Source organism: Salvelinus alpinus, chromosome 9, assembly GCF_045679555.1.
Source record: "Salvelinus alpinus chromosome 9, SLU_Salpinus.1, whole genome shotgun sequence".
Lineage (NCBI taxonomy): Eukaryota > Metazoa > Chordata > Actinopteri > Salmoniformes > Salmonidae > Salvelinus > Salvelinus alpinus.
In genome coordinates this window covers 79,382,249-79,443,196 of record NC_092094.1, presented here as the reverse complement: position 1 = coordinate 79,443,196, position 60,948 = coordinate 79,382,249, and the positions used below count along the sequence as shown (strand labels likewise).

The 60,948-nt window shown below is 43.6% G+C and overlaps 1 long non-coding RNA gene across 1 annotated transcript; it reads right to left on the bottom strand.

Moving 5' to 3' along the window:
• Positions 1-5,296: 5,296 nt before the first annotated feature.
• Positions 5,297-10,500, bottom strand: LOC139530693 (uncharacterized). Its single transcript, XR_011666104.1, has 2 exons — positions 10,386-10,500; positions 5,297-10,100 (listed from the first exon to the last, which is right to left on the bottom strand). It is a non-coding gene; the product is annotated as an uncharacterized lncRNA (long non-coding RNA).
• Between the last annotated feature and the right edge of the window lie 50,448 nt (positions 10,501-60,948).

The window sequence follows — 60,948 nt, the reverse complement described above, 5'->3', positions numbered from 1 at the left end:
CAAGCTCATCACCAAGCTCAGAACCTTTTGACTGAATAACCCCCTCTGCAACTGGATCCTGGACTTCCTGACAGGCCGCCCCCAAGCGGTGATGTTAGGCAACAACACATCCGCCACACTGACCATCAACATGGGGGCCCCTCGGGGGTGTGTGCTTAGTCCCCTCCTGTACTCCCTATTCATGACTGCATCGCTGCACATGACTCCAACACCATCATCAAGTTTGCTGACGACACGACGATGGTAGGACTGACCACCAATGACGATGAGGCAGCCGATAGCGAGGAGACTTGTCAGTGTGGTGCGTGGACAATAACCTCTCCCTCAATGTCAGCAAGACAAAGGAGCTGACCACAGACTACATGAAACAGAGGGGAGAGCACCCGCCCATCCACATCAATGGGACTGTAGTGGAGCGGGTTGAGAGCTTCAAATTCCTCTTTGTCCACATCACTAAGGAATTAACATGGTCCACACACACACCCACACACTTGTGAAGTGGGCACAGCAGTGCTTCTTCCTCCTCGGGAGGCTGAAAAGATTTGGCATGAGGCCATCAGATCCTCAAAAAATTAAACAGCTGCACCATTGCGAGCATATTGACTGGCTGCATCACCGCTTAATACGGCAACAGCAAGGCACTCGACCGCAAGGCGCTACAGAGGGTGGTGAGTATGGCCCAGTACATCACAGGGGCCGAGCTCCCTGCCATCCAGGACCTCTATACCAGGTGGTATCAGAGGAAGGCCCAAAGACTCCAGACACCCAAGCCATAGACTGTTTTCTCTGCTATCGCACGGCAAGCAGTACTAATGCACCAAGTTTGGAACTAACAGGACCCTAAACAGCTTCTACCCCCAAGCCATAAGGCTGCCAAACAAGACTGCTAAATAGCTAATGAAATGGCTACACGGACTACCTGCATTGACCTTTTTTTGCACAAACTATTTTGCACTGACTTTATGCACACGCACTGGACACCTGTAGTAGCGGTGCGTGGGTAAAATCACTGGGGAAGTTGTTTGCTCTATAACTTGTTAGTTCATATGCCTTGCGACCGTGATATATGCTTAAGGCCGAGACAATAAGAAAACATAGTGGAAGAATAAATACAACTACACATTTGTTGCATAACAGAACCGGAGGGTAACCTTTGTCCGGTAAAGTCCACAAAGCATATTGCCTGTAACAAACAGTTACATGACCTACAGCATGGTAAAGAAAGACTACTAAACAACTATTGATTTAGAACGACATAGAGTTACTGCAAGTAGCAAAGAAAACAGGAGCTGCCTCCACTTTTCCAGCACCATTTCAACTTCAATATTTCAACATAATCAAATGACCTATGCTTAGGCTAATCAAGTGTTTCCCAACCCTGGTCCTCGAGTACCCCAACAGTACGCATTTGTATTGTAACCCTAGACAAGCACATCTGATTCAATTTGTCAACAAATCATAAAGGTCTCAATGAGTTGAATGAGGTGTGTTTGTCCAGGGCTACAACGAAAACGTGTTCTGTTGGGGGTACTGGAGGACCAGGGTTGGGAAGCACTGGTCTAATACAGTGAAAACTAAAAGATACCAAAAACGATTTAGTGCAGTCAACGTCAGCTAAACATGATGTGGCTGTCCATGGTTCTGATTTGTGTGTGTGTGTGTGTTCGTTTGTGTAATTAGAAAAAACATGTTCACTCAAGCTACTTTTAGAGCAACGCCAATACCATCCTCCTCTCTTTCATGTTAATGAAATGGTCTATGACTCTGTACACGCTTTAATTGTTTTATGTCCTAGGCTACCTGGCTAAAATGCTTGCTCGCTAGCCTAACCTCCTTTTCATTGGCAACGTTAGCTAGTTAACATTAGCCTTCTACATCTACCTGCATATCACTCAGTCCAGGGGCACAATGTATTTTATGGTTGGATCAGAATCACCGTTACAATCATTGGCCAGTATGGAGAATTAAGTAAAACCACAAGTCCAAATCCCTATCTTCATCCATGGCTAATTTAGGAAAGGGTCCATTTTAGCTAGATAGCTAGCCACCGGAGGACAACAACACAACAAGATTAAACAATTCAAGTTGTTTCTATCAATGATGTACAGTACCAGTCAAAAGTTTTGACACACCTACTCATTCAACGTTTTTTCTTTACTTTTACTATTTTCTACATTGTAGAATAATAGTTAAGAAATGAAAACTATGAAATAACACATATGGAATGGAAAAAAAAGTGTTAAACAAATCAAAATATATTTTATATTTGAGATTCTTCAAAGTAGCCACCCTTTGCCTTGATGACAGCTTTGCACACTCTTAGCATTCTTTCAACCAGCTTCATGAGGTAGTCACCTAGAATGCATTTCAATTAACAGGTGTGCCTTGATAAAAGTTAATTTGTGAAATTGCTTTCCTTCTTAACGCGTTTGAGCCAATCAGCTGTGTTGTGACATGGTAGAGTTGGTATACAGAGATAGCCCTATTTGGTGAAAGACCAAGCCCATATTATGGCAAATACAGCTCAAATAAGCAAAGAGAAATGACAGTCCATTATTACCTTAAGACATGAAGGTCAGTCAATGTGGAACATTTCAAGAACTTTGAACGTTTCTTCATGTGAGGTTGCAAAAACCATCAAGCACTATGATGAAACTGGCTCTCATGAGGACCGCCACAGGAAAGGAAGACCCAGAGTTACCTCTGCTGCAGAGGACAAGTTCATTAAAGTTACCAGCCTCAGAAATTGCTGCCCAAATAAATGTTTCACAGAGTTCAATTAACAGACAGATCTCAACATCAACTGTTCAGGGGAGACTGCATGAATCAGGCCTTCATGTCACAGAGCACATCATTGACCATGGCCTGGAACACTGTGGGTGCGTTGGTCAGTCCGAACGGCATCACCAGGTACTTGTAGTGCCCGCTAGCCGTGTTAAAGGCTGTCTTCCACTTGTCTCCTTCCCATATGGTAGGCATTCCGAATGTCCAACTTGGAGAAGATGACCGCCCCCTGGAGACGCTCGAAAGCCGACGAGATGAGTGGTAGTGGGTAACAGTTTTTAACCGTAAGGTCATTAAGACCCCGGTAGTCGATACACGGACGCAGGGCCTTGTCCTTCTTCTCCACAAAGAAGAACCCAGCGCCGGTGGGGGAGGCAGATGGACGCATAATCCATGCAGTGAGAGAGTCCTCAATGTACCTTTTCATCGCTTTGGTCTTCGGACCCGACAGGGAATAAAGCCGCCCCGCAGTGCCCAGGAGAAGGTCGATAGAAGGCCAATGCAGAGGAAGAGATGTGGCGTGGGCAGAGTTGAAAACCTCCTGTAAGTCCTGGTACTCCGCGAGAACGGAGGAGAGTTACAAGGTTTTACCCAAGGCCGCAAGGAGACGTCCCTGGGCAGGCTGCGCCGACATCAGACAATGTGCATGGCAAAACGGAGTCCAACCCATGATGGAACCTGTAGCTCAGTCGATTAGGGGGTTGTGGCTCTGGAGCCATGAAAACCCCAAAACCATGGGTACATTAGGAGACTCCAGGAGCAGAAACTGCATAGACTCACTCTGGTTGCCTGACACTTGCAAGTGGATAGGAACCGTACTGTGGGTGACTCTGACAATAAAGCTCCCATCCAGTACTCTGACGTCCATTGGGATGGAAAGGGGTTGAGTGTAGATACCCAGCTCCGACACCAGGGTAGTGTCCATAAAGCTCTCGTCGGCCCCAGAGTCAATGATCACCTGGATGGATTTGGAATGGTCTCCCCACAACAGGGTGGCATAGAGAGGGTTACAAGTAGTGAGAGATTGGAAACTCCCCGTATGGCTCACCAGTGTACTCGTACCTACTGATGAGCCTGGTCTTTTAATAGGTACATAAGAAATGTCTCGTAGCTCCACAATACAAACAGCTCTTGGTGTTCAGTCTGTGTAAGCGCTCAGCAGGAGACAATCTAGCCCTGCCCAGTTGCATGGGCTCCGGAGGAGGCGAGTACTGTATTACTGTATTAGTACTGTAATACTGTATTCTGGGACTGTATTCAGCCCTCTGTGATTCCGATTGAACTCGGGTGACACCGAATTCTCTCGGAAATGTAGACTTCAGGGATTTCTGGGAATCGTCGGAGGCGAGTTGGAATTCGATGACGAGCGAGGGCGACAGGGAACAGACCCCCTCTCCCTCCTACATTCCCGTAGCCGCCAATCAATCTAGATGGTCAAGGCTATGAGGGAGTTGAGGTCCATGTGCAGCTCCCGGGCTGCGAGCTCAGCTTTAACCACCTCCGATAATCAGTGAAGGAACATTTCGAACAGGGCTTCCGGGGTCCAGGCACTCACAGCCGCCAACATGCAAAAATCCACCACGTTGTTGGAGCAGCTTACAAGCGGGTTTCTCGGTACACAGGGGTGGGCTGCGAAGAAGCGCTGCTGGTGGTGGGGTTGCTGAGAGTCTGGGGGATTACTGTTGTGGCTTGCTGCCTAGTTGGGAATCTGCGGAATTGCTCCAGCAATGTATTGAACACATGGTCATGGAGTTCTGCCAGGGTATGTAATCCCTCCATAAGGCTTTGCAGTAACTCCTCATGTCTTCTAATGATGGCTCCTTGGGAGGAGACAGCATTGCGGAGCTGGTTCAGAGTCTGCTGGGTCAGTAATGGCCAGTTCGTACTATCACGGCTCAGGCTAAGACCCAGATGCAGACACAGGAGGCGGATAGTACGAGTCTCAGAGTTTATTTCAGTACAAGGGACAGGCAATCGGTAGGTCAAGGCATGCAAAGAGTCGTAATCCATATCAGAGTCAGGCAGGTACAGGACGGCAGACAGGATCAGTGTCAGGACAGGCAGAAAGGTCAGAACTGGGAAAACTAGGAAAAGGAAAAACTAGAGCACAGGAATCACGGGAACACGCTGGTAGGTCTTGACTGGACAAGACAAACTGGCAACAGACAAACAGAAAACGCAGGTATAAATATACATGAGGTAATGGGAGACACTTGATGGGGGTTGGAGACAATCACAAGAAAGGTGAAACAGATCAGGGTGTGACAGATTGGCTTTTATTTTATACTTTTTTATCAAGGGAGGCCAGTGCTCCCTGGCTTCCCTTGCATTCAATGCTATGGGCGGCAACAGTGTCATACTCTTTATGACCAGACCGCATCAGATAGACAGCCTACACATTCAGATAGAGGGGTGCTGTTTCGTTCACTCGGATGCTTTCTACGGTGAGATACATTCAACCTCTTGCGCAATGACGGAAAATTGTGAAAATACAAAGAGGCGAAAGATAAAATTATGTATTTTCTTTTATTTATTTTTATTTTGGGTTGGGAAGCATCCACGAATACACACCATTGGACACCTGCTGTTACGAAGCATGTAAATAATACAATTGTATTTTATTTGATTTAAATATTGTTACTATGTGTAATTCTACATGGTTGTACATATGCACAATTCAGAGAGCTTGGCTTGTTTAAAATACTTTAATTTGGACACACCCATCTGACATTGCTCAGTTTGACAGCTCTTTTTTTGGCAGAAATGTGACTGCAAAATAGCAGGAAACAGTAGCCTCTATACAGAATGTATTATCATAAGAAGTAAGAACAGTTGGTATATCAGCACTAAGTGGGTATATCAACATTTATATAAAAAAGTGCAATGTAAATACTGTATTCTGGGACTATGGCCAGACTAAATATTGAGGTTTGAGTCGCTACCTCAATGGCATTCTCCTTCAATACATTTTTGCATTGAATACATCTTGAGTGTTTTCTTGGGTGAGTGAATTCTGTCCCATGGTCTTTTGCTAAAAATCTCCACCACATTAGGCAAGAGAGACAAACATGCTAAGGCGAACATGATGTTGATGAAGATGGATTATAAAAAGCACGTTAACCAAGTAGAACACCAGCAAGTGACCATTGATTTGACATTCTATTTATCATCAGGGTATTAATAATTTGTTCATCCAATGATTGTTGCTGAAGGCATTGTATCACTTAGATTTTTTGGAACGGTGTGGAGAATGTAGCCGAGGTATACGAGAGTAGGGGTTAGGGCTGTCGCGGTGACCGTATTACCGCGACACGAGTCATGAAGGCAGTCAAATTCCATATGACCGTTTAGTCATGGTAATTAGGCACTCTGTTGTACTCAGCACTCTGTTGTACCTCTTATCACTCTGACATCAATGCAAATGTGATCGAAAATCTATCACTTCATGAGAGCCCGTGAGCTCATGTTGCGCAACATTTCTATAGGCTATACAATTGCTCAAGAAACAGAGTGATGGCCTCTACTAAAAAGAGGATCCTATCAGCTTTCTATAGGCTAGGCCTACTATATTTATTTCTCAACTTTCCTAATATTATGCACACTGCTTATATTTACAACAGGAGTATAGCCTACCTGGCTGGCATGAAAATGAACCACGGGAAGTGTCCTTGTTATTTAAGTGAATAGATTACATGTACTGTATTTGTATATTTTCCTGCTCTCCATGTTTTGATAAAGGTGCATGATGATGGTCTATTCTATTTTTTTTTTTAAATTCACACATAATATTTTGTATTTGTAAAGACAAGATTAAATCAAGGATAGTCTGATGGGTGACAATATTAGCCTATCACTTGTGAATGATATATTATCACTTGTGAATGATGCCCAGCATAATAAAAAATGCCTCTTTTTGCGACTTTTCCTAATAATAGTCGCTCACTTAATGTAGCCTAGCCCATAGGTCTATATGTTTTGATAAGGTTTGTATCACAACTAAAGTGACCAAATAACTTCTTAAAATTAAGCACATTAATCCGCTTTACGAGGGGTGTAGAGCCTAACTGGCATACAGTTGAAGTCGGAAGTTTACATAGAGTACACTTAGGTTGGAGTCATTAAAACTTGTTTTTCAACCACTCCACAAATTTATTGTTAACAAACTATAGTTTTGGCAAGTCGGTTAGGACATCTACTTTGTGCATGACACAAGTCATTTTTCCAACAATTGTTTACAGACAGATTATTTCACTTATAATTCACTTTATCACAATTCCAGTGGGTCAGAAGTTTACATACACTAAGTTGACTGTGCCTTTAAACAGCTTAGAACATTCCAGAAAATGATGTCATGGCTTTAGAAGCTTCTGATAGGCTAATTGAGTCATTTGACTAATTTGAGTCAATTGGAGGTGTACCTGTGGATATATTTCAAGGCCTACCTTCAAACTCAGTGCATCTTTGCTTGACATCATGGGAAAATCAAAAGAAATCAGCCAAGACCTCAGAAAAAAATTGTCGACCTCGACAAGTCTGGTTCATCCTTGAGAGCAATTTCCAAAAGCCTGAAGGTACCACGTTCATCTGTACAATCAATAGTACGCAAGTATAAACACCACGGGACCACGCAGCCGTCATACCGCTCAGGAAGGAGATGCGTTCAGTCTCCTAGAGATGAACGTACTTTGGTGCGAAAATGCAAATCAATCCCAGAACAACAGCAAAGGACCTTGTGAAGATGCTGGAGGAAACAGGTACAAAAGTATCTATGTCCACAGTAAAACGAGTCCTATATCGACATAAACTGAAAGGCTGCTCAGCAAGGAAGAAGCCACTGCTCCAAAATCGCCATTAAAAAGCCAGACTACGGTTTGCAACTGCACATGGGGACAAAGATCGTACTTTTTGGAGAAATGTCCTCTGGTCTGATGAAACAAAAATAGAACTGTTTGGCCATAACGACTGTTGTTATGTTTGGAGGAGAAAGGGGGAGGCTTGCAAGCCAAAGAATACCATCCCATCCGTGAAGCACGGGTGTCACGACTTCGACCGAGGCAGGCTCTCCTTCCCGTTCCGGTGGCGCTCGGCGGTCGTCGTCACCGGCCTATTAGCTGCCACTGATCCTTTTCTCCCCCTCCTTATGTGTTTATTGGGCGCACCTGTTTTGTATGAGGGTTAATTAGTTGGGCTTATTTAATCAGCCGGCATACACGTTTCTTTGTGCGGGATTGTTTGTATGTAAGTTGGTGTTGGTTTTGTGCTTCATGTTTCTGGACATTATTTCATTCCCCACGGGTCTGGGGTAGTTTATTTGTGTACACCCAGTGTGTTAGTAGGGTGGCCTAGTTTGTCCGTGTTCATTAAAGAACATTTGTTTTGCAATTGCTGCTCCTGCGCCTTTTCCTTCACACTCCGACACCTAGGCCTTACAACGGGAGTGGCAGCATCATGTTGTGGGGGTGCTTTGCTGCAGGAGGGACTGGTGCGCGTCACAAAATAGATGGCATCATGAGGATGGGAAATTATGTGGATATATTGAAGCAACATCTCAAGACATCAGTCAGGAAGTTAAAGCTTGGTCGCAAATGGGTCTTCCGAATGGACAATGACCCCAAGCATACTTCCAAAGATGTGACGAAATGGCTTAAGGACAACAAAGTCAAGGTATTGGAGTGGCCATCACAAAGCCCTGACCTCAATCCCATAGAAAAAATGTGGGTAGAACTGAAAAAGCGTGTGCAAGCAAGGAGGCCTACAAACCTGACTCAGTTACACCAGCTCTGTCAGGAGGAATGGGCCAAAATTCACCCAACTTATTGTGGGAAGCTTGTGGAAGGCTACCCAAAACGTTTGACCCAAGTTAAACAATTTAAAGGCAATACTACCAAATACTAATTGAGTGTATGTAAACTTCTGACCAACTGGGAATGTGATGAACGAAATAAAAGCTGAAATAAATCATTCTCTCTATTATTCTGACATTTCACATTCTTAAAATAAGGTGGTGATCCTAACTGACCTAAAACAGGGAATTTTTACTAGAATTAAATGTCTGGAATTGTGAAAAACTGAGTTTAAATGTATTTGGCTAAGGTGTACGTAAACTTCTGACTTCAACTGTACAGAAGCAGTGCGTGAGTTTCAAGTTTGGGGAAGATCCTTTTTACCCTAAAAATGCACCTTTATAATAAAAGCTTTACATGCATAATTGCATTTGCGGTCACTTTTGATAATGGTGTTTCCCGCTAATGGACCATTTACGCTTATAACCTACTACCATGTGCGCATTGCTGCACTTATAATGTGAAGAAATAGCCTAATTATTAATTTGGAGAAAATATCCTTTCTATTTTTTTCACCTTTGTTCAATTGTATACTTCATACTATAAAATAATGCCATGTAATTCTAAGAAAATCTTGTCTGCTAAATTAACTAGTGTAGCCCACAGCCGTTTGTCATAGCCAGATCAGGACCTAACATAAGGACAACTCAGAGTATGCTATTCTGTTCTTCTGAAATAGACTACTTTTTCTTCATATCATGTTTCTTTAGACCTGTCTAAAATAAATAATGGATTTATTGGTGTAGGCTATATTACATGGATTTAGACTTTTTTAAATGTAGATGTTCCAAAGGTCAGAATCAGTGGCTTATGTGGAAACCAGGAGATGCTAAATGTGTGGCTTGTGTGGAAACCAGGAGATGCTAAATGTGTTTATGTTCATTAACGGTCAATTACTGTGAGACCGACAGTTATTTGCTTGACAATCACCGGCTGACGAAATTTCATGACCGCTGCAGCCCTAGTAGGGGTCGACACTAGGGTGATTTGAAGGACCCAGAAGCAGATATGGGAGATAGGAAAGGCTTGGTTGTAGCCGACTGGTCTTCTTTTTTGTTTAACCTTTATTTAACTAGGCAAGTCAGTTAAGAACAAATTCTTATTTCCAATGACGGCCTACCCCAGCCAAACCTGGACGTAGCTGGGCCAATTGTGGCCCTATGGGACTCCCAATCACGGCCGGATGTGATTCAGCCTGGATTCAAACCAGGGACTGTAGTGACGCCTCTTGCACTGAGATGCAGTGCCCTAGAGAGCTGCGCCACTCGGTCTACATCCTGTCATCTTAGTGTCGCAGACAAACTCTGATTGTTCTTCCACCCACACCCTATCTGCTGCGGCCCCCAACACCACAATTCTCAACACGAACAAAGCGGAGAGTAAGTCTTCCCTATGACCATAGGTTGGGACTGCACTTCATCCAGCAGCCGACTTAGTAATGTCCAGTTTCTCATTGTCCAATTAGTGTGGAACCTAAAAAAATAAATGTGGAAGTGATGGGAAAAAGTAAATAAATCACCATGACCAGAAGGCAATATTGCATTTTCAGAAATATACATTATTGCTGGTATAGTGTTCCGCTACACTTTCTTTTGAGGTGAATTAAATTTATGATTGTCCCACTATAGAACTGAAGACCTGAAAGCTGCATTCCTTTAGTTTCCTTGCTCCCAAGTTTGAATACATCTCCCAATTGTAAATAACATGTGAACAATTACTTTTAAAATGTATTTTTTATAGATATTTTTTTTATAGTACCTGCTGGTCAGCCTTTGTTTTCTTGTTGGTGCACAAGTAGTGGGAAAGAGGATATTTAGACTTCTTGCAGCGATGAACCAACTAGAATGCTGCTTGTAATTCCAAATGTTTTCTCAAGAAGAGGGCTCAGTGGGCGGGATAATACGGGAAACATTGTGCAACATTGTGCAAACATTGCGTGTTTTTTTTGCAGACAAAGTTCAGGATCAAAGGTCCGTGTTCAAAAATAACACTTGACATCAGCAGCGTTTATCGTGTTAGGGATCTCCAAGAACGTCAAATAGCCTACATTGCCTTTAACCCATTTGTTCCCACATTTTTCCCCAGACATGCCACTATGCAAATCTTATGCCATTAGTAACGCTATCATTTACTATATATTTCATAACCTTTCCAAAATGTTAGTACAAAATTGTAATGTAACATGGTTGAGTGACCAGGGTTGAGGATGGTAACAGGATTTAAGAGACAAATACTCCATATAAATCGGTTATGTTTACGCTCCAAGATTGTCTATAATAATTGTATTTCATAGACATAACTATGTAATGAGGACAATAGATGTCAATTTGAATTAAACTGAGTTAAATTAACCAAGGTTTAATTAATCCAACTGCAGTATTAAACAAAACAAACAAAAACATAACAGACATTAATAACATTGAACAGGTCATCAGAACAAGTCAACAGGTCAGAACAGGTCATCAGAACAGGTTAACAGGTCAGAGCAGGTCATCAGAACAGGTTAACAGGTCAGAGCAGGTCATCAGAACAGGTCAACTGGTCAGAACAGGTCAACTGGTCAGAACAGGTCATCGGAACAGGTCAACTGGTCAGAACAGGTCATCAGAACAGGTCAACTGGTCAGAACAGGTCATCAGAACAGGTCAACTGGTCAGAACAGGTCATCAGAACAGGTCAACTGGTCAGAACAGGTCATCAGAACAGGTCAACAGGTCAGAACAGGTCATCAGAACAGGTCAACTGGTCAGAACAGGTCATCAGAACAGGTCAACAGGTCAGAACAGGTCAACTGGTCAGAACAGGTCAACAGGTCAGAACAGGTCATCAGAACGGGTCAACTGGTCAGAACAGGTCATCAGAACAGGTCAACTGGTCAGAACAGGTCATCAGAACAGGTCATCAGAACAGGTCAACTGGTCAGAACAGGTCATCAGAACAGGTCAACTGGTTATCAGAATCATAAATACAATGTGTGAACATTATAACCTTTTTAAGGGGTATGTATAGGCTCCCAGAACCTATGTTACTACAGCGCTGTCACAACCATCCTCTACACTCCTCAACAGCTACTGGACGTATGGAAAGACTTGAAGAGACATGGGCCTGATGGGTCATCATGAGCAGGCCAGAATAATCTGTCTGATCAGCAGCCAGATCTCTCAAGATTGACTTTGAAATACTTGTTACTTGTTACTTTTATCTCTTATTATTATCCATATTTTTTGAAACTGCACTGTCGGTTAGGGGCTCGTAAGTAAGCATTTCACTGTAAGGTGAAACCTGTTGTATTCACCTGTTGTATTCGGCACATGTGACAAACACAATTTGATTTGATTTGATTTGAAATTTGACTTCTGTTCACTAGGGGCAACAGTGAACGCTATTACCATCAAGTAAGCTTGGGTTTTGCTAGGACATTCTGGAAGGGGTGGCATAATCCCATCATTCTGGATCTGAAGATTGTGTTTTCAATCCGAGTGGTAGACTCTAGTTTTTCATTTTGAACTCTATCCCAAACCTTAACCATTAAGCATCAGATTGAATCCTAAATGTAATGTTTAAATCCTATCCAAAACTTTAACCCTTAACTTAACCATTCCCAAACCTGAACCATTCAGAATGAATCCTAAACTTAATGTTTTAACCCTTTCCCTATCCCAAACATTAACCCTTAACTTAAACATTCAGAATGAATACCTAAACATAATGTTTTAACCCTATCCAAAACCTTAACTCTTAGTCTTAACCTCACACACACACAAATTTGAAGTTCGGAGCAACTTGTGCAAAAAGTTGTGCAAAAACGTAATTCTGCAGTGAGACTGAGAGCTTGTTGCAGCCACACACACACACACACACACACACACACACACACACACACACACACACACACACACACACACACACACACACACACACACACACACACACACACACACACACACACACACACACACACACACACACACACACACACACACACACACACACACACACACACACACACACACACACATCATATGCTGCTGCTACTATTTTACTATGTCTATCCTGATGCCTAAACATTTTACCCTGCCTTTACGTGCATATCTACCTCAAATACCTCATACCTCTGCGCAGTGATATGGTACTGGTACTCCCTGTATATAGCTTCATTCTTGTGTATTTTATTACTCTTGTTACAATTTAAATTTTTCTAATTTGTTTTACTCTGCATCATCGCGAAGGGCTCGTACGCAAGAATTACATGCTACAGTTTACACCTGTTGTATTCAGCGCATGTAACAAATAACATTTGATTTGATTTATTGCACGTTCAACTTCCCTATCCATACGTTATTGTACACACTATGAACCATAGTAAATATTCTGTAACATCCATGGCTAATGACCTTTCGTGGTGCTTTGAGGCCTCATGTGAAGTCACCTCAAACCCTTACTCTGGAGGAGCTGTTGACTTTTGATGGAGAATTCCTAATGAGAGGAGAAAATCAAACCTTTCTGTAATTGGACACTGTACTGTACACAGTAAAGATTCTCCAACTCCCCTGCACCTGAATAACTTCACTACCTGATCAAAAGATTGCTGAGGGTAATAAAAATTCCTCAACTATAGTTAAATTTACAGCAGCACTCATTAGTTGAAATAAAACAGATTAATACAAGTGCAACAAAATGTGACCTATAGGTTTAATAATGAAGTGGAGTCTACTTAAGCATGTCCTTTCCATTCTCTCCAGCCATCCTGGACTTCACATAAAAGCCTTTAATGAAGGTGTACACTGGAAAAGGTGGCTATGGAGAGTGTTGAGGGGATCTTAACTGCCTTCTGGTTCTCTTTGTAACCTCTAAATAGAAACGTGTGATTCAGCACACCTACAGTATCAAGATCTGTTGACCAGTATGTACGTTGCACATCAACTCTGTGCACTCCTACGAGTCAGTCTTAGTCTACTTTGTTAGAATAATGTAAAAAAATATATATAATACATTGGATGCTTCAATGATATACTATAAAATGCTCAATTTATGGGTTAAATGAAAAGTATCGAAATAAATTGTTGCTCCAGTTTATTTTATTTGAATCTTAAATGTGTTTAAATCTCAGGGCTCTAGCACGTACCAGTCTGATGTATTTATGTTAGTTAAGCTTCAGTGTTAGCCCACATCATGTATTCCCACAGGGACCGGCTATTAGTTCAGAGAAAAGGAAGTCACTACCTTATTATGCGGCTAATTTTAGGCACCAGGAAAAGATATTTGGAGAGTCTTGGCGCAGGAGCCAAGTGCTGAAGTACCCTTACACTGCTCCCTGTTCCCAGTGGTGAAGCAGGGGGGATTCTGGTACTTGAATGAGATCAAATAAACAATTTACAACGTATACAGTACAACTTCAAAAGTGGCTTATCGGAACAGGCATCAAACATGAATGATTCCACATGAAATAGCAACGCAGTATTTACCATAATTAGGGAAATATTTGTTCCATTAGTAAAGGACAAATAGATTAACATGGCTTTGGTTGAGAGGCTGTTGTGTAAGCGCACATTTCATTTTTCTGAAGGTTTTTGAAGGATTATTGTAACACGAAATACAATGTGAAACTTTTGTAATGCAATTGAATGCTAAATGGTTTGATTTCAGATACTATTGTGTTAGAAATGCCCATTAAAGCATTCTAGCTTGACCTATTTTACTATATCAACAGTGTCATGATAAGTATTTACAAAAATAGTATCCGACCAGTCGTGAATCTGAAGATTTTCAGACATCAATATCTGTAGGATTACAAGGAAATAAAAACTTGAAAGCTTGTTGAGTGTCAGAACTCTCTTAAATCTTGGAGTCGGCTCTGTGCTAACTATAAACCTGGCGGGAGCAGTAGGGAGGAAAAGGGGGTAAACTTAACAAACTCACATTAAACATGATGGCTGATTCATTGCAGATGAAACAAGTGAAAAGGACACTTGGACATCAGGTTCCAAGTAAATTATTTTAAGTAGCAGAGTTGACTCGAGAGATGTGGCGCCGGGCATCTCTTAAAACTCTGTGATGTTTATTAAGTCTCGACCAGTGAAAACCTATCATCTTCAGAAGACATCCCGCAGGTTGACAAAAAAAGTACGCTCCACTAATATCACTGTGTGGCAGTAATCCTGAGTAGGAAAAGGGTTGAAATAAATTCAGTTGAAAGAAATAAAGGGGTACAAAAAAGTTAAAACAACAACCCCAAAAGTACACCAGTCTGAAGGATTAAACAAACTTAGTTTGGGCTTATTGTGCAACTAAGCAAAGTTCAAATAAAAAATATAACTTTCACATAATCAAAAAGTACCAAGATGCAATATCAAATATTGCTTTGAACTCCAAATATGTAAGCACAAAGGGGCATCTATGGGAAATCGTCTGATTAACCTCTCTGTAAGAACCAGGAATTTGGACCCATTGAACATTGTGTAAATATGCTACTTGACCTCATCAGGGTAGTTCAGCAGGAGGGTGAAGATTAAAATATTTGTTGTTCTAATGTGACATCAATTTACAGCACACATTGCACACTGTACGTACATACGAGCCTCCACCCCTACTTCCCCAATCGGGCAGGACCACCCACCCACGCAGTGCTGAAACGGAGTCTAGAACTGGTCATTAAACTGTTTCCCCAGGTCAGTCAAATCAGACTTGTTAAAGCTGTGAAATGGGGGAAAGAGAGACCCCGCTGGAGGCTGTCCAGAAATCTCAGGCCTCAACAAACTGATCTTGATAATATTTCTGTTTGCTCCAGCTACAAAGAGATCTGCATCGGTCCCCAACATTCTATCATCTGCCTGATGTCCTTAAATATGCTGGAGTGTGAGTGTTTGTATGTCTGATGTTGTTATATCTTTATATATTATAGTTCATGTGTGTGTGTGTGTGTGTGTGTGTGTGTGTGTGTGTGTGTGTGTGTGTGTGTGTGTGTGTGTGTGTGTGTGTGTGTGTGTGTGTGTGTGTGTGTGTGTGTGTGTGTGTGTGTCTGTGTGTGTGTGTGTGTGTGTGTGTGTGTGTGTGTGTGTGTGTGTGTGTGTGTGTGTGTGTGTGTGTGTGTGTGTGTGTGTGTGTGTGTGTGTGTGTGTGTGTGTGTGTGTGTGTGAGAGAAAACTAGCCAGAGTGAATATTGTATGGCTGAAAATAAGACCACCATGGCACCAGAAGTTTCTAACAAGGGTTGTGACATGTCCTACTGTAGGCCTATGTGTGCTACATGTTTACCATTGTCATCTAGTCCAATTTCTACAGTCCTCACTGGAATATCAGAGGATAGTAGTGCAATGAGACAGAGTGGTCTATTTGTGCAACTCATTTTGAAACGGACAGTTTTACTCATTCCAAATGAGTAAAAATGTTAACCGAATGGACATTAAGCTTCCTCAGAAAGTTGGCCCACATGGTCCTGAGATTTCCGGCTGCTCCTCGAATCGTGTTGGTGGAAGTTCTATCTACCCATTTCCTCACTAAAATACTCAAATGATATTCACGTTGTCACAGCTCTGTCCAAATCTGCAGAATGTGCTGGGCTACATTATGAGAGTGGTCAGCAACAAGGCCCATAAATCTCCTCTGTGCTAAACAGTGGGATGAGCGCAGCTCAGGGACTTTGCTGGAAGGAAATGGCATGTAAAAAATTGTCAAAAATATCGCAGCTCAGGGACTTTGCTGGAAGGAAATGGCATGTAAAAAATAGTCCAAAATATCCCTCACAGAAACCCTTTCCATCCCTAGCAACAGCAAACAGGTTCCATTGGGTGATTCTCTGCTCTCATAACTAACCTGTTCTCTGGAAAGGGGAAGTTAAGAGGTATCATAACAATATGGCTGCCAAAATCAGACTGTAGATATTTACATCTGCAACAATGGCCTTCAAGATTCGCTCTGTGAGTCATAAATTAAGAGGTTATGGCAGGATGATGAGGGGATTGGAGGCTTTACCCTCACGCTGAAGAATTTCACCCAGTGTTTTGGCTGTTAACCTGCTGAATAGAAATCATTTTGACTATTGGCCTGATTTTCGCACCGATAACATGGGAAGGTTTGCATACCAGGGAGAGCGGCAAGACGATTATTTGTGATCAAAGCCGGTGCAACAGGGCCACCATGTCTTTCTATACACGGGCAGCAGTCCGCACAGGGGAAGAGTTCATGACGTCACCTCTTTAACTCTTTAACCAATGAGCCGTACGGCATGCACACATGATCGCAGAAACACACACGGACACACATAGGCCCACACTACGTTCAAGTTAATTTCATCATAAGTCTGTTACCTGGGCATGCGGTGTCACACGTCTGTCCTAATATGGACACCTTTCGGGCATCTTCCTCTTGAATAACATACAACCATAAGAAAATGTATCTATTCAAATTGTGGTGGACATTGAAAACAAAAAAGGCAGTGGGTATTTAAAGTTAGAAGGGAAGTGAAGAGTGTAGGTGTTAAAGCCAATCCAAACGAGCAGTGTTACCAAATCATAGCCTCCTTACTTCTGTTCCCAGCCAATGAATGATGGGTGAGTCTCTGATTCAATAGACCTTTTTCACTTTGGGAGGAATTCTCTTCTGGCAGTAGCTTAACCCATAAATAGGTTCTGGTTACAGATTGTCTGCTCTCTCTTTGGTAAAGTGTGGGTGGCTTTTTGGAACTACTCTTCATTTTAAGCAGACAAAAAAGCTATGAACAAAACCTCATGGGGCTACATTTTGGCTATTTTTTTAATATTTTTTATCCTGCATGATATTTTTCAATTCTATTTATGATAAACACATGCAGGATCCTTCACTTTATGTTTGTGCACAGTGCCCCTCTCAACATTGTTAACCAAAGTAGGCTGACAAAAACATGGGCAGAACATTAGTCAATGGTTTTCTAGGTTGACTCTCTCTTTGATTTTTGAATATTACATGTTAACTTGCATTCCGAAAATAACGTCTTTGGACTGAGTCTCATTACTCTGTGGTGACCAGATCTGAAATGTAGTAGACATCCAGCAAATGTTAACATTTAAAAGTCACTTATCGAGAACATGGAGAAAATGTGCCATGACCACATTAACACATGGCTGTTAATTGATCGTATTGATGCAACAGCATGTTCAACATGTTTTACAAACTGCAAAATTGAATTAATGCATGTGGAGATATAAACATAGAATAAGGATACTTTAACAAAAACACAAGTCTAGGGTAAATAATAACCCGAACTCAACTAAGCAAAGATCTAAAAACTTTTGAAAATGTACTTCTAAAGTAATGCTGGCCCATTATCAACACAACAATACGGTTATTAACAGAAACAATTACTCCTGGCACCACACTGTAATTTTAGATACCTGTTGAATAGTGCTTTGTGAAAGTTTGAGCAGGGCCGTTTCTAGCGTTTTGTGAGCCCTAAACAAGGTTTTGGCCACTACCTTTCAGGCAAAACATTTGAGTAGCCCTCTCTCTTGGCAGCAGGGAGAAACATTTGCAGATTTAAAGTTAATGTTCTGCTATTCTACACGTTTTGCCATGGGGCGCAGATTTCTTTTTCAGTTTTAAAACTAATTTCATGCAATGCAACTCATTTTGCCATGGGGCAGAGAGAAAACTTTGTAGTTTTAAAACTAATTTCCTGCAATTCTACACATTTTGCCATGGGGTTGAGATAAAATAAAAATAAGTTTTAAAGCTAATTTCCTGCAGTTCTACACATTTTGCAATGACTTATGCCATGTTCATATGATATCTGAGTGATAGACTAACAAAAACAATGGGGGACCACTCGAGGTCAGGTCCCTTGGACACGTGCCTTACCAAATTCAGAAATTGCTTGTTGTGTATTCAACTCTCCTAACTAACAGTAAGTTGGGCCCCCTAGTGATTGCTGGGACCTAAGTGACTGCTTATGTTGCGTATGCGTAGAAGCGACACTGAGTTTGAACTAGGGGTGGAGCCTTATTCTCAGATGCTATTTTGATAACATTGGCTATGAAAACATTTAGTTGCACAAGGATAACTAACCAGCCTCATGAGGATGCATGTGGTTGAGGGAGGTTGAGGATAGACATACTGTGGAATTGCATGTTTTTTGTCATGCACCTCTTTGACTCTAATATATGTCATTTAGAAGACGCTTTTATCCAAAGCGACTTACAATCACACATGCATACATTTCACACATTGGTGGCCACAGCAGAAATCAATCCCATGACCCTTGACATTGCAAGCGCCATGTTCTACCGACTGAGCCACACAGGATCACCGGCCACACAGGACCACCATTGATAGACACAGTCACAGAGTATCATTCCCTAAGTTGGGACCTTTAATTACACTCTTAGAAAAAAGGGTTCCAAACGGGTTCTTTGGCTGTCCCCATAGGAGAACCCTTTTTGGATCCAGGTAGAACCCCTTTTGGTTGCAGAGAGAACTATTTTGGGTTCCATGTAGAACCCTCTGTGTAAAGCAGTGGAGGCTGCTGAGGGGAGGACGGCTCATAATCATGGCTGGAACAGAGCAAATGGAATGGCATCAAACCATAGCTGTGTTTGAATACTCCTACTAACCGCACTAACCGTGCTATTTGGGATGTGAATTGAGTATATAGTGTGCTTATTGGTCATAGTATGGATATAGTTAGTATGCCAAAAGTTCCCGGATGTCGTACTAAATTCGCCAAAATACAAAGTAAACATGCAGTGGACACTATTTCCGTTCTTTTAGGGCCCATAATGCAATTCTTCAGAAAATGGGAGTGGCTTCACAACGTTTTCAGATTTGAAGAAAATGGCGGAAATTATGCAGCCGAAGTCCGATGAGAGCGGATACAAAATGTTGAGCAATTTAATAATAAAGTAAGGACTTTTCAAATAAGTCACGTTACGCTTTCTGTTGGCTGACAATTTGTTAGCTACGCTATCCTAGTTACCTAACGTTAGTTGGCTACTAATACATCGAACTTACCAGGCAGTATTATTAACTATCTTCTAACTACCCGACGTTTCTTGACTTGATTATTCACATAATTCTTAGCTAAGTGGTATAGTTGTTGTGCGTTTCAATGGACATCTACTCCGATTTCAGAACACTCTCGCGCAGAATAACTGATGAATTTACGAATGCTCAACACCCATTGAATATGGCCAGTGTCAGTAACGTTAAACGTCAGCAAAATAAAAAGCATCATTAAATTGTTGCCAGCAGCACAGTTACAGTCACCAACGCTCTGGATAAAATGAAAACAGCCTAACCAGCTCTGCTAGGGCGAGTAAAATGGTCAGAGTGAGATGTTCTCTCATTTGTATCTGGAAGTAGCTAGCCAACATTAGCCAGTTAGCTTGGGTGCCGTTGAATGCTCGAATCAACCCTACTCCTCGGCCAGGGCGTCCAGTGTGCGCTCTGAACGCTCCGAGAGCGAAATTATCTGAATTAAGAACGGACAATCTGTACAATCTGACAACGACCAGAGCGCACTCTGGAACTCCAGATTGAATTCACAAACACGCCCGAAATCGTTAAATGTTTAGCTAGTCATTTCTTATGCTAACAAGCTAGCAAGAGGTTGCATAGCAACAGCACCAACTTCTAGTAGACAGGCAAAGCCAGCTGAAATGATACCATTTGTTTACAGCATACTAAAATGAACTAATAGTATATAGTATGTAGTTATGTAGTATATACTCATTAAGTATATATGCAGTGTACAGTATGTTAGTATGGGTATTCAAACACAGCTCATGTGTTTGATGTATTTGATACCATTTCACTGATTCCACTCCAGCCATTACCACGAGCCCGTCCTCCCCAATTAAGGTGTCACCAACCTCCTGTGGTGTAAAGGGTTCTACATGGAACTCAAAAGGGATGTAACTGGAACCAAAAAGGGTTATTCAAAGGGTTCTCCTGTGGGGACGGCCGAAGAACCCTTTTAGGTTCTAGATAGCACCTTTTTTTCTAAGAGCGTACTGGTATGTAAAAGCTACTCTTATATTTCATAACCAAACGACATTAGCTTGGAGGATTGTCAGTGTCCATCATAACATTTCTTGAAGTAGCAACTATTTACAACATGAACAGTTTAATCTGACAGTTTAAATAGTTTAACAAGCTCTCATGGTTTTTCTGCCTACTATAATGGAGGCACTGAGAGTTGCTAGGATCTGTAACTACAGCGTAATATAGGCAAGTTCCAGTATCATTACTGCAGATAGTTTAGTGCTTCAATTAGAAGGAAAACCATCCATATGGCACTGATATGCATCTGCAAGTAATACAGTCTGTCTGGGATGTCATGAGTAATTCTGTCATTCATTGCTTCTGGATTTATTTGAATCATGCAACATAAATTATGTGGTGCAATACTATGTAATCAATGTTAACTAAACATGTCATAAACTGACTACCATAGATAAAAATGATTAATTTGGGCAAGAATTGCAAAACTTCGGAATTCTTTGAAGCCATCCTGATTCCCACTAAAGCCAGGCGGGAAAATAAGTTGATTTTATTTTACGTGATGATTCATGGTGACTTCTGAATAGATTCCTTGGCCCTTGCATCACTATGCAGGTAAATAAAATCGAAGAAATGCTGTGCCAAGACATTCACGGCCAGGGCGTCTATGCAAGAGACAACTTGCAATATGGGCTAGCGATAATGTGAGCCTTTTTTTCTCCTCTTTCAGCAGAAGGTGAGAAACCCAGCTACCAGCATTTCAGTCGTATTTGTAAGCAAAGTTCTTGGGATAGATAGTGGGACCCTGGAAGCTATGGGTTGTTATAAATTACCTGGCGATGAGTGTGATAAACCTTGTCCAAACAGCTCCCTGCTGGCATGGGCAGCGTCCAGATCGTCACCCATCTCTTCCCACAATGCTTTGTCACATTTGAGGAGATCTGAATCTGGATGTGGTTGACTTGGGGGCAACAACAAAAAATGTCACATACAATAGTTATTAAGCATATGCAACACCAAGCTATTGTGTGCCTACTGAAGCTGTCCACCCACAGGGAGGGACATTGCATGATGGGAAGAACAAAATGCTGTTCTTTTATGAAGTTGGTTGAGATTTGAGAAATAGTTTCAAGTGAGACTTTCCGCATGAGACTTCCCATATTCTAACATTATAAAGATTCCAACTTTGTAGTTTGTTTTTTCAAGGTCAAAACGCTGTACTGTCCTCTTAGCCAAGGGTATTTCAGTAGTTCTCAATTTTCTGGCAGTGTTGTTTGCCTTTTATAAGGATGTACAGTACAAGTTATCTATGGACAAAGTGTGTGGTTTAAAATAAAGTACTCCTTAAGCATTTGTAAAGTCTTGTTCCCAAACACATGAAAGGCTAGGTTGTACTCCACCAAAGGTTTCCCAAATCTAAACATAGCATTTCTTCACATAGCCAGACAGTTAACCACGTAATGACCATGATAAGACTGTTCTTTATCGGGCTAGAAAAAGACTTTGAGGATAAGACTCAGTGGATACTAATTAAGACAATACAGTCAGTCAGGGCTTGGAAAGAACAACTTCATGTTTAATTGCTTAAATCAACATGATAAGATGCTCTTTAAATGTCTGCGCTAGCCTGGAAGCATGCTGACATTTCGAAAAGGCATTTGTTGTTTACTTATTTTCCAGTCAAGCCATCCAGTTAAAAGATCCAATCGAGCACAAACATCAAGGCTGAGACAACGCAAAACACTAAATACTAAACAATACCATACAAAAATGAAAAAACTAAATCTTTTTTTGAATATTGCAGATATCCAAGATAATAGATCATTTTTGGGGCTTTGCAAGGAGCTAGCCAAACGTGAAGATAAAAAAAGTTAATGAATGCAGTAATGAGATTTCAGTGGCGGTCTCCTCCTACTCATCAGACTAGACTGTTCAGAACCAGCTCTATCTCATTATCAATACCATTACAGATGAAAGCCAAAGCCCAATTCAGAGTGGCTCCAATTGCCTCAATTAAATATGTGTGGTTGAATGATATCTTTTCCTGAAAAAATACAAGAAAAAGACTTCAGCATGAAATAATCCTACAATCAAAAACAATCAAGTTCAACTTTGATGTTGTTGTTCTACCAAATCTTAGGAATACATCTGGGGTAGAAATTGTGTTTTGGACTGAGCCGGCAGGCGCCGCTGGACCGCTGTGTCTTGGGCCATGGGGTAGGCCCTTGTTACTACGGTTACCATGGGGTTCTTGCTGGCAGGCTGAGGACACCACAGCTTTCCCGCCCACAGAGAGAGAGAGAGAGAGAGAGAGAGAGAGAGAGAGAGAGAGAGAGAGAGAGAGAGAGAGAGAGAGAGAGAGAGAGAGAGAGAGAGAGAGAGAGAGAGAGAGAGAGAGAGAGAGAGAGAGAGAGAGAGAGAGAGAGAGAGAGAGAGAGAGAGAGAGAGAGAAGCTGTCCTGGCACGGTCTCATCCCTGCTTCAAAACCAGCTGAGGAGGAGTGTAGTGTGTCCAGCAGTCGTGCTCAGACATATTTGTAACGCATTGCTATTCTGGAGACAAACTTAATTGTTAAGTAAACGAACAAGCTATACTATTGATGGTGGGAAGCTATTACCGCACCTCCATCAGTTTATTCTGTATTTGGACAAATGAAGGGAAAGGGGGAAAGGGGGTCACTCTACTGTATACAACAGACCAGTAACTGAAACAGTTAACATAATATAAGTTAGGGGAGAGTGGGGTAAGTTGAGAAGTTCTTTACATTTAGTATCACTCCGTCAAGGGAAATATAGTTTTCTTTCTAACAAAGATATCTACATATATTTCAGGATGTTGTGTATACCTGGAAATAATCAGAATTCATGTAAACATTACAGTTTTGAAAACATAGCTTGTCCAAAAAAAGTGGTTTCTTGACACAACTTACCCCAGGTATCGGGTAAGCTGATCCGCAGGACAGGGTATGTTAAGCCGCCTACAAATTTCTGTACTGAGAGAAATGTTACAACTACCTTCTTAAAACCATATATCTTTATTTCCCAAACACAATTCAACACGTTTAGGTATTTTAATAATTTTAAGCATCTTTTAACACAGGCTTAACACCTAACACACACTTTGTACTTGTTTAAACACTTTTAACATAGGCCAGGCCCTGTTGTTACCTGCCTTGCATTACGCCTGGGAAGAAACACTTCAATATGCTTAAATTGCCATTGACTCAACCATTGGCTCAACTTACCCCATGGCAAACATTTTGACTATATTAGCCCACACAGCCACAGACTTTCATGCTAGGTTTAGCACCTCATATTGAAGCTCATATAGACCCCAACTGATGTACAGAACAATCTTAAAGTTATCTACTTCGGTGTAAGCATCATGAAACCTCATGAAACCTCTAACACAAAAAAATCATTCGACTTTTTTACTTAACTTGCTTATCCCTTTTTTTCATGTTTTTTTTACTTCAAAGACTCCTTGAAATGATGACCTCTTCCTAAATATTTCTTCAAATTGTTAATTTTGTGTACGGGTTCTTGGAAACAAGGCTGGTTCAACTTACCCCTTTGGCTTAACTTACCCCACTATTCCCTACTACTGTGGAAAGTCACACTTTGGTGATGATATGATCATAAACTCTCTTGGTGATGGACAGTATCTTTTGATCTTCTGACTACAATTTTATATGTAATGTCACATGTCTGCAAACGGACTATTTCACAGCTGGAAGCATCTCACAAGACAGTTTTCCAGTTGGGCTGAACAACAGTGTAGTCTCCCCCTGCCCAGAGGACTACACAGCCACTGAGGCATGCCAAACAGAATACTCCCTGATTACACTAGGCTGCTTGGCAAAATATATTTCTTCAGTTGTTAGACATTACAGGAGCAAATAAACAGGGCAATGATTTTCCCATCCTAAGTCAACAAAATGCAGAGGTCAACCTATCTCACCGGTTTACCCCGGCCCAATTATCATTAGGATGTCGTGCAGCTGCAGGAAATGATACAGCAGACATATTGGAGCTGGACTGATGTAGATACAGTATTTAGACTGTTTGATCACCAGACAAAGGATCTGACTGACTCTGCCACTTAAGGTCTCAGACACCACAAATCAGAAGTGGTTTTAATCTATGCCACTTTCTTGATTATGATTTAATTTGTGTATTGCAGCAGTAAACGGTTGTTCTTGACATTTCACATTGGCACGGAAATTAACATTAGGTGAAAATCAGATATACTAGGTTTGAGACGGGTTTGGTGCCCTGTAGGCGCCAGTTGACTCCTTTCTTGTTCTGCACTCCCTGTATGTGGGGACATCTGTTTGCAGGCTTGTAATATTGGAGTAGGCATTGTGCAAAGTATTAGACAATACCCACCTATGGTACTTAGCTGTGCTGTGGAATTCCAGCTCAGGCCTAAATAAACCATAGCCTGCTACGATGCAATTCATGTCTTCCGCACAGACAATGCACATAATGATGCAATTATTTACATTAATTATTGCTATAAATAGTAACATTTACTTCAGTAACAAAACCCTTTTGATTGGGAAACTAACTGTAAAGATATTCCACAAATCAACACCTTCGTTGAAACAGAAGTAATGATGGTCAACTATGACAGGAATCTGTGCTCCAATGAAGCATAGTTTCCGATGGCCAATGCCTTAAAGGGATACTTTTGGGTAATTTCCTACTCACCCAGAGTCAAACGAACTCTGGTATACCATTTTTATGTCTCTGCGTGCAGTTTAAAGGATGTTGAAGGTAGCATATCGTTAGCTTAGCTCAATTGCTGGATGTCTAAAGGTATCTACTAGCCAGCTTCTCGCAAAAAGCAGTGAAATAGACCTAACTACACAAAGGATGGGTGGTTAGGACTTTGTACTCTAAGTATTCTTTACAAGTATATATGAAATTATAATATTTTGATTATAGTTGTTTTTGGAACTATTATCTCAGAACTACTGTACACATATCATGAATCCTCTGTGACAGTGGGCACAAGGATAGGCTGTGCGTGAGTGTCAACACAGCTAGCCAGCAGAGACAGCAGGACAGTGGCAGTCTTGAGTGACTTTTCTAGCAAATGTTAGCTAGATATCAAGTAAGCAAAGTGTGAGAAGAGTATGTCAGTGATAAATTGATTGGACATGATTTACAAAAACAAACACCTGTCTATATAAGGTCCCACAGTTGACAGTCAGAGTAAAAACCAAGCCATGAGGTCGAAGGAATTGTCCATAGAGCTCCGAGACAGGATTGTGTCGATCTGGGGAAGGATAACAAAACATTTCTGCAGCATTGAAGGTCCCCAAGAACACAGTGGCCTCCATCATTCTTAAATGGAAGAAGTTTGGAACCACCAAGACTCTTCCTAGAGCTGGCCGCCCAGCCAAACTGAGCAATCAGGGGAGAAGGGCCTTGGTCAGGGAGGTGACCAAGAACCCAATGGTCACTCTGACAGAGATCCAAGGTTCCTCTGTGGAGACTGAAGAACCTTCCAGAAGGACAACCATCTCTGCAGCACTCCGACAATAATTCCTTTATGGTAGAGTGGCCAGACGGAAGCCACTCCTCAGTAAAAGGCAGATGACAGCCTCTTGGAGTTTGCCAGAAGGCACCTAAAGGACTGATGAAACCAAGATTGAACTCTTTGGCTGGAATGCCAAGCGTCACGTCTGGAGGAAACCTGGCACCATCCAGCACGGTGGTGGCAGCATCATGCTGTGGGGATGTTTTTCAGAGGCAGGGACTGGGAGACTAGTCAGGATCGAGGGAAAGATGAACGGAGCAAAATACAGAGAGAGAAAACCTGCTCCAGAGCGCTCAGGACCTCAGACTGGGGCGAAGGTTCACCTTTCAACAGAACAATGACTGTAAGCACACTGCCTAGACAACGCAGGAGTGGCTTCGGGACAAGCCTCTCAATGTCCTTGAGTGGCCTAGCCAGAGCCTGCGCAGCGACGCTCCCAATCCAACCTCTCAGGGCTTGAAAGGGTCTGCAGAGAATAATGGCCTATGTAGGCATTCCACATTAAAAATCAGTCGTTTCCAGCTACAATAGTCATTTACAACATTAACAATGTCTACACTGTATTTCTGATCAATTTGATGTTATTTTAATAGATGTTATTTTAAATGACCAACCACCCAGAGTAGTTAGAATGTATATTTTTTTGCTTGTGAGAGGAGCTGTCTAGTAGATATCCATAGACTTTCAGCAATTGCGCTAAGCTAACAATATGCTACAATCAACTTCCTTCAAATTGCACGCAGAGACATTAAAATGGTATCCATGAGTATGTCCGACTCTGGCTAAGTAGGAAATCCCAAAATACGTTTCCCTTTAACCTTTGAAAGTCTAGCAACATAACATACTGCAATTTCCTGGTGTAATTCTATGAAAACATTGCTGAAATGCATCTGGTTGGAGCCCTGTCGGCACAGTGGACGCGTCATAATACCCATAAAACCTAGCATTAAAATCTGGCAATATTTCCAATCCTTCTTTCCCCATTCATTTTTGCATCTGGGATTTTACAACAACTTCATATAAGGTCTGTGTTTCATATGGGCTTACCCTGGCGTGATGTTTTGATAGCCGTGTAATTCTCTCTCAGACAAGGTGAGTTTTATGAATATATTCGTCTCGATTTACTTTTAAAAAAAAACTCAACAAGACTACAAATTCCTGCAGGAAGCTCCTGCACGTCATCTCTAGCCGACACTGTCAACCACTATTCACCAGCATGATCAGAGACCTTCTGTGTCCAATCCATGAACTCTGGTCCCCTTTCTCTGTCTTAGCTAGCGACTGACTACACTTTAGCTAGCTAGTTAGCAGAGCAGTAGATCAAAAAAAGGTTTTTATTTACTTAGCCTAGATTATTGTTTGTATGGTATGTCTGTGTCCAATCCATGGACTTCTTACATCCCCTTTCACTATTTTAGCTAGCCACTGACTACATTTTAGCTAGCTAGTTAGCAGAGCAGTTGATACATTTTTTGTATTGTTTTACTTAGCCTAGATAATTGTTTGTACAATATGTCAACTTTGGTGTCTTTTTCAGACCTTATGGCATTTTCTAAGGATGAGCATAAGAGCATTACAAGGGGAGAAGAAAGCTATAAGTCTGGCTATGTAGAGAAGTGCAGCTATAGCGAGGGGCAACTTACCGTTTTGGTCAGGGCCAGCATGAGGGATAAAGTTTATCATGTGTCGGTGAGTGTAGCTATTAGATTAAGTTCGAGCATCTTAGCAATACAATGTGTCCTATACAGCTATCAACATTCTACAAGGAAAGACACACTTAATCATTTATTTAATCATTAACCAGATTACCCCGGATACCAGACTTCGATGAGTGATAACTCAGTTCTTGTCACGTCTGCTCCCGCCAAGCTGCCCTTCATTACGCACACCCGTCACCATCATTACGTGCATCAGCGCTCACTGGACTCACCTGGACTCCATTATCAATATCTGTGTGCTCCTCTGTTTTTTTCCTGTGTCAGCATTGATGTTGTTGTTTTTCCCCTGTCCAGACGCTGTTCCTGTTCTGTTTCATGTCCGTTGTTTATTAAAATGTTCACTCCCTGTACCTGCTTCTCGTCTCCAGCGTCGAACCTCACAGTTCTAGAATGTTGTCATTGATGAGATTGAACCTAAAAATCTATTGAGTTTCAGAATTGACCTTGTTTAGACATCCAGCCTCTATTGTAGTTTCATGAACAGAGACAAATCTCCAAAAGGCACTGGGGTACACGCATTCACACAGTCTTCATTTATAGGATCCTCTCCACCATATGATTGATATGTCAAGTGTTAAAATCCCAAGTTATCAATTAAAAGTTTATGGAAAAGCTGCACTTGTCCTCATGTGAAAATGACAGTTTATTAAATATTCTACAGCTGTAATGTCATTAATCAAATGAGAGTTTATTTATACATCACATTTCTTACAACAAATGCATTTCAAGGTGTTCAAAGTCACGCACTGAAAGGCATGTGTCACTTTACATCCTTCCTCTTGGCAGGTCACTGTAGGTGACCAAGGGACTCTCTCTACCACATGCGATTGCCTCTGTGGAGCTCATCAGTGTAGCCAGGCTGCCTATTTTGGCGGTTCACAATATCGACCGTACAGATGTGCAATGCAAGTGGAGGAAGCCAGCTGTGCCCAACCAGGTGCAGTCAGTGGAGGACTTGTACCCGGCCGAAGACTACAACCCTCTATCCCAAGAGCCCACAGAGAAGGATCTTCAGTGGCTAAGGAACCGTCTCAGGGGCAGGTTCAGTGGAATGGCATGTCTCCTTGAACCTGAGCCAGAACAACCGCTACCCTCCCCCTCATCCATGTCTGTACCAGACATTGTTTAAAAAAAACAAGGGCACCTGGGGCATGCAGGCATCCTGGCTGGCATGACGCTGTTGGTGGAGCAGCAGTAGGCTATACGGCAGGCAACAGTTGGACAGCGCATCAACCCCAACTGGCACACCATGAGAAGAGGGAGGTTAATGGCCAGCAATTATGGAGCAATTGTCCCTCCTAGGTATCTTTAGATGAATACACTAACTGTAAGTCGATCTGGATAAGAGCGTCTGCTAAATTACTAAAATGTAAATGTGAAAAGGTTAGGGCCAAGCACGTTACTCTGTCACTGCATAAAAGGGTCCTCAGATCAGTCGTTGGATGGGGTGATGTCTGTAAAGTGGGGCACAGATAATGAAGAGGAGGGCATCAAGGCACTCAAATGGCTACAGGGATGGATGTGCAGGAGTCAGGGCTTTGGGTCACGGGGTCTGGGATTGTGGGTGCCTCAGCAGATGGTCTGGAGGGCACCACGGCAGTGGTGGAGGTAAAGTGTCTCTATGGTGCAGGGACCTTACCATTGAAGAGGCAGTGAAGTCGAAGGATTTTTATATCAAGGATGAAGGGTCTTACAGCCTCCGTGAAGACCATACTTACTGGCACCAGTTCCAAGGTCAGCTCCACATCACTGGAAGGGAAACCTGCTTCTTCGTTGTGTGGACCACCAAAGCCTCCATCAACATCCCCAGCCAGCATGACGACCTCTGGCAGACTCCTATTGCTCCTCCTGTCAGTACCTGCTTTCAGGCAAGACAATGGTCCAGATATATTACACATAGCTCTCACACCATGAGCGCCTCCAGACTGAGGCAAACGGCTGAATGTTGCTCCCACACCGCTGTAGCCCCGGCGATTGCCCTCCCGGAGTACCTTTGTAAGGTTTTTGATTCTCCGTTGTCCGGGAGAGAGGCTGCTCGTAAGCTGCTTCAGCTTCGTCAAGACACCCGTGGTGTGGCAGACTACGCAGTGGATTTTCACAAGTTGGCGGCTGACGGTGCCTAGAACCCGGAAGCATTGTACGACATGTTCCTTCACAGATTATGGGATGTGATTAAAGACGAGCTCGCAGCCCGGAAGCTGCCCATGGACCTCAACTCCCTCATAGGGAGAGGGAATCTGTTCCCTGTCGCCCTCGCTCGTCCTCGATTCCCACCTCACCTCCGAGGAATCCTGGATATCACAGAAGTCTACATTTCTGAGTGAATCCGATGGCCCCCAAGTTCTCTCAGAGTCAGAGGGCTGCGGACTCGCCTACTCGGGATCCCATGCAACTGAGAGGGATTGTCTCCTGCTGAGCACTTACGCAGACTAAACACCAAGAGCTGTCTGTATTGTGGAGCTACTGAACATTTATTATCTACCTGCCCAATTGAAAGACCAGGATCATCAGTAGGTACGAGTACACCGGTGAACCATATGGGGAGTTTCCAATCCCTTACTACTCGCCTGTTTTGCCATGCTCATTGTCTGACATCGGCGCAGCCTGCCCCAGGACGTCTCCCTGCTGGCTTGGGAAAAAACTCTGATCTCTCTGTTCCCGCGGAGTACCAGGACTTACGGGATGTTTTCAACTCGAGCCACATCTCTTCCGCATCGGCCCTACAACTGTGCTATCGACCTTCTCCCGGGCACCGCACCATCTCAGGGGCGACTTTATTCCCTGTCGGGTCCGGAGACCAAAGTGATGGCAGAGTATATTGAGGACTCTCTCGCTGCATGGATTATGCGTTCATCTTCCTCCCCCACTGGCACAGGGTTCTTCTTTGTGGAGAAGAAGTACAAGAGCCTGCGTCCGTGTATCAACTACCGGGGTCTCAATGACATTATGGTTAAAAACTATTACCCACTACCACTCATCTCCTCGGCTTTCGAGCCTCGCCAGGGGGCATTCGTCTTCTCCAAATTGGACCTTCGGAACGCCTACCATTTGGTTCGGATACAGGAAGTAGATGAGTGGAAGATTACCTTTAACATGGCTAGGGGGCAAAAAGAGTACCTGGTGATGCCTTTCGGACTGACCAACGCTCCTGCAGTGTTCCAGGCCCTGGTCAATGATGTGGTCTGATACATGTTGAACCAATTTCTGTTTGTCTACCTCGATGACGTCCTCATCTATTCCCTGTCAGCTCAAGAGCACGTCCCCCATGTCCGACCGGTCCTCCAGCATCTCCTGGAGAACCAGCTTTTCAGGAATGCGGAGAAATGTGAGAAATGAGTTCCATCGCTCCACCATGTCCTTCCTAGGATATGTCATCACTGCAGGGTATATTCAGATGGACCCTGACAAGGTGAGAGCAGTTGTGGATTGGCCTCAACCCACATCCAGAGTGCAGCTGCAACATTTCCTGTGGTTTGCCAATTTCTACCTTTGTTTTATCCGGGGTTACAGCACCCTTGCTTCCCCTCCTCTCTGCACTCACCTCTCCCAAGGTCCCGTTGATATGGTCTCCAGCAGCTGACCGGCTGACCGTTCTCAGACCTCAAGTGATTCACTACAGCCCCCACCGTAATCCATCCGGACCCATCCCGTCAGTTCGTGGTGGAGGTCGACGCCTCGGATGTCAGAGTGGTGGCTGTCCTAATCCAGCGTTCTGCCCAGGACCAAAAGCTGCATCCCTGTGCCTTCCTTTCCCATCGCCTTCCCCCCACAGAGGAACTATGAAGTGGGAAATCGTGAATTCCTCAGTGTCAAGATGGCGTTGGAGTGAAGTCATTGGTTACAAGGGGCGTAACAGCCATTCTTAGTGTGGACAGACCATAAGAACCTAGAATATCTCCACACCGCCAAATGCCTCAACTCCAGGCAGGTGAGATGGGCCGTGATATTCACTTGTTTCCATTTCACTATCTTCTACTGCCCGGGGTCCAAGAATGTGAAGCCTGATGCACTCTCATATCTGTACAGCCCCGCAACTACACCATCCTCCCTACGGGGGGGCTAACCAGACTCTGCCCGTGCTCCTGTTCTGGAATGGGCACATTCCTCGAGACTCATCTGTCATCTTGGCTCCCATTGGACCTTGACTTCTGTCCGACAACGTTTTTGGTGGCCCATCATGTTTCCTGACGTCTCTGCGTTTGTTGCCGCCTGTACTGTGTGTGCGCAAAACAAAACTCTGCGGCAAGCGCCGGCTGGCCTCCTTCAACCACTCCCGGTCCCTCATCGCCCCTGGTCCCATATCCTTGGACTTCATCACGGGCCTCCCTACGTCAGATGGCAACACCACCATCCTTACAGTGGTGGACAGGTTTTCCAAAGCCGCCCATTTTATTCCCCTTCCTAAGTTGCCATCAACTAAGGAGACGGCCCAGCTCATGGTGCAGCACGTCGTCCAGACCCATGGACTGCCGGTCGACATGGTCTCCGATCGTGGTCCTCAGTTCTCGTCCAGGTTCTGGAAGGTGTTCTGCACCCTCATTGGCTCGTCGGCCAACCTGTCCTCTGATTTTCATCCCCAATCTAATGGCCAGTCGGAGCGAGCCAATCAGGACATGGAGAAGACTCTTCGCTGCCTCATCTTCACAAATCCCACCAACCAGAGGCAGGAACTCGTGTGGGTGGAAGATTCCCGCCGCACCCTTCGCTGTTCTGCTATGGGTCTCTCGCCTTTTGAGTGTTCCCGAGGATGTCAGCCCCCGCTCTTCCCGGAGCAAGAAGAAGAGGTCAGTATACCTTCTGCCAAGATGTTTGTCCGTCGCTGTGGCCATACCTGTAAGAGAGCCCGGGGCACTCTTCGCAAGACCACCTCCAGGTATCAACGATAGGCGGACCGCCACCGGACCCCTGATCTTGGGCAGAGGGCATGGCTGTCCACTCGGGATCTCCCCTTCCGGGTGGAGTCCCGCAAACTTTCCCCCCGTTTTATCAGACCTTTCCAAATCTTTAAAGTCCTTAGCCCCTCTGCTGTTCGCCTTCTGTTGCCCAGCACTTTCCGTATACATCCCGCTTTTCATGTGTCTAGGATTTAAACCTATGTCTCACATCCCTTTGTCTCCTGTTACCAGGCCCACTCCTCTCCCCCGTCTCATCGACGGCCAACCGGCGTATACGGTGAGGCGCCTCCTGAAGGTTTGACCACGGGGCAAGGGATTCCAGTACCTGGTTGACTAGGAGGGTTATGGCTCGGAGGAGAGGTGCTGGGTCCCCGCTAGGGACATCCTGGACCCAGCCCTCATCACTGAGTTCCTCCACTGGCACCCTGGTCAACCAGGTATGTGCCCAGGTAGGATGCCAGGTAGCTTCCCTAAGGGGGGGTACTGTCACACCCTGATCTGTTTCACCTGTCTTTGTGCTTGTCTCCACCCCCCAACAGGTGTCTCCCATCTCCCCTCATTGTCCCCTGTGTATTTATTCCTGCGTTTCCTGTTTGTCTGTTGCCAGTTTGTTTTGTCCCGTCAAGTCCTACCAGCGTGTTCCCATGTTTCCTGTGCTCTAGTTTTTGTTTTTTGTAGTCTTCCCAGTTCTGACCTTTTTGCCTGTCCTGATTCTGCCCACCATCCTGTACCTACCAGACTCTGGTTTGGATTACGACCCTTTGCCTGTCTTGACCTACCGATTGCCTGCCGTACTGTACCTGGCTGACTCTGATTTGGATTACAACCCTTTGCCTGTCTTGACTTACCTTTTGCCTGCCCCTTGAACTATTATAAACTGAGACTCGTACTATCTGCCTCCTCTGTCTGCATCTGTGCCTGAGCAGTGATAGGCACAGGATGTCCATGCACCAGATGGCCTGAGGGATGCACTCCTGTTGGACTGGAAAACAAACTGACATTTGGTCAGCGGCATGTATTTTTCAATGCTGTATCACCATATTGATCTGGTCAGAATTTGCATTGGTTATCATAACGCAATCCCACCTTCGACAATGTGACAAGAGGTCCCTCAACACCCAATACTCATGCCTCATTGTTTGTTCTTGTTTCCCAATCAACCATCTGGATCTTCCACTATTGCCATGGTGAATGAGCTACCGTTTTCTGGTAAATACAGGGCCATTTCTTTCCCACCGGAGAATGGCAGCTACAGACCCGAGTGTCACTGGGTTTCCGGTCCGCCCATATGAAAGCCTATTTATTTTTTTACTTTTACAAGATAGCTAAGTTGATTACTAAAATGGTAACATCTATATTAAAATACCATAACCCACAGACTTGACTATAGTAACGGTAAAATCGAATGGGCTTTGGTCTATGTGCACATCTAAAGTCTTATTATGTGGATGGGACATTTCTGTTGGGTTGGAGGAATTATCTGGAATGCTAAGTATTGTGATGAGCTATATTACTGTATTTCTAATTCTCAAGAGGAAAGTTAAAACCCTCAGCGGTAAGGTCACTGAAGAGGACCAACAGTCATAGGGGGATTGTCTGAAAGGGACTGACATACAGGAATGTAACATAGGGAGTTTGGGCCCTGGCTAGCAGACCATGATTTCTACTTGCAGGTCCTAAATCTGTGGCATGCGATGTTTGTAAAGGCAAAATTTCACTGCTGTGTCAGCTAGTTTGGCACATTGTCTACTAGCCCAGCCTGAAAAGTAATAGCCTCAGGCTAGCTTAATTTCCATCCCTGCTGACATTTCTGGCTTCACAGGTAATTTTCTTAGTCATGTACAACAGATGCACTCGTGGAACAAAGCTGTTTCTGTGTTTTGTATGGGGAAAACATTAAGCCCACAAGTTCTTTGTGAGCTAGCTAGCCAACCAAGGTGCCTAACTAGCTAGCCCACCATGCGATATTTAGCTAGCTAGTTATAATCAGCTCACCGTTCGTGTAGTCAGACTTTTCTAAGTGGTGACATACTAGTTAAACAACTATCCTTGCCATGGTGCTGGCCTAATGTTAGCTAGCAATTATGACTCCACGAAAGGTGAGTTAACGTTAACGAGCTAAATATCCCTTCCCTGGTGGGCTAATGCTAGCTAGCATGTCACCTTGTGAAAAAGTCGCTGGCTAGCTCACTAAAGACTTGTCAATAAAAAGGTCATCATTATGCTAGCCTATGCTGTTTTCTTTTTACTTGTAAGGACGGTAACGTGCGTTGTACACGTAACTACAGTCGGTGGGTATCTAGCTGATTTTCATAAGCACCTTGCTAACCATAGATCTTTGACCTAACCAAAATTGCTTGTTAGCAGGTAGCAAACAGGGCTTAACTTATCACATGGCTCCAGTGAATGCCTCTCGCTTAGAGAGGTTGGAAAATGATAAAATGCACATATGTGCCTTGAGGGATGATGTCAAAGCTTGCAACAAGATGTGTAGTTCTGTATGATAGCCACATTAGCGGCTAATTAGCATTTCGTTTTTGGGGTGTAATTACAGGCTAATATATTGATAAAAGATACCTTGTCCGAGAGAGATTTGCGAGGTTATCAAAACGTCATGCCAGTGTAAGCCTACATAAAACACAGACCTTATATGAAGTAGTTCTAAAATCCCAGACACAAAAATGAATGGTGAAAAAAATTATTGGAACCATTTCCTGGTCTTACCGCTAGGTTTTATGGGTATTATGACTCATACTGTGGTACTCAATCGATTGAATAAGAGCAAGGCTGACAATTAAGTGTACAGGACAGTCAGCTGCCGGTGAGCCAATTCGGCCCACAAGTCTTTTCAAGATGAGATTTAATGTCCGATTAGGAAGAGCAGTAGTTGAAGTTTATTATTCCAAAGGTTGAGTGGCTCTAATCATAGCTCCAGCACTTAGGAATTGTGCTGCTGCTACTGTGGAGGGAGAGGGCTATCCGCAGCCATTTTCACTGTGTTTACATAAACTAGCCAGTTACTTGCATAGTTTACTTTAGTGCCAACATGTGGGTCACAGTGGTTTAATAATGTAGTCCACTTAATTGTGTAATTGAGTTATTTAAAAGCTCTGTTTATTTTACCGAAGCCATATCAAAAGGTTTAGAAATTGGCATGGTTTAATTTACAGAACATTAAGTTTAAAAGGACACTTTTAGTTATAAAAGGAGGACAAATAGTTTGTATATACTGTATCAGGATGTCACGATAGAAGATCAAACAGTAGACTGATTACAGATTGAAGTGAACTGGTACAACATGACTATGAAGAGCATTAAGAATCCATTTGTTTTGAGCTCTGTATACTTTACATAGGATTAGGTAGCAAAAAAATCATTATTGATGTCAATTGGATGTGTGTGTGAAAATTCTGGTTACATCTGGGGATGTCAAGTAGGAATATGTAAGTGAGGGCACTGCAGGCCAACATACGCATTAGATTTGAGTTCCCGTTGGAAGTTTAATGGAAAATGCAATGAGTCTGCAGTTCAAAGTCAATGTAGAGAATAATCTACAGTCTTAGAAAATATTTGTCCTTATAGAACCAAAAAGGTTTCTATTGCTTGCAGAACCATTTTGCGGGTTCTTTTTTCAGAACCCTAGAGGTTGTTCTTCGATGAACCAAAATTGTTCCATATAGAACCATGCATGGTGCCATTTATGAATTATGGCTACTACTATTAAATAGTAATATTTTTAGCTAAGATTGTAATTGAATAAACAAATAAATAATGGAGAAGAGAATATCAGCATAGTTTTTAAAATAATTTATTGTCATTATATGCAAACATAGTTTGGAAATATGCGCTGGTGGCCAGGAAGGCATCTCTTTGTTTGAATGATTGCCAACGTCAACTCTTGCTGACTTCTTTACAACACAATACAATCGAACATTGTCCATTAGTGACAGCGAACAACAAAAATGTGTCTTCTGAAGCCGTTCTCAACCCCCCCAAACAGCAGACCAAACAAATACATTTGAGACAAGCACAGGTTCAAGCTGCAGTGCCCCTGGATGGAGAGAAAACAAATCAAATCAAATGTTATTGATCACATACACTTGTTTAGCAGATGTTATTGCGGGTAAAGTGAAATGCTTGTTTCTAGCTTTGACAGTGCAGTAATATCTAACAAGTAATATCAAACAATTTTACAACGTATACCCAATACACACAAATCTAAGTAAAGGAATGGAATTAAGAATATATAAATATATGGACGAGCAACGTCAGAGTGGAATAGACTAATATACAGTAGAATAGTATAGAATACAGTATATGCATGTGAGATGGGAAATGCAAACTATGTAAACATTATTAAAGTGACTAGTGTTCCATTTATTAAAGTGGCCAGTGATTTCAAGTCTGTGTATATAGGCAGCAGCCCCTATGTGCTAGTGATGGCTATTTAACAGTCTGATGGCATTGAGATAGAAGCTGTTTATCAGTCTCTCGGTCCCAGCTTTGATACACCTGTACTGACCTCACCTTCTGGATGATAGTGGGGTTAACAGGCATTGCTCTGTTGGTTGTTGTCCTTGATGATATTTTGGGCCTTCCTGTGACATCGGGTGCTGTAGGTGTCCTGGAGGGCAGGTAGTTTGCCCCCGGTGATGCGTTGAGCAAACCGCACCACCATCTGGAGAGCCTTGTGGTTGCGGGCGGTGCAGTTGCCGTACCAAGCAGGGATACAGCCCGACAGGATGCTCTCAATTGTACATCTGTAAAAGTTTTCAAGGGTTTTAGGTGCCAAACCAAACTTCTTCTGCCTCCTGAAGTTGAACAGGCGCTGTTGCGCATTCTTCACCACACTCTGTGTGGACGGACCATTTCAGTTTGTCAGTAATGTGTATGCAGGGGAAATTTCCGCCTTCTCCACTGTGGTCCCCTCTGTTGTTTCCTGAAGTCCACGGTCATCTCCTTTTTTTGTTGACGTTGAGTGAAAGGTTATTTTCCTGGCACTACACTCCCAGAGCCCTCACCTCCTCCCTGTAAGCTGTCTCATCATTGTTGGTAATCAAGCCTACTACTGTTGTGTCATCTGCAAACTTGATGATTGAGTTGGAGGTGTGCTTGGCCTTGCAGTCATGGGTGAACAGGAAGTACAGGAGGGGACTGAGCACGCACCCTTGTGGGGCCCCAGTGTTGAGGATCAGCAAAGTGAAGGTATTGTTTCCTACCATCACCACCTGGGGGCGGCCCGTCAGGAAGTCCAGGACCCAGTTGCACAGACCCAGAGCCTCAAGCTTAATGATGAGCTTGGAGGGTACTGTGGTGTTGAATGCTGAGCTATAGTCAATGAACAGCAAACTTACATAGGTATTCCTCTTGTCCAGATGGGATAGGGCAGTGTAATGGCGATTGCATCATCTGTGGATCTATTGGGGCGGTAAGCAAACTTGACTAGTCTCTCAAAACACTTCATGACAGAAATGATTGCTAAGTGGCGATAGTCATTTAGTTCAGTTACCTTTGCTTTCTTGGGTACAGTAACAATGGTGGCCTTCTTGAAGCATGTGGGGACAGTAGACTGGGATAGGGAGAGATTGAATATGTCTCTAAACACACCAGCCAGCTGGTCTGCGCATGCTCTGAGGACGCGGCTGGGCCGGCATCCTAGCGAGGGTTAACTCTTAAATGTCTTACTCACATCGACCACGGAAAAGAAGGAGAGCCCACAGTCCTTGGTAGCGGGATGTGTCGGTGGCACTATGTTATCCTCAAAGCGGGCAAAGAACGTATTTTATCCGTGCCACATACGTCTTGTGTCTGAGCCGTTGCCATATCTCCAGTCACCTTGCCATGGTTAAATGCAGCCATCTATCCACGGTTTCTGGTTATGGTAGGTTTTAATAGTCACAGTGGGTACAACATTTCCTATAAACTCAGTCACCATATCAGTGTATTTGTCTATATTATTCTCGGAAGCTACCCGGAACATATCCCAGTCCGTGTGATCAAAACAATCTTGAAGAGTGGATTCTGATTGGTCAAACCAGCGTTGAATAGTCCTTAGCACGGATACTTCCTGTTTGAGTTTCTGCCTATAGGAAGGGAGAAGAAAAATGGAGTCGTGGTCAGATTTGCCGAAAGGAGGGCGGGGGTGGGCCTTGTTGGCATCCCGGAAGTTGGAGTAACAGTGGTCGAGTGTTTTAGCAGCGCAAGCACTACAGTCGATATGTTAATAGAACTTTGGCAGCCTTTTCCTCAAATTTGCTTTGTTAAGATCCCCCAGCTACAATAAATTCAGCCTCAGGATATGTAGTTTCCAGTTTGCATAAAGTCCAGTGAAGTTCTTTGAGGGCCGACGTGGTATCGGCTTGAGGGGGGATATAAACGGGCGTGACTATAACCGAAGAAAATTCTCTTGGGAGATAATACAGTCGGCATTTGATTGGGGTATTCTAGGTCGGGTGAACAAAAGGACTTGAGTTCCTGTATGTAATCACAATTACACCATGAGTCGTTAATCAAGAAACATACATTTATTCCTGTCTGTCTATGAACTGAGAACGCAACTGGCTGGACCGACTCGGACAGTATATCCTGAGAGAGCCATGTTTCGTGAAACAGAGTATGTTACAATCCCTAATGTCTCTCTGGAAAGAAACCCTCGCCCTGAGGTCATCAACTTTATTATCTAGAGACTGAACATTAACGAGTAACTCGGAAGCGGTGGGTGGTGTACGCGCCTCCTAAATCTGACTAAAAGACCACTCCGAGTACCTCTCCTCCGCCGGCGTTGTTTTGGGTCGGTCTCTGGAATCCGTTCAATTGCCCTGGGAGGTACGAAGAAAGGATCCGCTTCGGGAAAGTCGTATTCATGGTCATAATGCTGGTGGGGGCCTTGCTCAAGGACCAAACAGTTGGGGAACCCTGCAGCCAACCAGTTGTCAGATCAATTGCGCCCATTTTCTCCAGCGCCCGGCCGTGGATTTGAACCGCCCACATTTCAGCCATAGGTCCAACTCCTGCCATAGGTCCAACTCCTTAGCCGCTGGGCTACCTACCACCAGTACAGTATGGGTTGTTGCTTAACTGGGTCCAGAGAAGAAGAAAAAGGAGCAAAAACATAAATTAATCTTCAGAAATTAGCATGAGTTAATCTGCAAAAATGAAGACAAAATGCTATGCAGACATACAATTATTTAGATATAGAAGACATTTTAGATCCAGTTTTTGTCAGCAGCTGCAGAAAGAGATCCTCTGCCTCTGATAGTTCTGGGTTACTGCCAGACTGAGCAAAACACAGAGAGTGTTAAAAGTCATGTAATAATTAACTAGGCTATTAAATCACCAAAACGTATTATACATAATTTATTATAAATGATTTATACAGCACCTCCTCTCAGTCTTCTAATGGCTTCATGAACCATTGTCCCCTCAATTGACTCCACACTGAAATAAAAGTAACAATTAGCTAATTGCCAATGTCAGGCTGGTTCTGTAGCTCTATTTGGCATATCCCATTATAAAAAAATTATGTTTATTTGAAAGAGTTAGTTTGCTAGCTTGTAACGTGGTGAATTAAGGTAGCCTAGCTTTTTCTGTTTAGCTAGCTAAGTTAGCTAGCTAGATTTAAAAACATGCTCAAATTCTAATAACATTGAAACTTTATTTATCTACCCTATAGTTTATTATATGATTTTGGCTTCATAGATTTGAATTAAATAATCAACTTTGCTTACCTAATATATTGAAAAATAACATGCATATTGGTAGGCTACTTGCAGTTGGTTCAATCACCTTCCTCTTGCATCTTCATGCTGGAATGGCAGTTGTTTTTTTTAATCTAAGAGTGTATTCTTTTAGTAAACACATTATTTCCTCTTGCTTCTAGCTAGCATTTAGTTTGCAACAGCACAGGTTTGTATGAGCCTTGCTGTTTGCCACTCAGACGTAGGAAACAATGTTTGCAAAAAAGGAATTTGATCTTCCCACTGCCATAGACAGGTTGGTTGTTTAGCAGCAAAACAGATGCATGCACAACTATGGGTCAAAACAGACAGGGTTGGCTTAGATTGTTGACATTATGTTGGGGCAATCTGTTCACAATGTCAACATCGGCAAACCGCTTGCCCCCACGTCGCCATACATGCTGTCTGCCATCTGCCCGGTACAGTTGAAACTGGGATTCATCCATGAAAAGCACAATTATCCAGCATGCCAATAGCCATCAAAGGTGAGTATTTGCCCACGAAGTTGGCTACGATGACAAACTTTAGTCAGGTCAAGACCCTGGTGAGGACGATGAGCACGCAGATGAGCTTCCCTGAGAAAGTTTATGACAGTTTGTGCAGAAATACTTCAGTTGTGCAAACCCACAGTTTCATCAGCTGTCCAGGTGGCAGATAAAGAAGCCGGATGTGGAGGTCCTGGGCTGGTGTGGTTACATGTGGTCTGCGGTTGTGAGCCCGGTTGGACGTACACTAAGTTGACTGTGCCTTTAAACAGCTTGGAAAACTCCAGAAAATGATCATGGCTTAAGAAGCTTCTGATAGGCTAATTGACATAATTTGAATCAATTGGAGGTGTACCTGTGGATGTATTTCAAGGCCTACCTTCAAACTCAGTGCCTCTTTGCTTGACATCATGGGAAAATCAAAAGAAATCATCCAAGACCTCAGGAAAAAAATTGTCGACCTCCACAAGTCGGGTTCATCCTTGGGAGCAATTTCCAAAAGCCTGAAGGTACCACGTTCATCTGTACAAACAATAGTACGCAAGTATAAACACCATGGGACCACGCAGCCGTCATACCGCTCAGGAAGGAGACGCGTTCTGTCTCCTAGAGATTAACATACTTTGGTGAGAAAAGTGCAAATCAATCCCAGAACAACAGCAAAGGACCTTGTGAAGATGCTGGAGGAAACAGGTACAAAAGTATCTATATCCACAGTAAAATGAGTCCTATATCGACATTACATGAAAGGCCGCTCAGCAAGGAAGAAGCCACTGCTCCAAAACCACCATAAAAAAGCCAGACTACGGTTTACAACTGCACATGGGGACAAAGATCGTACTTTTTGGAGAAATCTCCTCTGGTCTGATGAAACAAAAATAGAACTGTTTGGCCATATTGACCATCGTTATGTTTGGAGGAAAAAGGTGGATGCTTGCAAGCCGAAGAACACCATCCCAACTGTGAAGCACGGGGTTGGCAGCATCATGTTGGTGGGGTGCTTTGCTGCAGGAGGGACTGCTGCACTTCACAAAATAGATGGCATCATGAGGATGGGAAATTATGTGGATATATTGAAGCAACATCTCAAGACATCAGTCAGGAAGTTAAAGCTTGGTTGTAAATTGGCCTTCCAAATGGACAATGACCCTAAGCATACTTCCAAAGTTGTGGAAAAATGGCTTAAGGACAACAAAGTCAAGGTATTGGAGTGGCCATCACAAAGCCCTGACCTCAATCCTGTAGAGAATTTGTGGGCAGAACTGAAAAAGCGTGTGCGAGCAAGGACGCCTACAAACCTTACTCAGTTACTCCAGCTCTGTCAGGAGGAATGGGCCAAAATTCACCCAACTTATTGTGGGAAGCTTGTGGAAGGCTACCCAAAACGTTTGACCTAAGTTCAACAATTTAAAGGCAATGCTACCAAATACTAATTGAGTTGTATGTAAACTTCTGACCAACTGGGAATGTGATGAAAGAAAAATAAGCTGAAATTAATAATTCTCTCTACTATTATTCTGACATTTCACATTCTTCAAATAAAGTGGTGATCCTAACTGACCTAAGACCGGGAATTTTTACTAGGATTAAATGTCAGGAATTGTGAAAAACTGAGTTTAAATATATTTTACTAAGGTGTATGTGAACTTCCGACTTCAAATGTATATGAGTGAAAGCACTATATATATATACTGTATATATATATATATATATATATACATATATATATATATAACCTTTTTAGTAAAGGGTTCTTTAATCTCATCCAAAGAACTACAAGGTTCTATATAGAACCCCAAACCCCTTCTTTCTGAGTGTATGACATGTATGACATTATGAACTTTGACAGAAGTGTGAAGGAAATACATCAAATTGCCCCTAGGGTACTCACGGCCTACTTAACGACAAACAGACCGTACCAGGGCTCTCACAACAGACATTTGTAGAGCCAATATTCAACTGAATCGTGAACATTTAGGTTATGTTACCTGAAATGAGAAAGTGCTGTTAGAACCCTTTCAAGTCCTCAATTGAAATGCCTGGTGATTTGCCGTGAAAAACTGTTTTGATGATGTCATCACTGGAACATAATCAGATTGTTCTTTTTGGGCCTTGCTACAGGGCACTTCTTCTACATCCTGTCAGACTGACATAGTTTAATGTCCACTCACACACACACACACACACACACACACACACACACACACACACACACACACACACACACACACACACACACACACACACACACACACACACACACACACACACACACACACACACACACACACACACACACACACACACACACACACACACAGTACAGCACAGGTTACCAGCCTCTCCAAAATAAGACACGAGAGGGAACGAGACGAGCAGGGACAGGCCTGTTGCCATGCTTACGCTGCACCTTTACGCGTCCTGCAGATGAACCGTGTCCAGCGAGGACTGTTGGAGTGCTGTCACTCACACCACATACACGCTACTGATAAAGACATACTCACTTTACCTCATAGTCCCAGATATACACAGACAGAGTTAGAGTATAATTATGTCCATGCACAACTGCAGTATTTCTGTCTAATTCAATGTCTTTTAAGGCCACTTAAATAACGTAAAAAATTAAATGGTCTCCAGAGTCATTCTAAAGAACACACTCCCCCTGCAGTGTTTTAAACACAACTTCCTGCTTAATGGCTAGCAGTTTCCTGCCATGCGACTTCCTTATAGAAAGTTAATTTCTACAATTGTTTATCTATTTTGGGATTATTCTTAACATATTTTTCTCATTGGTAACATTCTGTGCTTCCTCCCTGACCCAAAACAAAGCATTACTCTCTGTGTGTGAGTATCTTCGGGGTCATTTCTGAATGTGCCCCTCTTTAATGCTGAGAATCACATTACAGGCCTAGCGGGGAAAGGAGTGTTGTTTTGACTCAGTTTTCTGCTTTTGTGGCAAAGAAGTTACATAGTCTTTCATCCTTAATAAGGGCATATTTCATGGTAAATGCATGACCACTTAAACAGTTCTCCTCGCTTTATCCAAATCACATTTCTTTGATTGGGATAACTGATATTCACATATTTTAAATGGAGAGCAATGTCTGAAGGCCAAAGGCTTAACATGATATATGGTATAAAAGGAAATAATAAAAGACTGTGGTGTAGCTGACATTCTGAGAGCATATCCACTTCTGAGGTTCGGTTTCCAGTGAACTGGCCTGAGCTGACACTGCAAATGTGACTGAGCCATATGGAATCCCTTTTGGCCTCATTTCACTTTCACATACAGCACAGTACTCCTCTTCCACGCTAACAAGGTGCGGTGTTGGCTAAATGTAGCTGATCACGCCTATGTCTTTTAGTATAGAGTATGGAAAGAAAGTATATCCTGCCTGCATCAAGCACATGATCTGGTACTCATTTGATAGTGTTGAACATGATATGGGGAGCCCACCTGGTTTTCATTTAGCAGCTTGCATGCTGGTCAGAGTTGGCTTGTTTTATTGGAAACCTTGTTCATATATTCCAGCCCAGTCCTCCCTGACCTCTGACAGGTCCCATGGGGCTCATGGGTACATCCAGGAAGCAATACTCTGCTGGAGGCTGTCGACAGTGCAGGGTTGTCACTATATGGTCATTCTACAAAGGACGGAAGTATGACACTTTCTGCCTGGAAATGTGACATTGGAGGCTACTCAGAGGATGAAGGGGAGGACCATCCTTCTCAGTGAATGTCATTTTTTTTTAAATAGTCAAACATTTAAAAGTTATCCTTTTTAGATATAACTATACTAAATATATTCACGTCACAAAATAATTGATTAAAACACACTGTTTTGCAATGAAGGTCTACAGTATCTTCAACAGCACTCTGTAGGGTAGAACCATGGTGTAGCCGGAGGACAGCTAGTTTCCGTTCTCCTCTGGGTACATTGACTTCAATACAAAACCTATGCTTCCATAGACTTACACAGTAATTATGACAACTTCCACAGGATGTCAAACCTATCAGAGCTCTTGCAGGATCAGAGAATGAATCAAGTACTGAAACCATAAGCTTCAGCTAGTTAGCACTGTAGTGCAAAACATGTGGTGAGTAGTTGACTTAAAGAGAAAGACAAAAAATGAATGAGAAGCAAGAGAGAGAGAGAGAGAGAGAGAGCGTATGCAGCTAGCTAGTTTAGCCTACTCAAACACCTGGCTCAGAAAGAGAGGGATGCTTTGTTAGCTAGCTGGCTATGGCTATCCAACACTAGAATTCTCCAAGTCAAGGCAAGCTTTTGGTTTAATTAATTTATTGCCACCGGGGTCCGCCGGTGTAACTGCTAAACTGCTTGCTGACTGTACACTGTACTGCATAATTGTAGTGGGTTTACTAATGTGTTAGTTCTACTAGCTATGCTGACGTTAGCTAATTTCGTGACAACGATGTAGGCTGTGTGTAGCAGTTAGCGGTTGTTTGGCTTGGAAAGCTTTTTTTTCCCAGTCACCGACAGCTGATGTTGTGCACTGAAGTCCACACACGAAGGGAAAAGTTGAGAGGAGGAGAGCACATGGATGCGAGAAGGAATTACACAATGAGCAAAGTGTTCATGCTGTTTGTATATGGCTGCTATGAAAGTGAACACTGTTCAGTTTAAATATGTTTCTTAAATGGAAGCCAATGGATCGAAATGTGTCATGTTTTGTCATTGATTATCATGTCTTGTCCCTGTGCTTCCCTTCTATTCGTTTCCCTCTGCTGGTCTTATTAGGTTCTTTCCCTCTTTCTATCCCTCTCTCTCCCCCTCCCTCTCTCCCTCTCTCACTCTCTCTCTCTATCGTTCCGTTCCTGCTCCCAGCTGTTCCTCATTCTCCTAACTACCTCATTTAATCTTTCACACCTGTCCCCTATTTTGCCCTCTGATTAGAGTCCCTATTTCTCCCTCTGTTTTCCGCTTCTGTCCTTGTCGGATCCTTGTTTGATGTTTGCTGTTCTGTGTCCTTGTTCCGCACTGTCGTGTTTTTGCCTTCTTCAGATGCTGCGTGTGAGCAGGTGTCTATGTCAGCTACGGCCTGTGCCTTCCCGAAGCGACCTGCAGTCTGTGGTCGCGTCTCCAGTCGTTCCTCTCTACTGACGAGAGGATTTCAGTTTTCCTGTTTTGGATTTACCTAAGATAATATCCAGGAGTATCGTTTTTGTTTAAGACTGGAATAAAGACTCTGTTTCTATTAAGTCGCTTTTGGGTCCTCATTCACCTGCATAACAGAAGGATCCGACCAAGAATGGACCCAGCGACTACGGATTCTCGCAACACTGCCGTCGAGTTCCAGGGAGCAATGCTCGGCAGACACGAGCAGGAATTGTCTGCTGCTCGTCATGCCGTTGAGACCCTGGCCGCTCAGGTCTCCGACCTCTCAGGACAGTTTCAGAGTCTTCGTCTCGTGCCACCAGCTACTTCCTGGTCTTCCGAGTCTCCGGAACCTAGGGTTAATAACCCACCATGTTACTCTGGGCAGCCCACTGAGTGTCGCTCCTTTCTCACCCAGTGTGATATTGTGTTCTCTCTCCAGCCCAACACATACTCAAGAGAGAGAGCTCGGATCGCTTACGTCATATCACTCCTTACTGGTCGGGCTCGGGAGTGGGGCACAGCTATCTGGGAGGCAAGGGCTGAGTGTTCTAACGATTATCAGAACTTTAAAGAGGAGATGATACGGGTTTTTGATCGTTCAGTTTTTGGGAGGGAGGCTTCCAGGGTCCTGGCTTCCCTATGTCAAGGTGATCGATCCATAACGGATTACTCTATAGAGTTTCGCACTCTTGCTGCCTCCAGTGACTGGAACGAGCCGGCGTTGCTCGCTCGTTTTCTGGAGGGACTCCACGCTGAGGTTAAGGATGAGATTCTCTCCCGGGAGGTTCCTTCCAGCGTGGACTCTTTGATTGCACTCGCCATCCGCATAGAACGACGGGTAGATCTTCGTCACCGAGCTCGTGGAAGAGAGCTCGCGTTAACGGTGTTCCCCCTCTCCGCATCTCAACCATCTCCTCCCACCGGCTCAGAGACTGAGCCCATGCAGCTGGGAGGTATTCGCATCTCGACTAAGGAGAGGGAACGGAGAATCACCAACCGCCTTTGCCTCTATTGCGGTTCTGCTGGACATTTTGTCATGTCATGTCCAGTAAAAGCCAGAGCTCATCAGTAAGCGGAGGGCTACTGGTGAGCGCTACTACTCAGGTCTCTCCATCAAGATCCTGTACTACCTTGTCGGTCCATCTACGCTGGACCGGTTCGGCTGCTTCCTGCAGTGCCTTGATAGACTCTGGGGCTGAGGGTTGTTTTATGGACGAAGCATGGGCTCGGAAACATGACATTCCTCTCAGACAGTTAGGGAAGCCCACGCCCATGTTCGCCTTAGATGGTAGTCTTCTCCCCAGTATCAGATGTGAGACACTACCTTTAACCCTCACAGTATCTGGTAACCACAGTGAGACCATTTCCTTTTTGATTTTTCGTTCACCTTTTACACCTGTTGTTTTGGGTCATCCCTGGCTAGTATGTCATAATCCTTCTATTAATTGGTCTAGTAATTCTATCCTATCCTGGAACGTTTCTTGTCATGTGAAGTGTTTAATGTCTGCTATCCCTCCTGTTTCTTCTGTCCCCTCTTCTCAGGAGGAACCTGGTGATTTGACAGGAGTGCCGGAGGAATATCATGATCTGCGCACGGTCTTCAGTCGGTCCAGAGCCAACTCTCTTCCTCCTCACCGGTCGTATGACTGTTGTATTGATCTCCTTCCGGGGACCACTCCCCCTCGGGGTAGACTATACTCTCTGTCGGCTCCCGAACGTAAGGCTCTCGAGGATTATCTGTCTGTTTCTCTCGACGCCGGTACCGTGGTGCCTTCTTCCTCTCCCGCCGGAGCGGGGTTTTTTTTTGTTAAGAAGAAGGACGGTACTCTGCGCCCCTGCGTGGATTATCGAGGGCTGAATGACATAACGGTTAAGAATCGTTATCCGCTTCCCCTTATGTCGTCAGCCTTCGAGATTCTGCAGGGAGCCAGGTTCTTTACTAAGTTGGACCTTCGTAACGCTTACCATCTCGTGCGCATCAGAGAGGGGGACGAGTGGAAAACGGCGTTTAACACTCCGTTAGGGCATTTTGAATACCGGGTTCTGCCGTTCGGTCTCGCTAATGCTCCAGCTGTCTTTCAGGCATTAGTTAATGATGTACTGAGAGACATGCTGAACATCTTTGTTTTCGTTTACCTTGACGATATCCTGATTTTTTCACCGTCACTCGAGATTCATGTTCAGCACGTTCGACGTGTACTCCAGCGCCTTTTAGAGAATTGTCTCTACGTGAAGGCTGAGAAGTGCGCCTTTCATGTCTCCTCTGTCACATTTCTCGGTTCTGTTATTTCCGCTGAAGGCATTCAGATGGATCCCGCTAAGGTCCAGGCTGTCAGCGATTGGCCCGTTCCTAAGTCACGTGTCGAGTTGCAGCGCTTTCTCGGTTTCGCTAATTTCTATCGACGTTTCATTCGTAATTTCGGTCAAGTGGCTGCCCCTCTCACAGCTCTGACTTCTGTCAAGACGTGCTTTAAGTGGTCCGGTTCCGCCCAGGGAGCTTTTGATCTCCTCAAGAAGCGTTTTACATCCGCTCCTATCCTTGTTACTCCTGACGTCACTAAACAATTCATTGTCGAGGTTGACGCTTCAGAGGTGGGCGTGGGAGCCATTCTGTCCCAGCGCTTCCATTCTGACGATAAGGTCCATCCTTGCGCTTATTTTTCTCATCGCCTGTCGCCATCGGAACGCAACTATGATGTGGGTAACCGCGAACTGCTCGCCATCCGCTTAGCCATAGGCGAATGGCGACAGTGGTTGGAGGGGGCGACCGTCCCTTTTGTCGTTTGGACTGACCATAAGAACCTTGAGTACATCCGTTCTGCCAAACGACTTAATGCACGTCAAGCTCGTTGGGCGTTGTTTTTCGCTCGTTTCGAGTTCGTGATTTCTTATCGCCCGGGAAATAAGAACACCAAGCCTGATGCCTTATCCCGTCTCTTTAGTTCTTCTGTGGCTTCTACCGACCCCGAGGGGATTCTCCCTGAAGGGCGTGTTGTCGGGTTGACTGTCTGGGGAATTGAGAGACAGGTAAAGCAAGCACTCACTCACACTGCGTCGCCGCGCGCTTGTCCTAGTAACCTTCTGTTCGTTCCTGTCTCTACTCGTCTGGCTGTTCTTCAGTGGGCTCACTCTGCCAAGTTAGCTGGCCACCCCGGCGTTCGGGGTACGCTTGCTTCTATTCGCCAGCGGTTTTGGTGGCCTACTCAGGAGCGTGACACGCGCCGTTTCGTGGCTGCTTGTTCGGACTGCGCGCAGACTAAGTCAGGTAACTCTCCTCCTGCCGGTCGTCTCAGACCGCTTCCCATTCCTTCTCGACCATGGTCTCACATCGCCTTAGACTTTATTACCGGTCTGCCTTCGTCTGCGGGGAGGACTGTGATTCTTACGGTTGTCGATAGGTTCTCTAAGGCGGCACATTTCATTCCCCTCACTAAGCTTCCTTCCGCTAAGGAGACGGCACAAATCATCATTGAGAATGTGTTCAGAATTCATGGCCTCCCGTTAGACGCCGTTTCAGACAGAGGCCCGCAATTCACGTCACAGTTTTGGAGGGAGTTCTGTCGTTTGATTGGTGCTTCCGTCAGTCTCTCTTCCGGGTTTCATCCCCAGTCTAACGGTCAAGCAGAAAGGGCCAATCAGTCGATTGGTCGCATATTACGCAGCCTTTCTTTTCGAAACCCTGCGTCTTGGGCAGAACAGCTCCCCTGGGCAGAATACGCTCACAACTCGCTTCCTTCGTCTGCTACCGGGCTATCTCCGTTTCAGAGTAGTCTTGGGTACCAGCCTCCTCTGTTCTCGTCCCAGCTCGCCGAGTCCAGCGTTCCCTCCGCTCAGGCTTTTGTCCAACGTTGTGAGCGCACCTGGAGGAGGGTCAGGTCTGCACTTTGCCGTTACAGGGCGCAGACTGTGAGAGCCGCCAATAAACGTAGGATTAAGAGTCCTAGGTATTGTCGCGGTCAGAGAGTGTGGCTTTCCACTCGTAACCTTCCCCTTACGACAGCTTCTCGCAAGTTGACTCCGCGGTTCATTGGTCCGTTCCGTGTCTCTCAGGTCGTCAATCCTGTCGCTGTGCGACTGCTTCTTCCGCGACATCTTCGTCGCGTCCACCCTGTCTTCCATGTCTCCTGTGTCAAGCCTTTTCTTCGCGCCCCCGTTCGTCTTCCCTCCCCCCCCCCCCGTCCTTGTCGAGGGCGCACCTATTTACAAGGTACGGAAGATCATGGACATGCGTTCTCGGGGACGTGGTCACCAGTACTTAGTGGATTGGGAGGGTTACGGTCCTGAGGAGAGGAGTTGGGTTCCATCTCGGGACGTGCTGGACCGTTCGTTGATTGATGATTTCCTCCGTTGCCGCCAGGGTTCCTCCTCGAGTGCGCCAGGAGGCGCTCGGTGAGTGGGGGGGTACTGTCATGTTTTGTCATTGATTATCATGTCTTGTCCCTGTGCTTCCCTTCTATTCGTTTCCCTCTGCTGGTCTTATTAGGTTCTTTCCCTCTTTCTATCCCTCTCTCTCCCCCTCCCTCTCTCCCTCTCTCGCTCTCTCTCTCTATCGTTCCGTTCCTGCTCCCAGCTGTTCCTCATTCTCCTAACTACCTCATTTAATCTTTCACACCTGTCCCCTATTTTGCCCTCTGATTAGAGTCCCTATTTCTCCCTCTGTTTTCCGCTTCTGTCCTTGTCGGATCCTTGTTTGATGTTTGCTGTTCTGTGTCCTTGTTCCGCCCTGTCGTGTTTTTGCCTTCTTCAGATGCTGCGTGTGAGCAGGTGTCTATGTCAGCTACGGCCTGTGCCTTCCCGAAGCGACCTGCAGTCTGTGGTCGCGTCTCCAGTCGTTCCTCTCTACTGACGAGAGGATTTCAGTTTTCCTGTTTTGGATTTACCTAAGATAATATCCAGGAGTATCGTTTTTGTTTAAGACTGGAATAAAGACTCTGTTTCTATTAAGTCGCTTTTGGGTCCTCATTCACCTGCATAACAGAAATGGGGATGAACATACCTGAATTTCTCCAGTAGAAACTCTCATTTGCAGCTATTGGACTAATGATTACACGCTAGATCAGCTAGACGCAGGCAAGAGCGTGCAAGGCGGTATTGAATGTGTCACTGTCTGTCAGCTTGATTACTCAATATTTTCTCTCAACCTGTGCACCTACGTTGTAAACTTTCATTCATAGGCTAAGTTGTAGCAACCTCATGATGGGTATAGGGAAAATGTTTGTATCATGTAGTGGCCTAAACCTATCAATGTTACACTGAGCTGGGTGAATGGAATATGAATGACAGTCATCCAATATGCTGTAATAGAAATAAGGCCATGCTCATGAAAAAAGAATCCTCCTCCCTATCTTAAACGTCACCGACCGCCACTGATACTGCCCCAGAAATTGATTACAGAAATGTACGCACAAAAAGCTTTTTCTCTCAAATGTTGTACACAAATGTGTTTACATCCCTGTTAGTGAGCATTTCTCCATTGCCAAGATAATCCATCCACCTGTCAGGTGAGGCATATCAAGAAGCTGATTAAACAGCATGCTCATTATACAGGTGCACCTTGTGCTGGGGACAATAAAAGGCCTCTTTAAAATGTGCAGTTTTGTCACACAACACATTGCCACAGATGTCTCAAGTTTTGAGGGAGCGTGCAATTTGCATGTTGACTGCAGGAATGTCCACCAGAGCTGTTGCCAGAGAATTTGACGTTCATTTCTCTACCATAAGCCGCCTCCAACATTGTTTTAGTGAATTGGCAATATGTCCAACCGGCCTAACAACCGCAAACCATATGTATGGTGACGTGTGAGCGAGCAATTTGCTGATGTCAACATTTTGAACAGAGTGCCCCATGGTGGCGGTGGGGTTATGCATTTTATCGATGGCAATTTGAATTCACAGAAATACCGTGATAAGATCCTGAGGCCCATTTCTTTTAAGGTATCTGTGACCAACAGATGCATATCTGTATTCCAAGTCTTGTGAAATCCATAGATTAGGGCCTAATGAATGTCTTTCAATTGACTGACTTCCTCATATGATCTGTAACTCAGTAAAGTCTTTGAAATTGTTGCATGTTGCGTTTATATTTTTGTTCAGTATATTTGTACTTGCTTATCAATTCTGACAATATCACCATTTTTGTCTTTGTAGCATGGCCATATAGTGACTACTCTATTGGAGGTGTTGGGAGAGGAAGGAAGCCCATTTAACCTTTTATTCAGCTGTCCGAGCTGCACTTTTATGGCATGGTGCTGTCTACTGCTAATTCCGATGAAGAAGGAAACCATGTTGTCTTGTCATTGAACCGAAGCCAACAGGTTTTGTGTGAATGACAGGGGGTGAGGTTCCTGCGTAGAAACACCACAGAGTTGAATTTTGGGGTGTAGGCTATGTCTTCTCGTGGCTGTGCTTGGGGAATGTTTTATTTCGTTTGTGGCACCACTTTAGATGAAGTGTCATCTTTTACTTGGCAATTACATCAGCAGTTACAGAGTGGGTACCAGTATACTTAGTCATCTTTACTATCGGATATAGACTGGGCATGCCTGTGAGCCAGTTTGTTAGAACTAAGGTGTAAGTACACACAATGATGCTCTATAACAGAGGCACTCTGACGCTGTCTGACTCTGATGCTGTCTGACACTGATGCTGTCTGACAAACCTATTGTGATACTTCCCTGAATACACAGAAAGCATCCCAATCTGTTGTACTGCTAGATGATATTTCATCCATTGCCTTCACAGGAATATATGTCTTTGAATTTAATAATATGTATTAAAAATGTTGCTATGTTTTGTGCAATTAATTTGACAGCTGGGATTTCAGCTGATAAGTTTGTTTATTCAATGAAGGAGGGGTGGGGGTGTAACTAACACCATTTTTGGAGAAAAAAAGTGCTGACTTCCAGGTTGCAATCTTCTTCTTTTTTAAAAACATTTTTGAAATCTGCCTGAGGTTCTTCTCAGATATGACACCGTGTCACAGCAGGAGGCAGAGAGGATAATGGACCAGCTGGAAAAATATGTCTTGAAATGTTACTTCAGTTTCTAGTCTATTGATTCACTACAAGGACTAGTGGTTAAATGGAAGTGAGCTCGAATTTTAAATAGATCTATAAAAGAGTGGAAACGAAAATATCCTGTTGTTACCCACCCTTGTATTGGTGCAGAGCAGTACTGCAACGGTAGTAAAACCAACATCTGACTTATTGAAAATGACATTGTGTACTTTAGAAGACGCCAACAAATCTCAATTGATTATGCTGATATCCAATAAAGGATCAGTATATTTAGGGTGCGTGCAGCTGTAAAAAGCAACTGATTACGTAAGCTTTTAACTTGAAAAGAACAAGATCAAGGCATATTTTTCGTCTTTCACGTTTGTGTGGTTGCTATAGTGTTAGCATCTTATGTTATCATAATAAAGTCACAAGTAAGATATAAGTAAGAGACATGTGGACATGTAATATACTCATTCGGAATATATGAAGACTTTTTTTATTTGAATATAAATATGTAAATATAAAATATGAGATTTAAATGTATCAATGAATGAATTGAAAATGAATTTCTCCTGAATCGTTTGAATTAAAATATAGCTAAAGGAAACCCTGCTTTATATTAGCAGGCCTACAAGTGCTCATATTGAAAGACAAACTTGTTTGAGTGTGTATCGCACAAAGATTCAGTTGTCATGCAAATGAAATGACCGTTATTTATTAGCCATTATTTCAGCCGTTTGAGTAGAGCTTGACCGCATCAGACCTACACATATACGTTTTCCAGAGAATGAAACATGTTAAATCATTTGTGGCCTAAGAGACTAACATGTTCCTTTAGAGCCCTGCAAAAACCCAGCAGAGAAATAATAAATAATAAATAATAGTACTGGACTTAGTCATGATATACCATGACATTAGGACTTTTTTGCATTCAATGAGCAGTTTATATTTCTTGACATGGGTTGATATTCTGATGTAGAGCTGGCATTCTGTTTTGGTTAAGACTAATCATGTATTGCATCTGGAGTGAAGGTCTGTGCTATGAGACCAAAGGCATTGCACAAGGTTTAAAAAATAACCTGATATTTCTACCCCTAATCAGTTTAAGATGAATCTCTGCTTTGTAATAAGTGCTATTTGCTAGATCTATCAGACAAAACATCTTTGTAGACTTACAGAGCCATTAATATAGATATAATCATAGGTCTCTTCCAGAGGAGTCTGCCCTCAGAGGGAATTCCTATCTGGCCAAAGCCTGGCCCCCTTCAAAGCCCAAGTGTGACTTACAAATGGCTTACTGAGAAGGAGTGATGGACGACATGAAAGATGGCTGATGTTTCCCCACTGCATGGAATATCAATTCTCTTCCAAGTGTTTCGTGAGACATGAGCACATGCAAAGACATACACACAGTGTTAAACCACTGTTGTCATTCCACTGTGTAACTTCAGACATGCATTGCAAAAAAACATACATTTTGGAATTGATTGTATCACATGTGCAACTGAATCACGTGAGGGATAGGGCCTTTTTTTTTCATTTTGAAAATCGGGAAATTATCATCATGTTTTAATTTCCAATGTTCTTAAATATTTAACGCATGTTTAATTGTTCCTCAGTCCTACTTGAATCCACCCTCTTAAGTTCACCTGACACCCCCAGAGGTCAAACAGTTTCCTCCCTCTGGAGTCAAGTCATTTTCTCAAGTAAAGAGGCCAGTCAGAATGACACAGTCAAACCTGTACCAGAATCCCCTGTCAAAACAAGTTGGGAGCTGCCTTTTGAAAAACATTGGCGCAATAGCTAACGCTTAATGCTTGGATGCCGACATTTCCCCGCACTAAAAGACAGCTCCCACGTCAAGCCTTGAGGATGTGAGATTGGGTCACTTCCACTGTCACTTTAGCAAACCTGGGTAAAGTCACACCAGCGTCTGGCCTCAACAGCCTCAACAGCCAAACAACAGACTCATGCCTTGATGCGTATTGCCACAAACAACAGACTCTTTCCAGTTGTTCTAATACTGAAGTTGCTCTGGTTCAGTAATTCCACTGAACATGAATTTTCAAGATCTAAGTCTGACACAATGACTGTCTTAATCAGACTAATGTCTCGTAAATATTTGGCCATTTTTGGTAACGTGTTTGATAAAATAACAGGTTGCAGCCCAGTGTTACATGGATAATGAAAATATTATTAATATTAATAAACATACTGTATCCATTGAATTTAACACTTTTTAATTGAATTACTGAGAATATGTCTTCAATCATCACTATTTAAATACAATACACATGAAGTGATGCCATCAAAAAACGCAAAGCTTCTGAACATTTTTAAATGGCAAACATTTGCAGATTTTAAGACTCGTAATCTCAAAACTCTTTCTAAAAATCATACATTTGTAAGCATAAAATAATAAATAGGATTGTAAGAAATATTTGTTTAGCTTATAAGCTTTAACATAACGGTTGTGTCGCTATTATGATGTGCTTATAGATGTGTAATATGGACATGTACAAAAAATGTCCTGATTTAAATGCTGAAAACAATGTAGATGCACATCTACTTTTGTAATATGTGAGTTGTTGCTTGTCTTTACGTCCACCTGTATGTGGGTTTGATAAAACTACAGTATGTGAAAGGGAAGGGGGATACCTTGTCTTATGATATTTAACCAAACCCCTCCGAATCAGAGTGATGTACTGCATGCAGCTGCATGCTTGTGTATATTCTGACATGTGAGTACATATTTATGTGTCTACATTGTGTGGGTGTGTGCATGTACACGTGTGTGTAAATGTCTGTATGTGTCCGTGAGTCCTTGTTTCTGTTTGTGTGTGTGTGCACATATGTGAATGCATGCATGCATGCGCTTGTGTGTGTGTGTCTATGCATGCATATAACATATGTGTGAGCGAGAAAGAGGTACAGCAGGGAGTATGCTGGCCACTGGTAACCCACAGAGAGAGGGAGCGGTGGGCCATGGGCCACAGAGGCTGGGTGGCACTCTGGCTGAATTCTACAGCTTGGTGAGTACCACTGAGTGTGACTCCACTTGCTGAAAGCAAGCACACAAATAAGATCTGGTGTCTCTGTGTGGTGAGTCGGCGAGCGAATGACCGACCATCAACCCATACTCAGGGCTGGTACGGCAAGAGAAGACCAGGAATGAATACAACTCTGCATCATCCTGTGTGGCTGCAGTCTCTACTCAAATATAAGTTCTGGGTTCAGGCACAGTTTTCAGTTGTATCAGTTGAATTCACATCATGGCAAATACAATGCATATACTGTCAAGCTGTGTGATGTATTCCAGCAAGTCAACTTTGTTGGCTGATTAAAGTCAAACTATCACCCATTTACCAATGGCAGTTCTGAAGAAAGCCTTTTATGTTAATATTGACAATTGTTCATGAATTCTTTATATTAGATACTTTTCTGTTTTTATTCTTAGTTGGTCAGTTTTATTTTTTTAAAGGAAATGGTCATTTTCCACTGACCTATGAAATTACTATTTTACAGCACTATGTCCACAAGCATTGTATTTATCCACGCACAGGAAGCAAACCCATAATTGTAACATATTTTAATTGATGTTGTTCTATTTATTTCACTGCAAATGAAGCATCCTAATCAAATAATATATTCCAGTTGTGTCCCAGAACACACTATAGCGTGGGTAATTAAGCTATTAACATGAAAGAAACATAAAAACATGTGGAACAGGAAAAACGTATATCATTTTAATTCTAAACAACGCTTGAGACATTGTAACACAATCTCAGTAGTGTCAACAATATATGTATCAAAATATGTATCAAAAATGCTGATATTGATCAACTATTTTAAAGTCTCAATCCTCTTTGAGTGATGTGGTTATTCATGCAGAGAATTTGCTTGTCTGTACTTGTTGTAAATGTATAGGAGGCTTCACAGATTGAAGGCTATGTAAAGGTTTAGCATTGGGGATGTCAGTGCCATCCCGCTGTTTATAAAAGGGCCTGTTGTTTTGCTAGAAAAAAAGACATTATAGGGATGAAATTGAAGGGCATGCTGTAGGTTTCTGTGGAGTCATAAAATTACAAGCTCCATATTCTCACCATAAATGACCATTTACGGTCAGTGTGAATACTACTATATCATCAGAGATATGGGACACAGACAGTAAAACACTGTCCTTGAGACACTTGCCATCTTCACTTGCCTTAACTCAGCACCTCCACTGCCACCTACTGGGTGGAAGTTGACACTTCACCTCAATCGGCCCCCACCCGCCCCTCCTCCCTATGTCTTACTTGAGGAATGGTAAAGTGATCTCCGGGTCCCTAAGTGCTTTTTGCTGTCAGTGGTGTTGACATGCGTTACAATAGAAGCCGCCAAGTTACCTTGACAGAGGAGAGGAAGGAACCCACTGGACTGCCTGAGCATCCACACTCCGTCTCTCCCAGGTCGCATGGGCTCTCCAAAGCTCATGTTAACCCTGACCAGATAGATAGGGAAGTGAGGAAAGCCCTGTATGCGTTATTCTTACATACAGGGGGATGTAAAACAAGGAGGAATTTCAGTTAACTTCATTGTTACTCATAAAATGGCTACCGCTGAGATATTACACAGTCAGTTCACATTTATTTCCAGATGTGGATCAAATAAGAGATAGTAACAGGTCTTCCTCTGTGTATTTCACTGTACTGATGGATATTAGATCCATCCATTCTCTGTGGTACCTTATTGTCCTTTACAATAATGTAATGCAGTAAAAAGCTATATTTATAAAGAATGTTCTTGTATTAATTAATAATCAATAACTGCTTTTAACACTGTTTGACCTGCTGCCAAAAGTGGTTTAAGTACCAATCAGAATCTACTATACTGTAACCATACACTTATCTAGAACCTAATAGTGTAAGTTAGGGCTAGGGCTAGAGTTAGGGTTATAGATGGGGTTGAGGCTAGGGTTAGAGTTGAGCTGGGTTAGGGTTATAGATGGGGTTGAGGCTAGGGTTAGAGTTGAGCTGGGTTAGGGTTATAGATGGGGTTGAGGCTAGGGTTAGAGTTGAGCTGGGTTAGGGTTATAGATGGGGTTGAGGCTAGGGTTAGAGTTGAGCTGGGTTAGGGTTATAGATGGGGTTGAGGCTAGGGTTAGAATTGAGCTGGGTTAGGGTTATAGATGGGGTTGTGGCTAGGGTTAGAGTTGAGCTGGGTTAGGGTTATAGATGGGGTTGAGGCTAGGGTTAGCGTTGAGCTGGGTTAGGGTTATAGATGGGGTTGAGGCTAGGGTTAGAGTTGAGCTGGGTTAGGGTTATAGATGGGGTTAAGGCTAGGGTTAGCGTTGAGCTGGGTTAGGGTTATAGATGGGGTTGAGGCTAGGGTTAGAGTTAGAGTCGAGCTGGGTTAGGGTTAGGGTTATAGATGGGGTTGAGGCTAGGGTTGGAGTTGAGCTGGGTTAGGGTTATAGATGGGGTTGAGGCTAGGGTTAGAGTTGAGCTGGGTTAGGGTTATAGATGGGGTTGAGGCTAGGGTTAGCGTTGAGCTGGGTTAGGGTTATAGATGGGGTTGAGGCTAGGGTTAGAGTTGAGCTGGGTTAGGGTTAGGGTTATAGATGGGGTTGAGGCTAGGGTTAGAGTTGAGCTGGGTTAGGGTTAGGGTTATAGATGGGGTTGAGGGTTGGAGTTGAGCTGGGTTAGGGTTATAGATGGGGTTGTGGCTAGGGTTAGAGTTGAGCTGGGTTAGGGTTATAGATGGGGTTGAGGCTAGGGTTAGCGTTGAGCTGGGTTAGGGTTATAGATGGGGTTGAGGCTAGGGTTAGCGTTGAGCTGGGTTAGGGTTATAGATGGGGTTGAGGCTAGGGTTAGAGTTAGAGTTGAGCTGGGTTAGGGTTATAGATGGGGTTGAGGCTAGGGTTAGAGTTAGAGTTGAGCTGGGTTAGGGTTATAGATGGGGTTGAGGCTAGGGTTAGAGTTAGAGTTGAGCTGGGTTAGGGTTAGGGTTATAGATGGGGTTGAGGCTAGGGTTGGAGTTGAGCTGGGTTAGGGTTATAGATGGGGTTGAGGCTAGGGTTAGAGTTGAGCTGGGTTAGGGTTATAGATGGGGTTGAGGCTAGGGTTAGAGTTAGAGTTGAGCTGGGTTAGGGTTATAGATGGGGTTGAGGCTAGGGTTAGAGTTAGAGTTGAGCTGGGTTAGGGTTATAGATGGGGTTGAGGCTAGGGTTAGAGTTAGAGTTGAGCTGGGTTAGGGTTATAGATGGGGTTGAGGCTAGGGTTAGAGTTAGAGTTGAGTTGAGCTGGGTTAGGGTTAGGGTTATAGATGGGGTTGAGGCTAGGGTTGGAGTTGAGCTGGGTTAGGGTTATAGATGGGGTTGAGGCTAGGGTTAGAGTTGAGCTGGGTTAGGGTTATAGATGGGGTTGAGGCTAGGGTTAGAGTTGAGCTGGGTTAGGGTTATAGATGGGGTTGAGGCTAGGGTTAGAGTTATAGTTGAGCTGGGTTAGGGTTCGGGTTATAGATGGGGTTGAGGCTAGGGTTGGAGTTGAGCTGGGTTAGGGTTATAGATGGGGTTGAGGCTAGGGTTAGAGTTGAGCTGGGTTAGGGGTATAGATGGGGTTGAGGCTAGGGTTAGAGTTAGAGTTGAGCTGGGTTAGGGTTAGGGTTATAGATGGGGTTGAGGCTAGGGTTGGAGTTGAGCTGGGTTAGGGTTATAGATGGGGTTGAGGCTAGGGTTGGAGTTGAGCTGGGTTAGGGTTATAGATGGGGTTGAGGCTAGGGTTAGAGTTGAGCTGGGTTAGGGTTATAGATGGGGTTGAGGCTAGGGTTAGAGTTGAGCTGGGTTAGGGTTATAGATGGGGTTGAGGCTAGGGTTAGAGTTAGAGTTGAGCTGGGTTAGGGTTATAGATGGGGTTGAGGCTAGGGTTAGAGTTAGAGTTGAGCTGGGTTAGGGTTATAGATGGGGTTGAGGCTAGGGTTAGAGTTAGAGTTGAGCTGGGTTAGGGTTATAGATGGGGTTGAGGCTAGGGTTAGAGTTAGAGTTGAGCTGGGTTAGGGTTAGGGTTATAGATGGGGTTGAGGCTAGGGTTGGAGTTGAGCTGGGTTAGGGTTATAGATGGGGTTGAGGCTAGGGTTAGAGTTGAGCTGGGTTAGGGTTATAGATGGGGTTGAGGCTAGGGTTAGAGTTGAGCTGGGTTAGGGTTATAGATGGGGTTGAGGCTAGGGTTAGAGTTATAGTTGAGCTGGGTTAGGGTTCGGGTTATAGATGGGGTTGAGGCTAGGGTTGGAGTTGAGCTGGGTTAGGGTTATAGATGGGGTTGAGGCTAGGGTTAGAGTTGAGCTGGGTTAGGGGTATAGATGGGGTTGAGGCTAGGGTTAGAGTTAGAGTTGAGCTGGGTTAGGGTTAGGGTTATAGATGGGGTTGAGGCTAGGGTTGGAGTTGAGCTGGGTTAGGGTTATAGATGGGGTTGAGGCTAGGGTTGGAGTTGAGCTGGGTTAGGGTTATAGATGGGGTTGAGTCTAGGGTTAGAGTTGAGCTGGGTTAGGGTTATAGATGGGGTTGAGGCTAGGGTTAGAGTTGAGCTGGGTTAGGGTTATAGATGGGGTTGAGGCTAGGGTTAGAGTTATAGTTGAGCTGGGTTAGGGTTAGGGTTATAGATGGGGTTGAGGCTAGGGTTGGAGTTGAGCTGGGTTAGGGTTATAGATGGGGTTGAGGCTAGGGTTAGAGTTGAGCTGGGTTAGGGTTATAGATGGGGTTGAGGCTAGGGTTAGAGTTAGAGTTGAGCTGGGTTAGGGTTAGGGTTATAGATGGGGTTGAGGCTAGGGTTGGAGTTGAGCTGGGTTAGGGTTATAGATGGGGTTGAGGCTAGGGTTA